The sequence below is a fragment of the Juglans regia genome, chromosome 1 (genome assembly GCF_001411555.2).
Source record: "Juglans regia cultivar Chandler chromosome 1, Walnut 2.0, whole genome shotgun sequence".
NCBI classification, from domain to species: domain Eukaryota; kingdom Viridiplantae; phylum Streptophyta; class Magnoliopsida; order Fagales; family Juglandaceae; genus Juglans; species Juglans regia.
In genome coordinates, this window is record NC_049901.1 from 42,551,742 (window position 1) to 42,623,830 (window position 72,089).

Below are 72,089 nucleotides of genomic sequence, written 5' to 3' on the forward strand. Positions count from 1 at the left end.
TGTTATGGAGATAAGGGGTGAGTTATCAACAACTCAGTAAGCAGAGAACATAGCTAGTATGTAAACATGAGCATTTTCACAGAGTTCAGAATATAGAAACAAAACATTTCAATTTTAATATGCAAATCTCAAAAATACATATTATCAGAAAATCAGATTGATATTTCAAACATTTCATACTTAGAAACCAACTTTTCATATTCAAAGACTCTTTTGGCACAACATGACTAAACATTTTCATCTTATCATATCATATCAGAACAAAGGCCATGTATAACCCCCGTGGTAGGGTTGTGCATTTTGCGAAAAGTTAAGCAAAACATAAATCACCATATTATCAAAACGATTGCATTCAGAGCAGAGACCATGATTATATCTCGTGGTAGGGTCATATGTCACTATTATATCCCGTGACAGGGCCAGATGTCACTATTGTATCCCGTGACAGGGCCAGAGGTCACTTTTATATCTCGTTACAGGGCCATATATCATAGCAAAACAGAATCAGAATCATCATATCAGATTCAGAATTAGAGTTAGAACAAAATCAGAAAGTCATGCCAAAGGTTTTTCAGATGCCACATCATATCAAAACAGAGTACTGAAATTCAGATCATTTCACATTTTTCAAAACAGATTCAGAACATCTTCACGTCACATGCAAATTTAATAAATTTTCATATTCACTCATTTTGCATAGGTCATAAATATAATACCAAAAATAAGCTCATCTACACCAGTCATGCTAGAAAAATACCTTATTCTTATACAGAATTTCATGAGTTATGCAGAACAAATAACTGAGGTCGTTTCAAATTTCTTTTCATAACAAAACATGCATATTTTCTAAAACTCAACCTCAATCCATTTTATTTTTATGCAAAGTGTAGCATAAAAACTTTGTTTATCTAGACTTCTTAACTTTTCAGAAATTTTTCTCAAAATTGCCGAATAACTATAAATCATCACCTATAAAATAATCAAATAATTTTCGTAAATTTCTGATCAAACACGTATCTCAATATTTAAAACCTGAAATGCTAAAATGACCTATTTTCTTAAACTTCTCAAATTATCATAACCCTAAAATATCGTCACTTTTCAAATTCATTAGTATCCGCTTAATAATCACTTAACCTAATTCCAAATAACAACAAGTCCAGTACGTAAGCTAAGCCCACCATTAAAACAAGTCCAACTGAAACTACATGTTAACACAATATGCTTTGGATGGCTTACAATGAAAAAGGCAAAATTGTAATATCATCTCAAAATTATTCTCCGTTCTACGTAAGAGCATTGGCATTGGTTTCATCAAAGTTATCTCTAAAGTTTGATGAAAAGTACATGATTTCTATAAATCCAAAACTTTCGTAGCCATAACTCCACATTGAATTAGCTATTGAATTCATCAAAATAATAATATAATATTATTTTTTTAATAAAAATATTTTTATTTTTTTTCATATTTTATAATTACAATAATCATATGTTGATTAATAATTTAATTTGATTCTTACATTATTATTACAAGATGGTTGGAGATTAAACGTGAATAAAAAATACCTTTAGAGATTAAAAGTGAATAAAAAATAGATTTGATGAATGAATAGTATACCTTCAAATTTGAAGAAACCTATAGATTTACTGTAACTCAAAGTTTCACATTTATCTATTTGAGTAATCCAATGCAGCCCTATTTTGATGAAATTCATCAAATTTTGCATTTAGCTAGGCTTTTGATGAAGCCAATGCTAATGCTCTAAGGGCTTTACGTCTTAACAAGTGAAGTGGAAGAGAGTGACTTATGCACGGGTAGTGTATGTATGCGACGTGCGTTGTGGGTTCGACCATGAATCTCCGGCATGGTTGAGTGACGGTGGTTGTCCCAGGTGGCAGAGCATGAGAGGGGAACTGGGAGGGGTGGAGGACAGGGCATGGTGGTTGGCCCCACGTGCGGCGGCTTCTACGTGAAACCTCATGGCCTGGGTTGTGTCCGGTGTAGTGCAGCGTGGAGGAGCAAGAAAAATCGCTCCACTTCCCTTCCTATAAACAGGGCCATGGTGGCTTCTGGTGGTGATCACGGGGGAGGTTCTGGGTGGTGAAAGGGGCTTGTACCCGATGGTGTCGCTTGGTGGTAGGGGTGTAAATTTAAACCGGGAAACCGGAAAACCGGACCGGACCGGACCGAACCGGACCGGTTGGTCCGGTTTTGAACCGGTCCGGTCCGGAACCGGTTCCTATTTTATGAAAACCGGCCGGTTCTGGTCCGGTTCCTGTTCCGTAGTTTTTGGGACCGGACCGGACCGAACCGGACCGGTTGGAAAAAAAATATATAAAAATTAATTTATATATTATACAAAATATTTATATATATAATATATATAATTATATGTTAAATTTTTATATATAATATATATAATTATATATCATATATGAAAAAATTTTATATTATAATTTATAAATAATAACATAAAATGTTAATCTTAAATATGAACATTTGTAATTTATTTGATCATATATTATTAATATAATTATATATAAGATAATGTTGTTATAATTTATAAAATAAAAGTTTAATCTTAAAGATAAAAATTTAATTGATCAAATGCTTTAAGCATAATATATATATTAAATTTTTAATAATATTTTATAATAAGAATTAACACTTTATTATATGTTTTTTACATTTAAAAAAAATCGGAAAACCGGACCGGAAACCGGTAAAACCGGAAGTACCGGTTTAGGAGGGTAATCGGGGCGTAATCGGTTTTGAAAAATACAAAACCGGTACATACCGGTTCGGTCCTAGATTTTGTCCAAAACCGGACCGGACCGGACCGGTTACACCCCTACTTGGTGGTGCATGGTGGCAGAGGGAGGAGGCGTTCGGGATGCTCTGTTTTTGGTATAGAAAACAGAGTATTCCAAGGGTTTGGGGATGATACACGGCTGGGCTCCGGTGGCTTATGGTCTCATAAGGGGCTGGGCAATGGCCAGAGGCTTCTGTCGTGCAGGGGGAAACTTGCACGGGGGTGGTTTCCGTTCGACTGAGCGCACACGAGCGTGAGTTTTTGTGATGGTGAGGTTGTGCAACTAGGCTGTAGGCGAGGTCTAACGCCGTGGGTGTGGAGGTGTAGAGACAGCGACGGTGACTGCATAGAGGTTGTGGAAGGTGGCGGCTTGTGGTGGACGATGGTTTGTGGATGGAGCTGCTTTTGTGCGTGAGTGGGTCGAGACTGCCATGGGAGGTTTGTAGCAGCTATAAGCTTGGTAAACTATCACATGCAGGTACGTGTGTGTATATATATATATATGGAAAAACCCTAGATAAATGAGGGAGACGTGTGTGTGAGTGGAATTGTGCGTGGCGGCGAAAATGATCATAAAACGGATAGTTGGTTTTCATGGTTTAAAAACAGGTGTGAACTTGGGTCTTGTGTTTTTTCTTGAGTCATGGGCCTTGACTCAATTTTTTAAAAAAATCCAACTTGTTCTAGAAATATTTGGGCTCAATTCTCACCTTGGCCCTTTAGAAAAACAACCTAATTATCAAGTCGAATAAAATCATAATCCGTCGAAACAAATATTTTAGGCTGGTAATCTAATAATAATAAAAAAAGAAAATACTTTAAAAAAAGTAACTAAGCTCTTCGTACGTATAAATCTAAAAACAAAACTTTTTTAAAACGACTTGTTGCTGGACGGGACTGTGTGTTACAGGTTTAAAATGTGCGAGTCCCATATAGACTCTTTAGAAAGAAAATAGGACCATATAAATTAAAATTCAATTATTAATAATTGGTCCTACTTTTTTTCAAAAACATGTACAGATCAACTTACGCATCTAAACCTATATTTAGCATTAATCACCCTCCGTAAATATTGGACCACCGTGAAGTTAGCTAAAGTCAAAAGCTTTGTTTTAATAGCATAAGAGAAATGCTACTTATTATTCTCACACTATACATCAACACACGATTTGTCATTTTTAATATGGATGTAATATTTAAACGTCAAATGGGTAGCACCCTCGGATGTACGTCTATATGTTCTCTTAACTTTTCTTGATTGCCTCCCTATCCAAGGATGACTTGCAAAGAAATAAAGAGACCAATATTCGATATTTGATCCAACCAAAAGAAGACGAGAGGAAAATACATAAAACTACATCGTAATTGCTTGGAAATTTCAGAGTTATAATGCCGAAATTAAAATTTTATTAGAAATTACGAATTGCATAGTAAATGGGGTTTGGACTTTGGAGTTTGTCTTTTTCACTAAAAAATAAAATATTGCACAAAAGCAGCATCAATCCATCTGTTTTTCGATATTGTTTTGGCCCTTCATATTTAAAAGTGAAATAATAAGCTTCCTCTTTATACGAAAAGTTGCAAGAATCAAGACACCTCTCAAGGCTCGCGTGCAGAGAGGCTTTTTCGAGGGCAATTGCGGGCGTGTACTTTTTCTTTTGTAATACCCAGAAACACATCAGTTTTGCAGGACATATAATAACAGAGTACAGGAGGTTAGGTGTTATGATGTCAAGGTCATGGACCATGGTCGAAAGCTTGAATCAATAAAAATGTTTGAATTACAAACTATCTTAAAGAGCAAACTAATATAGGAAAGAAAAAAAGAATTAAAACATTTACATCATGTTTATATCTTCTCTTAAAATCTAATATGTTTAATGTAGCTTAACGTTATAAACGAAGACAATCATAACTTGATAATACAAGAATTATTAAGATATAAAATAAATAATAAAATCTATCTCTTCTCATCCGCTTAAATTTGTCAGTCACAGTCTCCATCACCAGGTTTGGGAATGAAAGTGCAAGGATTAGGAGCAGAGGGTGGTACCGGCCCTTTACTTTGTGGAAATGACACCTTATATTCTGCACTAATTGTTGTTGATTTCTGGTCATACAAAAGCCTTGCAGCCTCAATATGCTTGGTAGTAATTAGAATGAAGGAAACAACAATCACCACCTTGGCAGCATTGAAAATACTTTCCCTTTCATAGAACATGGTTTGAGCTGAAGATGGATGTGTATCTATCTGAATGAAGATCTGATCTTTTTTTCTCAAATAAGAGGCAGTAGGTTTTAGAGCACTACGGTTGAAGAAATATAGTGGGAGATGTACTTGGGATTTCTCGGATTATATAGCTTGACAGGGAAGAAGTGAAAATGTTGTAAAGAATCAAGGAAAAACAAGTGCAAGAACACCACAATTGCGTGCCCATATATACATATTAAGAATAAGAGTACTGTCTGATATGAAATTTTAGGCTGTACATACACACATGTCAAGGGGGTGAAAGTGTGTGCTGCATGCGCGCAACTACTTGTATGGTCAGTTTGCAACTTCTTGGCGAGTCCTAGGTTGACGCATGCAGGAGGAGGTCTTGACTTATTGATGTTAGAGCCAAAACTACGCTTTTGCATAAAAAAAAAAAAAAAAAAAAAATTCAAACAAAACAAATGATTTTCTGTATGCTTGATCTCTTCTCTACCGACCTCAAGCACTCATCCCCCAATGAGAGAATCCCTGCATTTACACGTTTCTTTAAATGGAAAAGTGGGGAGCAGGCGGATCACTGCAATGAAGAGGTGAGGGGCATTTGCAGTTCACACAAACTTAGCCATAAACATATAATCGATGCAATTAGATGGATTATCAAGTACGAACAGAAGTTGCTGATGGTGCAGAAAACATCAAATTTTGCAGTCGAAATCGGTTCTATTAGATTTGGTGGGTTTTGACTTTTTGTTAATATTAAATTTGGTGGATAAATTAGAGTTCTTAGATCATAGACAATGTTGCAGTTTGTGTCCTGAATTTAGAGAGCATGTGGTCCATATGCATGGGTTTCCCGGGCCATAAACTTCAGCATATTTTCTTATCTGTCCGTCCATTCCGCATTTCAAAATGCCTTTCACATAGCTTCGACGAAATTGTATACAATTTGCATGCCACTTATCTGAAATCTTGTTCTCATCGTACCCAAAAGGAGAGGAAAGAATCCCAAAAAAACCAAATGATATCGTACCATATCAAAACTTAAAAAATGATTTAGTTAGCATGTTCTGTTCTGTCTCTGTCTCTCTCTGTTTTTTTTTTACAAGAACATTTTACACTTTCAAAAGGTACAAAGTGTATGTTTTTTAAGAACTAGAAGATCATGCAATACGCTAGTTTTTGTTTTGGAGTGCAAAGTGGAAAAGTCATCAGTAGTTAAAGGGTTCAAAGAGTATTTATCATTCTTTTTTTCTATTTTTTATTTCATGGTTTTCACGAGTCGTCACGCATTTTATGTAATCATAATCCTTTAACACCTTAATGAAAGTTGTCATTTGAATCCTATTTTCGTGTAATTTCCTTGTCGTTAAGCTCGAAGTGCCATGAGGTGGAAGATGGTGACGAGCCATCGAGGGGGCTTAATCCGTTGAGAGCCTAGTAATTAATGCGCGCATATGAAATCCGAAAACAAAATGGTAAAAATCTACTTAAGAAAAAAATTTATAAAAAGTTTACTTCGTAGATATTGATATTCTAAAAATTATGAATTTTGATTTGAATTTAAATAAAAAAAAACTAACAAAAAAAAATATTAAAAATAAAATTATAAGCAAAGTTCAAATTAAAAACTGTGTTGAGTGAGTGGTACACACTTTAAAGGAAAATGCTACTTTGACATCTAATTTTGACAATTCTTATATTTTAATTTTTTCACTTAATAATTAAGAAAGTAACTATTATTATATTGATATATTTTTTTATTTTTTAAAAATATTTAAAAATGATAAAAAAAATATAAATTAAAAAATTAAAAAAAATAAGAAGATAAATTTATGTGAGGCAACGCGCTAGCTGTCAATGCTGGGCGGGCGAAATTGTGCTAGGTGGGTGCCGCCCAGCACTACCTCACTCTAAAATGTCAACGACAATATTAAAATAACTAAACACAGAATATTCTCCAGACTTTCCTAATTGCCCATAATCTCAAAACACGTTTTTTCTTGGACACGGTAACAACGCTGGCAGTAGGAAACTATTTTCATTTGTTTATTATATATCTATCATATCATATATATATATATATATATATATATATATATATGAGGAGAATGTCGTTTTGAATGTTGTAGAAATCGCGATGATTGGATTGAAATCGCAATGTGAAAGTGAATGCAAGAGTCATCATGCTGTTCTGTATATTAGGAGGCAGCTAACATCGTACGTACGGGGCTTTCCAGAAATTTTCTCCGATAGTGATATAGAGGCGAAACACGAAAATGACTAATCTTAACGGACATAAATTGGAAGACAAAACATAAAATAAGGAAAAGAGAATAATAGAAGAAGAGGAGATGCAATAGAAAGAGAACTCTGATTCATAACAAATTTTGCATCAAAGACCCATAAATGTAATTTCTGTGTTGAATCACTTATATCATTATCTCGTTTATTTTTAAAAAGTAAGTTATGAAAAATAATGTTAGGTATAATTATAAATTATATAAACGATGCACTCTTTTTGAAAATAAATATGATTCATTTTTTTATATAAATTTTATATTTGTTATATTTTTTAAAAAAATATGCTACCTTTACAAATTTTATAATTTTTTTTATATTAAATAAACGCAAATACTCTTGTTAAATACGTCGGAACTGAAAATGAGTATGACACGTGATACAATAAATAGGCAGTGCACGGCCATCAAAAGTAATGCAGAATCGGTGAGTAATTAATGAGTTTCCCTTTGAGATTTTCAGCATTTTGTCGACAAAGCTGGAGTTGCCTTAGCTAGCCGTCAGTACTCTCAGATGATACTCTCAGATAATTTCTTGGATCTCAAATATATATCCATTTCACACATTCACGATGCCTTCCACATAGCTTCCCCGAAAATGTCTGTAATTTTCATGCCACTGAAAGAGACGCGAAAGATTTAAACAAAATAGAATATACTTTGAACGTCCTTTTATATTTAAGCTACATGTACCACTTTTAAGTAATAAGGGCTGATTTGGATATAATTGAGATGTGATGAAATGGTTTTAGATAAAAATTAAAAATAAAATAAAATATTATTAGAATATTATTTTTTAATATTATTATTATTTTAAAATTTAAAAAATTAAATTATTTATTATATTTTATATAAGAATATAAAAATATTATAATAAAGAGATAAAATGATAATTTTACACGTTGACATCATGGCATCTCATTTTGCATTACCGTGTCTGCATTAAAAAGTCAAAATAAAATGATATCATTCTTTCTTAACAATATAAAAATTGGTAAAAGAATTGTGTATATATTTATATAAAAGCTCCCAAACTAATTTCAATTTGCAATCACCCCCTCAAGTTATTAAAAAATTGTAACCACTCTTTTATTAGAAAGATGACAAATAATCTTTGTAAGAAAGTGTTTCAATTTGAAGTTTTTAAAAATAAAAAAAAAAAATGATTTTTTTTAATAAGAACTTATCAGAGGATATAAGTTAGGCTGCCCATGCGGCAGTTGACTATTTTTTTTTTTGTCATTAGTTTCAATAATTATTTATGCTTAGCTTAATTAGTGGATTTTCCACATAGATCTCTTTAGAAATTGACGGGGCAAATGCCACATTAATTAGCAGAGAATATGTTGTCATATATATATATATATATAACGTTGTAGCAACATGGAAATAATTGGAAACATGAGGCGAAATTAGACTTCATTGTATGGGGTATGCATATTAATTGGTAACTAAAAGCATACGAAGCTTTCCAGAAAACTTCTGAGATAAAGGCCAGCAGGCGCGCGGGAGCAAGAACGTACACAATTATATATTATCAGCGTGGAAATAAGATAGCAACTTCCCTTTTTCCAGCTAGAAATAATGGAACCTAGTGAAATGTCAGTACTACATACTTTTCTGGAACTTGTTCATCCACAAGATCTATACAAGAGCACGAAACCCATTACTTTTCAGTGTGGAAATATAAGATAGCCAATGTCCGTACGTAGTTATCTTTTCCCAGAAATAATGTGACATTTTCACACAACATATTCCTTATAATCACGAACTTATCCATCAAGAAGCTGTATAATATAAATACCAGATCAAGTTGATCCTTTCAACCAAGCCTGTAAAGCCCAAGTTGCTCTCTTAAGTACAATTTTCTAGCAATCTTCCTTTCATTTCTTCATTGGACAATGTATTCTCGTAGGAGAAACCTTTCCAAAAACACTGCCAGGAAAGTGTTGGTAGTAGTACTTGTGATCTTCATTTTCATAGTCAAGCCTCTTGTGGCCGTGAGGATATTGGTTGGTACCGAAGCGAAGTATCCTTGCCCGCAATGTCCGGTGCCGCCTTCAGCGCCTAAGGTTGCACCCACCTCCCGACAGCTGAAAGCCAGTGGCGCGACAAGCTGCTGTGATCAAAATGGTTCATTAGTTGCTAACAACGAGAGTCCTATTATTCAACATTCTGTATTTTCTCTTGATGTCTAGTTTTAGCTGACAAGCTACCTGATAGTAAACTTTAAATCGGTGTAAAGCTTTTGTCATGTTACATTAATGTCATTATTTAAAATTAATTTGTGTTATCTTCATCTGGTTTCATCCTTGGATACCACTAAGCATAGCTCAAGGATATGGAATGAAGTTCAAAGCAAACATTAAATCCTAAATTTAAGCACACGTATGAACATGCTGATCTTTTATAAGAGGAGACAAATAATCTACTTTCTTAAATAAGAAGCTGAAAACTCTAATTAAAGGTATTGGCATGTCTAGATTAAAGATCTTTTAAATACTTGTTTGACCTTGAAGATGATCTCAAGCGGTAGATAGACAGATACATTTGTCCTACAATATTTATTTAACATTTAATACTATTGAACAAATTTGCAGGACCACCATAAATATTATAGAATCTACTTAGTTAGGTTTGGATGGTGAGTTAAGATGAGATGAGTAGAGAATTGAGATAAAAGTTAAAAGTTGAATAAAATATTATTTTTTTAATATTATTATTATTTTAAAATTTAAAAAAATTAAATTATTTATTATATTTTATGTAAAAATTTATAAGAATTATAATGATGAGATAAAATAAAATGAGATGAGTTGAGAATATTTCTTAATACAAACCTAATCTAATGCGTTTATCGCTCTTTTACTTGAAATTTTCAAATTGGAATACAAAATTAAAAAGAATGTTTTTCTACACTCACACGTCCTATGGAATAAAATAATAATACATTTGCGATCAAGATTTCCTATAATTTTTTGTCTAATCATTTAAATATAGTGAACTATATATATTGCGTCTATCTCTCTTCAAATTATATAAAGGGTTAAAGTAATAAAAAAAAAAAAAACTGTTGGAAATATCAATCCTTCTATATAGACTTATGTTTTGCACTTTATATATATAATACCCATTTTAATTGAAATTTGCGAAAATACAATTCTGAACATCTCAGTGTCATCTTTACTAAACCAGAAAAATAAATTAATTAGTCATTAGAAAAAACAAAATTAAATAAAGTAAAATAAAAAAGGAAAAGACATATGGGACTAGCACGAGAGAATTAACTGGGGGATGATAAGGTTTCAGATCTGAGGTCGAAACCGAACGGCTCATCTTGTGTGTTGCGGCAGTCAGATGAGACTGGAGGATCTTGAAGCTGATCTCGAAAAAAAGGGAAAGCCCAAAGCCCCACGTTAATTCTCAGGTAAAATCTATTTCTCCAAGTTTTTACCTTTACGAGTCTTGGAAAGTGGAAACTACCTACATCTTTGAAACGAACTGATCAGTTTTGGTATTTGGATCTTCTCAAATATCTGCTCCGTGTCTGGTGTCTTGAAATTTGTTGGTATTCTGTGTTGTACTTCTGCATCCAAGTGCGAATTGAGCTTAAGAGGGAACTGATTGGTTTTTCGAAGACGTAATTTGACAGATCTGCTGCGTGGGTCGAGTTAAGTTTCTGAAATATTCTTAGATTCGGTATGGGGTTTTAATTTGAGAAGATGTTTAGCTTTAGAAGAAACTGATTGTTTTGGAGTTCAAAAATCTTCCATTTGGGTTGATCTGGATTCGGATATTTGTTTGATCTAAGTGAAATGTTTGTGTAATTTATATTATAGATTTTTCTTTTGGAGGCCTTCGTGTAGTTAATCAATTGGCTGCACTTGAGTTCTCTGAAGTTTCTTTTAGCTAATTTGAGAGTTTTGGGCGGGGGTTTTCGTGGGATAACTTTTGTAGGGGAAAGATGGCTGAGAAATTTTGGTTAAATGAAGAAGACAGAGCCATGATGGAGTCAGTATTGGGTACAGAAGCATGTGAGTTCTTGGTTGCATCTGCTTCTGAAAATGTGATATCAAATTTAGTTACGCCGTCTGGTGATTTGGGTTTGCAGCAGGGCTTGTCCCAGCTTGTTAGACGGTCCGATTGGAACTATGCAGTTTTCTGGAGGGTTGTGAGCTTGAAGTCTGGTAGTTCTGCCCTGATATGGGGTGATGGACACTTCTGTGACCCAGAAGGTGGGGGAGCTGGAGACAGGAACAGAGGTGAGGATAACAATTTGGATGGAGTTGGGAGGAAAGAGGAGGTGAAGAAGCTGGTTCTTCAGAAGCTTCATGCTTCTTTTGGTAGGTCAGACGAGGAGAACTTTGCAGCAAGGCTGAATGGAGTATCTGATGTGGAGATGTTCTACCTCACCTCGATGTATTTTACATTTCGATGTGATTCCTCACGTGGACTTGGGGAGTCATATATTTCTGGTAAATCAATTTGGGCTTCAGATTTGCCTAGTTGTTTACGTCATTATCAGCAGAGGTCATTTCTAGCAGGGGCAGCTGGGTTCCAAACTGTGGTGTTTGTACCCGTGAAATCTGGAGTTGTAGAATTTGGATCAATAAAATCGATTCCAGAAGAACAGAATACTGTGGACATGGTTAAAACTATTTTTGGGGAATCTAATTCTGCACAGTCAAAGGTCCTTCCAAAGATTTTTGGACATGAACTTAGTCTGGGTGGTACAAAATCCTGCTCAGTCAATATTAATTTTTCCCCAAAGGTGGAAGATGATTCAGGTTTTACTCCAGACACTTTTGATGTGCAAACAAGAGGTACCAATACTATTTATGGAAATTCTTCTAATGGATGTCGAAGTGATGATAATGAAGCAAAATTGTTTCCACGGTTGAACCAAATGGCAGTTGGGGGTTTTAATCCACAAACAATAGTTTCTAGCATGGAGATTGCTAAGGATGACTCATCATCTCAGCCTGATGAGCGGAAACCCAGAAAGAGAGGGAGAAAGCCTGCTAATGGTAGAGAAGAACCATTGAACCATGTGGAAGCAGAGCGGCAGAGGCGCGAGAAGCTTAATCAGAGATTCTATGCATTGAGAGCTGTTGTCCCGAATATATCTAAGATGGACAAGGCCTCTCTGCTTGGTGATGCCATTACCTATATCAACGATCTCCAGATGAAGATCAGGGTTTTGGAAACCGAAAAGGAGGTGGTGGAAAAATCTAAGCATAAGCAGCTCTCAGCAACAGAGATTGATTTTCAGGCAAGACAAGAGGATTCAGTTGTGAGGATAGGCTGCCCACTGGATGCTCATCCGGTTTCTGGTGTCATCCAAGCGTTCAGGGAACATCAAATTGTAGCTCAAGATTCAAATGTTTCAACAGAGAATGGCAAGGTTATTCATACATTTTCCATTCGAACTCAAGGTGGTACTGCAGAGCTGTTGAAGGAGGAGCTGGTTGCTGCCCTTCTGAAGTGATGTGAACTCTTTAATTTAAGTTTCTGTCGGATGACTCGATGCTTTTCATAGAGAAAGTGATTCATGTTCTGATCTATGTTTTAAATTGCATGAAGGCCATGAATCATGTAGACTGGGGATTTAGGCAACAATTTCACTATGAAATATTTTCCATGCGAAATGATCATACCTCAGCTAAAGAGAACCGCTATCAGAATATTGGGTATATATATAATCAAAAGCATTTTCTTGTAGCAACTTAGCAATTTGTTGTTTGAGAAATCTTTTGTTTTCTTTTACCTCCACCTTGCCTTCCATGCATGCTTGAGGGTCTATTTAAGTGGGGGGAAAAACAAAACTACTTAAATTATGCTTACCATGAAGAATAGCATTAATAGTGAGCTAATTAGCTCGATACTTTGTAATTTATTAACATAGAAAATGAACCAAAAATATAACTATTTGCTTTGCTGTGATTTCCATTTCAGTGCATCTGATTTTACAGGGAAGATTTTTTGTGGCAGTTGTACGGCCCCATGGATTTAACCCTGATTAGGTAGTTTGTTTTTGTAGATGAGATGAGTTGTGATTAAAGTGAAAAGTTGAATAAAAATGAACATAGACTAGCTAAAATATTAGGTTTTGTTTTTTTTAAAAAGAAAATATTAGGTGTTTAACCTTGATGTCCAATTAAGATATGTAAAGGATATATATTTTTTTTTTCTTTTACTTATCGAAAAGTCAAAAAGAAAAAGAACAAGAAAAAGAAGCTGGGAAATGTTGTCTTTTAAACCATAGTTTAATTTTCCGTTACGTGGCATTCATGCTTACAAAGAATTTGGTTATCAAAAAGTCTACTTGTACTCGGCGTGGATACCCCTCGCGTACCCGTCCCTCCACGTGTAAAAATTGAACGGCACATTTTGTGTTTAAGCCAAATAACAAGTTGTCTTCTTCGTCTACCCACGAACAGAGCACCCCATCGCGTTGGATTGAACTTTGACCTTGCCTTTGAAATGAGTCCTAGCTTTGAACTGGTTTGAATTTGTACACGAATCTTTCAACTTGGGGACTAAGACCATTTGATGGGATAGTATGGAAAGGCGCTCCACACAAAAAAGAAAAGGGATGGTCTTCTTCTCATCTTCTTTGTTTACCAACGAAGACGAACACAGGTTAGGTTCTTCTCATATTCTTCTTCTCAGATTCAGTGATTTTGGGTCGTCTTCTTATTTTGGGTGATTTTGTTGTGTTATTTCTCATTTTTTTTGGAATGTGTGTAAGTTTGAATATATGAATTTTTTTCTTCTTTTTAGTGTTTTCTAAACGAGTATCCACTGGGTATAAGTTTGCAACTCGAGTGGAGAAGAAACATGAAGAAGAACAGGGAAAAAAAAAAGACGAGTGGAGAAGAAATTACATGAAGAAGAAGAAAAGAAGGAGAGAAAACGGTCTCGTCTCCAATGTTCAAAATATGGAAAGAGAGTGGAAGTGTCATCGTGGGCAACAATTTGTTTTGGTGTTGGCTCTAGGATGGGTTTGATGTGCTTTGCAGACTGATTTTGGCGTTGGCTATGAGATGATTTTTTGAAATCGCTTCTTTCTTTCATTTTTTTTTATAATAATAATATCGGCTGACGTGGTATTAACCATGTCAGCCAAATCCGCAAAAGGTACCCAATGCGGCGTACCTATAGTAGAGTTGTATATATATATATATATATATATATATATATATTATCTAATTGATGTAGTACTTTTCGATTAATATAATTTTCAATGGTTTTGACTAACTAGATTATCTAATCATGAACCCAGTAGTAAGTGCATGTTTGGGATTACTGTGGGAAATATAGCTTATATCGGCTTATAAATAATAAGTTCTACTATTATAAAATTATTTGTTGTTTGATAAACATATATTTAAAACACTTTCAAATATGTTACATTTGTTTATAAATAAATTTAAAAAGTACTTTTTGAGATAAAAATGACGATCATTTGATTTTTTTAAAAATTATGGCTATATCTATAAAAGTTTGAAAGTTGTAATTATTTGAAAATTATATAGATATTTTCTCTCATTGACAGTCTTTTTAAAATTTGAACTACATTCCGGATTATCTAGAAAAATGCGTTTGAGGATAAAATTATGTTTTTCTTCAAACGTACATTTTAGTTTATTTGAGATTAAAAAGTACATACAAAACAACTTAATTTTTTTATTTTATTATAGAGCTTAATTATAATGTTATTTAAGAACTTTTTAAAACTCCTAACGCAATTCAGAACAAACCAGGAGAATATTACATGTAGATAGTCCACGTTTCCCTGTATTTAGACGTTCAAGCTATATATATATACATATATCGTGCCCGTGCATGAGTTGATTCATTCAAGCTCGGTTCAACCTTCATACCATGGCTCATTCAAACCCTGGTAGGCACTGGTCAATCCATTTACGCCCCTATTGAAAAATCTACCAGAAGCAAACTCTATATAAGGAGCTCTCCTCCAGCTTTATGTATCCATCGACTTATAAAAAATTTCTATATATTTTTTCCCAAAATAAATTGGCTTGAGAGAGAGAGAGAGAGAGAGATAGAGAGAGAGAGAGAGAGAGGATATAAACGTCAATTCCTTCATATTTAGCTTTAGAAATAAAGATGGGTTTATCTCGAGGGAAAAGCGTCTTCATAGTTCTGTTTTTTTTCACCATTTTATTTGCATCTCCCCAACTTGGAGCAATGAGGCCATTAGAAGGAGAACAATGGCGGGCGAAGACAAGCCTTCTGGTTCTGTCCCTTCAAAAGGGCACTCCGGTTCGTCCATCTGGTCCCAATCCATGCACTCACATCCCTAGAGGGGGCACGGGTGAATGCACCTGATTAGCTAGCTAGCCGGTATGCATGCTGCACATGCACGTACAACCTGCATGCCTTTTTCTGACTCTGTTATTATTTTATTCTGGAAGTTATATATATTATATATATATATATATTTATATATGTTGCTGCTGTTTCCTTTCCATGGCCAAGATTAGAAGTCATGCTGTAATACGTTAATAACATTTCTTGGGTACCTCTAAGAGACGATTACAAAAAATGCTGTCTAAATATAAGCCAAAATTGATAGTGTTGCTGGAACCTTTTCAGAGTGTGGTTAAAATCCATAGTTTCATGCGGTTATTGAAATTTGATGAGGCGATATCAAATGAGACTGATGGTGGTAAAATCTGGGTGTTTTGGAAAAATGAATTGGATGTGCAGGTGGTTCACATGAGTTCGCAGTTTGTGTCATTATGCATTACCGAAGGAAGTAATCATTTCTTGGGTAATTTTATTTATGCAAAGTGTAATAGGCTTGAACGACAGCTGCTTTGGGAGGAGTTGAATTCGGATAGAATGGGTGGGGAGCCGTGTTTCTTTGCTGGGGATTTCAATGTAATTCGGTCGGATATTGAGAGGTGTGGTGGGCGTCAGAGGAATAGAGTTGCAATTGATGAGTTTAATAAATGGATTCATCAGGGTGGGTTGTTGGAAATGAATTCACAAGGTGGTAAGTTTACATGGTGTAATGGTCAGCAAGGTTTATCTAGAGCTTGGGCAAAGCTGGATAGAGTTTTACTTGATGCAAATTTTCTATCTCTTTTTCCGACTGCTCATTGTTTGTATCTTCCTAGGACTACATCGGACCATTGTCCTATGGTTATAGAATTTTTAAGTGATCCTTTCTCTTATGGTCCACCTCCATTTCGTTTTCAGCAAATGTGGGTTGAGCATCCGGATTTTATGACTCTTGTTCAAAAGGTTTGGTATGAATCGGTTATTGGTTCGGGGCTGTTTAAATTAGCCACTAAACTTAAAAAACTTAAGGTGGCGTTGCGTGTATGGAACAAGAGTGTATTTGGGAGAACTAATACTCAGATTGCTATTCTTGAAGATAAGATTGAGAATCTGGAAAATTTGTTGCAGAGAGGTTGGGATGATGATATTGAAAGGGAATTAGTAAGGACTTCTAATGAGTTGTCTTCTTGGAGGATTAGGGAGGATATTAGATTGGCACAAATGGCTAAAATTAAGTGGAGAATGGGTGGTGATAGGAATACAAAATTTTTTCATGTGTGGTTATCTAATAAAAAGCATAGGAAAATTCATCAGTTAAGAACCTCGAATGGGTTGGAGTTTAATTCTCCGGAAGCAATTCATCTTGGAGCTGTTGATTATTTTTCTGATTTTCTTCAAAGATCTAATCCGGTTAGGGAGGTGCCTGATTTATCTAGTTTAATTTCATCGGTTATTAATGATGAGGATTGTGTCCGGCTTTGTGGGATCCCTTCGTTGGTTGAAGTGAAAGAGGCTCTATCAACTATTCCTATTAATAGTTCTCCGGGTCCAGATGGTTTTGGCGCGGGTTTTTTTATGAGTTGCTGGGAGGTGGTTAAAGTGGATGTTTTAGAAGCCATTTCAGAATTTTTTCTATCAAAACGCCTTCCGAGATTTTATTCGGCTTCTTATATTGTGCTTATCCCGAAGGTAGATATGCCGTCGGGGTTTGATAAATTTAGGCCAATTAGCCTTTGTTCAGTTTTCTATAAAATTTGTTCAAAAATTATTGTGAATCGCATGACAGGTTTCCTTCCCAAAATGATTTCTCTTGAACAAGGTGCGTTTATACCTGGGCGAAGTATTTTTGAGAATATCAGTCTTACCAAGGAAATGGTTCACTCTCTGAAGAGGACGTCACATGGTGGTAATATTATGATTAAAGTTGATATGGCTAAAGCATATGATCGGGTGGAGTGGCAATTTTTGCTTGAGGTTTTGAGGTGTTTTGGCTTTCCTTCTTCCTTTTGTGCTCTGATTAGTGCTTGTATTTCGAATGTGTGGTATTCTGTGATGCTTAATGGTACGACGAAAGGTTTCTTTCAAGGGAGGCGGGGTTTGCGCCAAGGGGATCCTCTCTCGCCTTACCTTTTTATTATTCTTCAAGAAGTACTTTCTAGACTTTTGAAACAAAGCTTTGATGGGAACAAGATTGGAAAATTTTCCCAAGCTAGAGGTACTCCTCATATTTCTCATCTTATGTATGCTGATGATATTGTTATTTTTCTGAATGGGGGTAAGAAATCGGTTAAGGAACTTTTGGTGGTTTTTGAAAAATATGAAAAATGGACAGGTCAGCAAATTAGTAAAGAAAAGACGGCTATATTTTATTCTCCTAAAATTTCGTTAGCAAGAAAGAGAGATCTTAAAAGGCTGACAGGGTTCTCTGAAGGTTTGTTTCCTTTTAAATACCTTGGGGTTCCGATTGTTTTAGGGCGTCTTAAGCATGAGCATCTAGAGGAGATGATTAACAAAGTCTGGAATAAAATCAGTGGTTGGAAAATGAAATTATTATCTGCGGGTGGGCGCTTAATTTTACTTCGTCATGTGCTGTCTAGTATGGCTTTACATATTTTTGCAGTTTTACAGGTTCCTCATTCTATTATTAAAATTTTAAATCGACTGTTGAGCACATTTTTTTGGGGTGAGATTAATGGTAAAGGAAAAAAAAAGTGGGTGGCTTGGGAGAATATTTGTAAGCCAATAGAGGAGGGTGGTCTTGGTTTGCGGAATTTGGGAGATATTCAAAGAGCGTTGCATATGAGGTTTGCTTGGAATCTTTTGAAAGGAGAATCTTTGTGGGCTAGTTTCTTTAAAGGAAAATATGTGGGAAATTCGAGTTGGTGTCTTATTGATATGAGAAAAGGTACGAGGTTTTGGAAAATGATTGTCAAAAGTATTCCGAGTGTTTTTAATAATTCTAAATGGAGAGTTCGAGATGGTAATATTTTATTTTGGTATGATAAATGGAGAGATGAGGGTCCTCTAATTGATGAGTTACAGATAGTGGGTAATCCGATGTTGCAAGTTAAAGAGTGTAAGTTGTCCAATAGTTGGGATGTGGAGTTTTTGAGTACGTTAGTTGGTCAGGATAAGGTGGAGAGTATTATTGAGGCTTTGGCTGGGTGTAAGGGAGGATCTGATGTATTGATCTGGATGAAGAATGACAATGGGAATTTTTCGACTAAATCCGCTTGGGATTATATTCGGGTTCAAGGTTCTAGTATGGAGTGGCATCCTTGGGTATGGCATAAATTACTTCCACTTAAAGTTTCGGTTTTAATGTGGAAGGTGTGGTTCATGGCATTAAGTGTTGATGATCGTCTTCGGCGCATTGGGATCCAGATTGTTTCTCGTTGTGATTGTTGTGATGAAGGTAATTATGAAGATCAAGATCATGTGTTACTTACAGGGAAATTTGCATCAGCTATATGGCACTTCTATGGATCTATTTTTGGTATTCCTATTGGTCGTACTTGGAGGGAGACGGTTCAAATTTGGTTTCGAAGGGCATCTTTTAATTCTCAACTGGGATTAATAGTGGGGATTTTACCGTCTATTATTACTTGGCACCTTTGGACTAGACGTTGTGCTGCACGTATGGAGGGAAGGTTCTAGTCTATTTTTTCGGTTCGGCTTTCTATTACTAGATGGATGGGAGTTGTAGTTCGAGATATGAAAAATGTTAGTAATTGTTCCAGACATGATTTACAGGTTTTACAGTCATTGAATATTCCTGTTTTGGTTCCTATTAGAAAGCATGTACAACCAGTGGCTTGGCAAAAGCCAGCTCATGGGTGGTTTAAATTGAATACAGATGGGAGTAGTATGGGTAATCCTGGTTGTTCAGGGGTGGGCAGTATCATTAGGAATGATCGTGGTCTTATGGTTTATGCTTTTAATTCTTCTATTGGGATCGGTACAAGTAATAGAGCGGAGTTGTTAGCTGTTCTTCAGGGGCTCAAAGCATGTAAGGAGTTGGGGATTAATTTTGTAGAAATTGAATTAGATTTGCAAGTGGTGATTTCGTGGTGGCATAGGAGAAGGTGTGGTGTGTGGTATTTAGAAGATTTTTGGGAAGATACGTTGTCCCTCATGGATTCTATGGTGTGCGTTGTTCGTCATGTTTATAGAGAGGGAAATAAAGTTGCGGATTGGTTGGCTCGGAGTGGTGCATTGGGTCTTAATTCAGAGTGGAGATTTGTTAGGGAGGTGCCTAGGGTGCTTCGTGGTTTAATCCGTTTGGATAATTTGGGTTTGCCTTCTTTACGTTATCGTTAGTGTCTTGTTCTTGTGTAATGTTTGTCCGTTTTTAGTAGGTTTGTAATTTTGTTTTGTAATTTTGACATCTGGTAATATTGTTTGTAATACTAGGTGTCGGTCTGTAACCACGGTATTCCTCCGCCACAAGTGAGGGTTATTAATAAAATTTGGGACGGGGTCACTCATGGACAGGTGGCTTCGGCTCTTCTATAAAAAAAAAAAAAAGTTAATAACATTTGACATTTATTATTGCTTTCATCAGCCTGTAATAACATTTGCATTGGGCACAACCATCTAAAGTACGATCGGTACTTTTCATGAGCCTTGAAATTCATGTTACTTGCAAATATTAAGAAATTTATTAATTCAATTTTTATTTTTGTTCTTTGAGTAATGAGTTATTTCCAATGTTTTTTACATGCACGGCCACTTGAATATGTACATGATCCTATGTATATCACGAACTTTGGAGAGAGGTTTCGAAAATACAACGCCAAAGTGTATAAACTTTTGGAACAAACTAAGGAATAAAAATGTGTGATGATTCATAAAGACTTTTATCCAACAGGAATAGATAAAGAGTTACTTCCATGTAACATCCCGATTTCGGAGGTCCAGGGAGAACTCCTGTTACATGCTTAATAAACTTAAACAATGCTAACATATATATTCTCCAAATCCAACTATATATTTCCAAAGGCTCCAAATCAAACATAAATTCCTCTAATTTGATTAACGACACATACTCGTCTATCAGATCATCAATACAATAAATTCAGTAAAATAGATCAACTGCTCCACATATATCAAATAACATAATAAAATCAACTAGACTTTACACAAGTCTCCATAAGCCATATAGACATACTGAAATCCAACCACTAAATAAAATAAATCCCCCAATAGGAATAGTACCCTGAGGTACTCAACTCCTATCCTCAGCTAATCTTTCACACGCACTCTATTACTGATCCTCAGTTGAACCATCAAAGTCATATGAAATATTGTGAAAATAAAGTGGTGAGTTATCAACAACTAAGTAAGTAAAGAACATGTACTAGTATGTAAATATAAGCATTTACAAAATTCAGAATGCAAAACAAAACATTTACTTTCATAATGCAGAATCCAAATATATTGTCAAAATATCAGAGCGAAACTTTTAGAAATATTCTTATTCAAAAGTACTTGACATAACATAACTGAGACACCACCTTATTAGAACAAAGGCCATTATTATTACCTGTGGTAGGGTTGTATACCATTATTATACTTGTGGCAGGGGCATATACCACTATTATTACTCGTGGCGGAGCCGTGTACTACTATTATGCCCATGACAAGGTCGTATACAACTATTACACATGTGACAGGGCCTTAAAAGAACAAAACAAAAATAAAATTAGATACAGAATCAAAAAGTTATGCTAAAGGTTTTTCAGATACCATATCATATCAAAAAGTACTAAATAGATTCAGATCATTTCAAATATTAAACAAAAAAACATATTCAGAATATTTTCACATCACATGTACAAATTTTTAGATTTCATATTCGCTCTTTTTGCATAGTTCAGAAACAGAATGCCAAAATATTGCTCCTGTCTACACAGTCATGACAAAAATATTTATCTTTTATACAGATTTTATGAGTAATGTAGAACACATAAGTGATGTTGTTTATAAGTTTTCTTTTCAAAACATAACATGCATGTTTTTCATAAATTAACCTCAGTCCATATCTTTTAATGTAAAGCCTAGCGTAGGAATCTCGTTTATCTAACTCGGGTAGTGTAATCTCTACGTTTTGTGGCCGTAATCTAATCATGTCACAAAAACAGAAATTAGAAAATATTTGTTCACACATTAATAACCCATCTAGTACATAAACTTAGCTAACAAAAACTTTACTTCCCTAAGAATAGAATAGAACAAGTTCGTAACCATTTAAGTATGTAAATCAGCCCATAAACAGACAAATTCTACAACCAACCAACACCAATTTAGTCCTGTAAATCATTCCACCATTTCACCGACTACGCTATCTAATAATCATCACCAGCCCACAATTATACCCACTCTTCACATGTTACACAATCCAAACAGCAACACCACAACCCAACCAATCCACTACTCTGCCACAAACAGCAGCATGCATCATGTCTCCTCCACTTGAAAACTCCACAATTTTAAATGTTACGACATATCCAACAAAAACCAACAAATAACAACACACTTTATGGATTTTTATTAGTTAAACTGACCTCGTATAAAATTTTCCAGCAACTTCTAACCAGTCATAAAACGCACGTAACAATGCCAATAATGAGCCTAAAGGTATGAATATCTTACCTAAACTCGTGTGTGTGGCTTGTGGAATTAAAGGGCGGAACAACACGGTCTAGAGCACTGGCCACATCCTGTGATATAAAGTAATGATGTTAAATTACACTTAAGAGTTGGGTAATGTACCACAATGGTAATTATTGAATGAGGCATTACCTATGTTGGTTAGGGAATTTCTATGGCTCCAAACATAAATGATACACTACGGCAAAGGGAAACGATCTGTGCCAAATTTCTATGAGTGATAAGTTAGCGAAAGTGCATAGAGAGAAAATTAGAAAATTACTCAACAGAATTTGAAGAGACTCACTACTATTAGGTTGTATTTCGGCATAGACAACAATAACCTACGAATGGTGGCATTGGCATTCTATGTCCATCAAGATGGGTTAGGATTTGGAACAAGAGATGAAAAGAAAAAGAAAAAAAGTATACACATACACACAGAGAGAAAAATAGTGAGAATGAGAAGTAGATCTGAACTTTTAAAGGGAAAGGGAGAGGAATAAAAATAAGGGAGTTAACGGTGAGGGATGATTATTGTGTTCCAATAAAATTCTGATGAAGGGTTGGTGGCAACCGACTGAAAAACAAAACACTTGAACCAGGGGGTGTCACACGACTACTTAGTGGGAAAGAAAAGAAATAAAATTTCAAAGAGATAAAATTGAGATAAACCTATAACTATTTGTGAAGAGATGAACATAGAGAGAGAGAGAGAGAGAGAGAGAGAGAGAGAGAGAGATGGTTGATCACGTATTATGTGTGGATGGTTAACGGCAACAGTGATCCACAGAGACCCACGAACCGTAACACTCAAATTCATCAAAAATTGTAGGATAGAGAGAGAGAGTGCGAGAGAGAGAGAGAGAGAGATCTGTTAAGAGAGATTTTAATGTGAGAAAAAAGGGAGAACTGCAGAGGTGGAGGGTTTGTATCGGGGTGGGAAGAAACTGTCGAGTGAGAGAATGCTAAAAGGAAAGGATACATATCGAAACGACGTCATTTTCGGTTCCCCTCATTGGCTTCTCGTGGGTTTGGTCTAGGCTTTTGCCCTGAGCCTGGGTATTACATCCTCCCCCTAAAAAAAATTTCATCCTCAGAATTTGCTACAAGACATCAAAATTCCCATCAAATAAACTCGCATATTTGACTCGCATCTCTTCCTCAAATTCCCAAGAAGATTCGTTAGTAGCGTGATTATTCCACAAGACTTTAACCAAAGGAATGGTTTGGGTCCATAACACTTGTTCTGGGCCAACCCGATCAAGAATCTCAAAGGGCCCAACATATCTAGGGCTCAACTTACCATTTTTTTCAAATCTCATGACTCATTTCATCGATGCAATCCTTATAAATACCTTGTCTCCAACCTCAAACTTCAGTTGGCAAGGGTGATTATCTGTATAGCTCTTTTGTCAACTCTGTGTTGCCTTTATCCTAGCTCGAATGGTCTCTATCTTCTCTGTTGTTTTCTGTATGATTTATGGCCCCATAATTTGTCTTTCACCTACTTCGTCTCAATACAAGGGAGATCTACACCTCCTACCATATAGTGCTTCATAGGGTGCCATCCCAATACTAGCCTGGTAACTATTATTATAAGCAAACTCAACCAGTGGCAAGTGTGGCATCCTGGTCACCCTGAAATCCAATATGCACGCCCTTAACATGTCCTCCAAAATCTAAATAGTCCTTTCCATCTGTCCATCCATCTAAGGGTGAAAAGTAGTACTAAAATTCAAGATGGTGCCCATAGCCTCTTATAGACTCCCCTAAAACTTCGAAGTGAATCAAGGATCTCTATCTGATACAACTGATACCGGTACCCCATGTAATCTTACTATCTCTTGTACATACAACTCCGCTAATTTCTCCATCTTATATGAAACTTTGATGGGCACAAAGTAAGCAGTCTTCATCAAACGACCCACTACCACCCATATCACATCCTATTCACTCAGTGACCCATGGTAGTCCTATCACAAAATCCATAGAGATATGTTCCCACTTCCATTCTAGAATTTGAAGTGGTTGCAACAATCCTGGCAGTCTCTGATTTTCTGCCTTCACTTGTTGGCACGTTAAGCAATGTTCTACAAATTTCACAATTTCCCTTTTTATACCATTCCACCAAAAAGATTCTCTCATATCTCGATACATCTTGGTACTCCCAAGGTGAACAGTGTAAAGAGAACGATGTGCTTCCTCAAGAATCACCCTTTTTACCCCATCGTTGTTAGGCACACACAATCTACCTCTAAATCTCAATGCCCCATCATCAGAAATGCTAAACTCGGAAGTATCCCTTTTTCTTACTTCCTCAACAAGTTTTACTATCCATGAATCTTCTTTCTGGGCGGCCTTAATTCTATCTACCTACCAAAGTTGGTTGAACTGTCAAACTGGCCACGAACTCCTATCGATTACTAGTGAAAATCTCTATCCTGGCTCTTTCCATGTCCATTAGCAACTGATGTTGAGTAGTAAGAGTTGCAAGTGTTGGTCCCATAGACTTCCTAATTGGTGCATCGGCTACCATATTAGCTTTGCATGGGTGATAGTTAATGGTACAATCGTAATCCTTGATCAATTCAAGCCATCTACTCTGTCTCATATTTAACTCCTTCTGAGTAAAGAAATACTTTAAGCTCTTGTGATCCGTGTAAATTTCATATTTTTTCCCATATAAATAATGCCTCTAAATCTTGAGTGCAAAATTAACTAGGCTAACTCCAGGTCATGTGTGGGGTAATTTGTTCATGTGCCTTCAATTTCTGTGAAGTGTATGCTATAACCTTCCCGTGTTGCATCAATACACACTGCAAACCCAACCTTGATAAGTCACTGTAAACTACAAATCCTCCTCTCTCATTGGGAACTGTCAAAACTGGAGCTGTCACCAATCTCTTCTTCAACTCCTGGAAGCTTTCCTCATCTTTGTAATCCATTCAAATGTATTATTCTTCCTGGTAAGGGCGATAAGAGGAACTGCTATTTTAGAGAAACTGTTAATAAACTGACGGTAATATCCAGCCAATTCTAAGAAACTTCTAACTTCATGCATATTGGTTAGTCGTGACCAATTAACTATTGCTTCAACTTTCCCATGGTCTACTGAAATGTCATCCTTTGAGACTATATGACCCAAGAATTACATGGACTCAGGCCAAAACTCACACTTCTTCAACTTAGCGAATAGCTTCTTATTCCCAAGTGCCCTAAGTACTTGTCTCAGATGTTCTTCATATTCAGTTTTGCTCTTGGAGTATATCAATATGTCATCTATGAATACTACCATAAACCTATCCAAGAATTCGTGAAATATCCAATTCATCAAGTCCATAAATACAGCTGGGGCGTTAGTTAGGCCAAACGGCATGACCAAGAATTTATAATAACCGTATCCGATCCTAAAAGCTTTCTTAGGCATATCCTCTGCCTTGATCTTCAATTGATGATACCCCAATCTGAGATCAATCTTGAAAAAGACTTGAGTGCCCATCAATTGATCAAATAAATCCTCTATGCGGGCCAATGGATATTTATTCTTTATGGTTACTCGGTTAAGCTCTTTGTAATCAATACACATTATCATTGATCCATCCTTCTTTTTCACAGACAAGACTGGAGCTTCCCAAGGTACCACATTGGGCCTAATAAAACCCTTGTCTAATAAATTTTGCAACTTTTCTTTGAGTTTTGCCAACTCAGATGGTGCCATTTTGTAAAGGGCCTTGGTAAGAGGTGCCATACCTGAGACTAGTTCAATGGCAAACTCCACTTCTCGATCTAGTGGTAACCTAGACAAATCCTCAATGAATACCTTTAGATACTCGTTCACCATGTGGACATCATCTAACTTCAATTCTTGATTTGGTTAAACCACCATGTAGGACAAATATCCCTGAGACTCATCACGGATTGACCTGCCAACCTGAACAGCAGATATAACTTATAGTAGGGCACGCACCCTGGATTCTGTAAACTGAAACTCCTCTCCCTCTAGAGGTTTGAATACCACCTCCTTTTTAAAATAGTCAATACTGGCATAATTGGAAGCTCACCAATCCATTCTCAATATTACATCAAACCCAATCATATTAATTGGATTAGTTGGCATCTCTCTCTCTCATTTTTATTGGACACCCACGCAGAATCTTGTTACAAGTCACTGAATTTCCCGCTAGGATCAAGACTATTAAATTGTAATCCATCTTTTCAACTTCCACAAGGCAAAACTTGACATAATCCATTAAAATAAATGAGTGGGTAGCTCTAGAGTCAAACAATAGTAGCTTTATTGAGAAAAAGAAGAAGAATTCCTGTGATTATGTCGATATAATCCATAAAGATAATTACTTGAGCAGTCCAAAATTTTAACAAAAGGTAACTTAATTGGAGGAAAGGAGAGGATTTACCTTTGATTATGTCATTCTTGTCCTCAGCTTCTCCAGGACGCTAAATATTTCTTCTATCTCTTGAATCCGATCAGCCGCTGTGTTTGAATCACCTCTTCCATCAAATGTGGGAGGATGAGTACTATTAAATTGCTTGAATATGCAGCCTCCCTCATTGTTGGTTTCTTTCAAATCTGTAAGATTTCGGACTCGGCGATGGGATGTCATCCTGTAAGCTTAAACTTGGTTAAACGTTCAAAAGAAGGAACTCACATATACAAAATGTATATATATACATAAATATAGATACAAAAGTAATAATTAAAACAATTTCAAAACTTTCTTGTTTTACCCATTCCTAACCATATGTTTAATCAACTTAAGGTATGCATATTCTAAAATCTTGAGTCTCACTAAAATTCATGCCCTAACATTTTCTACGCCTAAGTCTTGGTGTATGATTAGAACTCACATGCTATAATTCTTAGAACCCAAAATTCTCCAATCATATCCTAGATCCTTTCCTACCACTTGAAATTCATACCTGACCTTAAGGCAACTTACATATTTCTTAGACTAAACCTTGAATGTCTTGATAAATCATTTGCTCAAAGTCTGCAAAGTCTAAACCTCAGATCTCGAAAACCTCAATCCATAAAGTCTGTAGAATCTCAAACTTGGCTCTGATACCAACTGTAACACCCTGATCCCGGAGGTCTAGGGAGTTAACTCTTGTTACCTGATAATCAACTTCAACAATGCTAATATATTCTGCAAATCCAAATATATATTTCCAAAGGCTCCAAATCAAACATAAATTCATTTAATTTGATTAACTACACCTACTCGTCTGTTAGATCCTCAATATAATAAACCCAATAAAATAGATCAACTCCTCCACATATCTCAAATAACATAATAAAATGAACAAGAGCTTACATAAGTCTCCATAAGCCATAGAGACATACTAAAATCCAACCACTAAATAAAAGCAATCCTCCAATAACAATAGTACCCTGAGGTACTCAACTCCTATCATCGGCTAATCTTGCTTGCGCACCCTATTTGGCCTCATTAATGTATTTAGTGGAAGGCCCCAATCCAAAAAATGGAAAGAGCTCTTCTCCTTCAGGAAGTGAAAGTGAATGTTTAATGGTGGAGGTTGGGTTCTAGCCTCGCCAAGGCCAATAAATCTCTTAAGTTGGAACTGCCGAGGGCTTGTGAACCTTTGAACAGTTAGAATCCTGAAACTTCTGACAAATGAAAAGTCCCCCAACTTGGTTTTCTTAATGGAAACCAAGTGCAATAAAAGTAGAATTAAGTTTATAAGGGTTAAACTGAAGTTTGATAACTCCTTTGTTGTAGAAAGTATTGATTGTAGTGGAAGTTTGGCTCTCTTGTGGAACAATATGGTGGATGTTCAGCTTGTTAGTTATACCAGATGGCATATTAATGCAATTATCTCAAAGGCTCCCATTGTATCAGCTCCGTAGTAGTTTACTGGATTCTATGGTCATCTAGAGACATCAAAAAGGGAAAGTAGCTGGACCCTTCTTAAGCACTTGAAACCAAATAGAGACATACCATGGCTTTGTGCTAGGGATTTCAATGAGATTAAATGTCAAGATGAGAAATGTGGACCTGCCTCTAGACCTTACAAGCAAATGGAGAATTTCAGGGAAGCTCTTGAGTTCTGTGCTCTAAGCGAAGTTCATACTATAGGCTAGCAATTTACTTGGTCCAATAAAAGGGGAGATCAAGGTTTTACCAAAGAAAGACTTGATAGAGCCATTGGTAACCCTGAATGGCATAAAAAATTCAACTACTCTTGCTGCTCAGTTTTACTTGCCATCAATTCTAATCGATCAAATAGATTGTAGATAATCGTGGCCACTCAATAACATATCACTCCATGATAGGGGCCACTTTCATTCCATCATTATTCTTAAACTTATTATATATACCATCAGTATTGCTAATTGTTATGTGGCAAATTTTGATCCAAAATACACATGGTTCAATTGCTGATACATGCAAAATTCAGGAAAAACTAGCAGTATGACATTTATAAATTATCAAACTAGCGATGAATAATGTAGGTAATGGGTATTCTATGACCCATATTGTGTCAACATGGGTGGGGAAGTTATTAAAATTAACTCCCCACCACTATCACTTAACTTCAGGGAAGTTAATTAACCTCCCATGTGAAAACTCTTTAAATAAGAGTTTTACGTACATTAAATTAAGAAGAGTGAAAAAGTTAATATACAAAAGAAAAGATCTCATCTCTTTCTACAATTTCTTAGAGCAACCATCTAAATCTCTTGATCTTGAAGCGTGGATTTTTTAGGAGACTCTAGTAGCCTCTTATAAGTGACGTAGAGGTGCAAACAACAAAGTGACGTGGGCTGTAAGAGGAGTAAAGGTCCGGCCTTGTGGGAATTCCGCTCCTTAAAATAATTCGAATTAACCTTATTTAACAAATATATTTACACAAATCTGTCATAGTAAGTCGAGGATGCAAGTCTATGCAGGAATATGGCCTACAATTTTGGCCTTGTAAGTCCTCATCATCTTTTTGTATGCAGTAAATGCAGGTACGTACATTTTTCACTTATAGTCGTGAAATGAAAGGAACCTGCAGTCCATTAATTCATATAATTTACATATATATTGATTATCTGTCATGTATAACTATATATATATATATATATTTAAGAGGATTATAAAATATGGACATTACACTTATCTTTTACACATCAAATTACAGAGAATAGTGAAAGAATTCTATGAAGATTTCTTCTTCATGCATGCCCCGACTTGTTGCGCAAACCAAAATGTAATGCAATTAGCCTTCTCTCTCAAATGGGCCGGGCATATTAATTAGCTTTCATTTTTTGCAAGTTATAATATATATAATTGTTGTAAGCCCCAACGATGGAGACAGTCATTATCTATGCTATGATTAGGATTTTCTATTGGTGGTTTGGTTAATCAGACTTTAAAACTTTGACATAAATAAGCAACAAAGAATTTAATTAGCTAATTCAAAATTACTGTTCACAAATAATATTTTTTTAAATCAAATTCTAGTCTCGCCCATTTGTGTATTTTCAATATTGTGACTTCTTTTTTTCGTTTTTCTTGTTTTAATGTGGACTGAAACAATTGAAAATCATACCCCAACATGCAGTAATAATATTAATATTACGTCATGAATTCATGAATGTAATCAAAATGGAGAATGATCATAAACTTTCTAGGAAAATCTTACAGACTTTCTGTGATTGGTAACCCATCACTAATGTAATTATTAGCATTGGTTTGACTTATTTTTTCAATTTAAATTAATTGGGTTTTGTTAAATACGGAAATAAATTATAGAAAAAAATATATACATGTAGTAAAACTTGTACGTAGTACATGAACTAGTGTACGTTACCCAATCAAAATCTATCATGCTGTGAAGCAAACACCTTGCATGGGCATAAGTGAGGCCTGAATATCTTTGTTTTGGTTCTTCATATTTTTTTGGTTGAATATATTATCTTAAAATGAAAACCCCAAGAGAAAATAACTAATATAGGGTATCGTTTGGTTATACAAATTATTTCGTCTTATTTAATTATTACAGATTTTTTAAATTTATGTATAAAATATAATAAATAATTCAATTTTTTTAAATTTTAAAATAAAAATAATATTAAGATATTATATTTTAATAATATTTTATTTAATTTTTATTTTATCTCATATGTATGAGACCTAAGTTGTTTTAGTTTTCTTGCCCACGTTCCAAGTAGATAGGAAAAAGACAGACACGGTCACACAAGGAACAAATTAAGGTAATAAACAATTTATCATTACAACTTTTTCAAATCTCAATACAAAATATAATAAACAATTCAACTTTTTCAAATCTTAAAATAATAATAATAATAATAAATAATATTCTAACAATATTTTATTATCTCAACTCAACTCAACTCAACTCAACTCACTTTAACATCCAAACTCAACCTAAGAGTGTCTGTCTGGAACCGAGTCAACAAACTTACGAAGTCAACCAATTTTACTTTTGCTCGATAAGTTCTTTGACGGTTTTTTGAAAGGAACGATTCAAAGAGAACAGTCCCTTTGTCCTTTGTTTCTTTGATAGAATCAACTAATTTGGACGAACGTGATTGGCGAGGAAATAATATCCAAAGTAATATAAATAATTTAACTTAATTTTTTTAAAATTTTAGAATAAGTAATAGTTTTACATTGTATCCAAGTCTTAAATTCAAACTTTTACTCTAAACTATATTCTATTTAATTAAATATTTTATAAATTGAGCTTATATAGTTATTGAGAGAAAGTCTGACTCATAAGTGAAGAAGATTTTAAAAAATATAGTATAAATTTGTTTTAGATTGTAATATTGTATATTCTTTTTCTAAGCTCTTAACTTTTTTTTTCTCTAACCAATAATATTATATATTCTATTAAAATGAATATTGATTCCTTAGATTGTAGATAGAAAACAAAAGGAAATTAACACATGATCAGGAATATAGATCATGGTGGTCAGAGTTCTAGCAACATATATATATATATATATATATATATATATATATATATTTATGGGTTCGTTCCGAAGTCCATCAACTTTCGGAAGTCAACCTTTTTGACTTGGGCTCTGTAAGATCTTTGACGATCGATCCTTTGGGATAAAAAAAAAAAAAAAAAAAAGATTTAAAGAGAATTGTCCACACAGTTAATTAGCACCATTGACGAGCTAAACGAACATATATATATATATATATATATACATATATATATATATGTATATATATATATATCATGATCTTCGAATTTTGGTAGCAATATATATAATACATAAATCCTTACAAAACGTACTAAAAATAAGCATAAAAGTACTGCGTACGTGCTGGTTGGCTTATAATCTTGAACCAGATCTGCATGTACATGCATTGTTCATCGTTTTATCGAGTAGTTTATAATTGTATGATAGGGTTTGCTTGCTTTAATTAAAGGACAAGCAAGCACCAGCTGAATTCCTAAATGATTAGTACTGGGGATTACATGAATTTACTAATTAGATTATTTACACTTCAAAAGACAGAAGTGACAAATGGATCAAAGCACAAAGAAAAGAAAGGATCGAGAAGATAGCTAGCCACTAAAGAATCTCATCAACTTAATTTATTCTTTTGGATATGTGTACAGAGTGTGTAGTAATGAATCAATATCATGCATGATTAATTATACAAACAAACAAAAATACAAAGATGAACCAGAAAGAAAAGCTAGCAAATTGTTTTTGTTGTTATTATTTTCACAATAAGTACAATACTGAATTATAAAATGTACCACAACATTTTGGATTAATAGGTCATCATGAATATTCACTTTCTTTTTTATTTATTTATTTATTTATTTTGTTTTTATATTTTCATTCTTGTTATTTAATGCTAGTTGTTTTGGCTGATTGTTGAAATGTGAAGTGGTATTTTCGGATTGGGTGGAGCAACATGACCCTTTCGTGGTGTTGTCCCAAGCAAATGAGCCCTGGGGTGACTTGCGAATGCCCTTTGACTGATTGTTGAAAGGCGAGGTGGAATTTTCGGATTAGGCCCAGGTGGTCTAATTGGAGTGCCCTTCTGCAGTGACTCCAACAACAAATGATTAGCCATAAAATGACTCGCAAAGGCCCTTTGGCTTATTGTTGAAAGTTGGTTTGGGATGATCGAATTGGGTGCAGATGGAGGAATACTAGCCTTTTGTAGTACTGACCCGAGTGAATGAGCCCTTGAGTGACTTGCGAAGGCCCCTTGGTTGATTGTTGAAATGTGACGTGGGACTTTTGGATTGGGCGCAAATGGAGGAACTTGACCCTTTTGTAATACTGTCCCTAGCAAATGAGCCCTTGGGTGACTTGCGAATGCCCTTTGACTGATTGTTGAAAAGCGAGGTGGAATTTTCGGATTGGGCGCAGATGGAGGAATATGACCCTTTTGTAGTACTGCCCCTAGCAAATGAGCCTTTGGGTGACTTACAAATGCCCTTTGACTGATTGTTGAAAGGCGAGATGGAATTCTCGGATTGGGCACAGATGGAGGAATTAGACCCTTTTGCAGTATTGTCCCTAGCATATGCGCCCTCGAGTGACTTGCGAATGCCCTTTGACTGGTAGTTGAAAGGTGAGATGGAATTGTCGAATTGGGTGCAGGTGGTCTAATTGGAGTGCCCTTTTGCAGTGACTCCAACAACAAATGATTAGGCATGAAATGACTCGCAAAGGCCCTTTGGTTGATTGTTGAAAGTTGGCCTGGGTTCATCGGATTGGGCGCAGATGGAGGACTATTAGTCTTTTGTAATACTGACCCGAGCAAATGTGCCCTTGAGTGACTTGCGAAGGCCCTTTGGCTGATTGTTGAAAGTTGACTTGGAGTTTTTGAATTGGGCGCAGATGGAGGAATATGACCCTTTTGCAATATTGTCCCTAACAAATGAGCTCTTGGGTGACTTGAGAATGCCCTCTCACTTATTGTTGAAAGGCGAGGTGGAATTCTCCGATTTGGCGCAGATGGTCTAATTGGAGCGCCCTTCTGCAATGACTCCAACAACAAATGAGCCATGGAATGATTCTTGAAGGACCTTTGGTTGATTGTTGAAGCTAGTAGTGGGATGTTGGTGCCTAAATGAAATGAAGATGGAAGGATTGGAGCTTTATGCAGTGACCCTAACAAAAGGCTTTTGTTCATCAATATTATTTTTTCTTCTCCATGCAAGATTCGACAAGCTTGATTTGCGCTCATGCTTATTAGAAAAAGCACTGTTGTGACTACAAGAAGCATTTTTAAAACCCACACTTGTTGATCTATAAGCCAAAATATATGGATATAACCAACTTGATGCAAGTATTGTGAAGGATATGGAGGTATATATATATATCATGTGTATCCACCATGCAACTTGTATATATGACTTGAATTTTTCAACTTTTAGCATATGGGAATCGTTTTACTCTTGACTATTAATGGTAAGAGATAAAAACATTGAATGGGTCTTAAATGACAAAATGGTAAGAGATAAAAACATTGAATGGGTCTTAAATGACAAAACGGGGTTTGATTTGAATCCTAAAGTAGTCTATTTTTCACGTGCATGAAAAAAGTCATGCAATATTGAACAGTTTTGTGAAGAAGGCAATGCATTTTCGATGGGCAAATATATTGTGCCAATCTCGATGAGGCAGGAGTAGTACCGTTTTGCAAAATTCAAAGCATTTTGTCAGTTGGACTCCTAATTTGTGTAAAGCTACAAAAAGAATTCGTATCTGGATTAACGAGAGGGCTTTGATCCTTAAGAGAACCTTAATTTTAGGGTATCCTTAAAGATCATTATATATATTATTCAAGTTTTTAATCGTTTTCATATAAATATATATATATTAATTAGTTCCCTTGTATTTCATATATATTAACCTTACATGGGTTAATTTGTTAATTCCAATAAACTCATTAGCATTTGTATCGAGATCCCCAGGCCAACTTCTAGTTAATGCATGCATTTAGATTTAGCTTAAGTACTCAAATGCAAAAATGATAAAGAGGCAGGGCACTTTGAGTTCCAGACTTTTGAAAGATATGTTTGTTTACAAGCCCTACCAAAGAACTTGATTCTTTGGTTCAACCACCATTTAACTAGGAATTTCCTGGATAACTCCGGCCAGTAATTAGCTAGGTCTGTGTCTTTCCTAGGACCGGAGAAAGCGCATTCAACTCGTGAAACTTTGCTTTCTCTTCGGGCATATATTTTGAATGGAATAGAAAACTGATCAGAGAGAAGATCAAAATGGTTCTAAAGGTAGCACAACAAAAGAATGCGGAAAAGAATCTTGACTGGAGGCCCCAGCTAGACCAGCATGCAGCGAACATTCCTCATACGCCATTGTCTTGATTTTGAGTTTACTTTGAACGGACATAACATGGTGGAAGTACGGGCATTTCGTTTTGGTACGTGGAAACACGCTTACTTAGATAGGAAAATATTTTCCCAGAAATGATATGGGTTGAACGGACTATATTTTCTTCCTCAACTAGGAAAACGTGTCTTGCACGTTACACCATTACTTGTATGTATGTATATATATTATATGTTACATTATTACTTGTATGTATGTAGGTATATATATTATATCTATCGAAATAGGTCCATCGATCTTGTTATATATATATATGCGTGTATATATATATATATATATAATTTGACCAAAATGTGTATATCCGCATCATGAAACAGTTATGGCATGACGGGTTAAAATAATTAAAGAGTAGTATTATTATGCCTCTTCAATTTGCCTATTTAGTGTGTCTTTAGTGTAAATTATACTTATTTTTATGCTTTATTTTCTTAATATTTTTTAAACTTCATTAAATATTTTTAAAAAATAAAAAATTTTAATACATTAATAGTCACTATTAAATGAAAAACTTTTCTTAAAAACGAATTAAAGGAATGAACGGTAAAATGAAAGTGCAAATAGAGGAGACCAAATATTTAAATGCTATTTTGCGAGTGACGACAAAAGACAACTTTGACGATTCACTGATTTGAGACCAAATATTTTCCTTTCTTAGACGCATTCAATTAAAGTCTCAACATATATAAAATTATAGCCAAAAGTCGATCCACTCACTTAATTTTTTTTTTTTAAATAATGAAGTTTATTATTAAAAAAATAATTTTTTTTATATAAATTTCGTATTTACTTCTTTTCTTTTAAAACAAAATGTAAAATTTATATATTTTAAAACTGTAAATTAATATAATTTTTCATTACATATATTATACACCTAATTTCAGATGAATATATATACATGGAAATACGAATTATCAATTAAGTATATATTTCAGGTTGCCCGATCGATTAATTACACCAACAACTAGAAAATGAACGAACCATTTACTGAAAATTAATCATAATTAATTAACAAATTAAAGAGCTTTGATCATATGGGGAGGATTATATATATATATATATATATATATATATATATATATATATAAATAGAAGTCCCGTCAACAAAAGTAGTCCTCGTTTCCGAGTTTGAAGTCTAGGCCATATTGGACTACAGCTTGCAACCAGGTTTTAAAATTTCAAAGCGGCGAAATACTTTGCACATACGTAATTGTCAACTTAACTATATACAGCACTATTTTATTTACATCAACGTAAAATATAATGTACTCCACCTATAGCGCATGACTAACTTCGATCCGTACGTTATGATCGAAAACATTTGATTAGATTAATATGGCAAATTATAAGCTTTTTTTCTCAACTTATAAACGATATATATATATATATATATAATTCTATATGTAGTTACTTTTACGTATTCTTTGCGTACTTCACTAATGTGATTGACTGCTTTGGACAATCACCTCAGTGGAGTGCGCAAAGAATACGCAAAAATAATTATATGTAGCAGAACTATTCGATATATATATATATATACACTAGTAATAGTTTAACGTTTTCCTAGTTGAGGAAGAAAATATTGTGAAATAATTTCAAACAAATAAATAAAATGTGATTTGAGATAGTTTAATGTGGAGAAGCATAAAAACCTGATATATACAAGTATGCATTGATATTAGTGTTCATTACTGTTAAAGATGTGTTTCAGACCACCAATTGCATGGACAACCTGCAACAAATAAGATGGCGGCACTGGGTGACTGAGCTGGGTACTTCAATGTGTAAGTTAGAGAGAAATGTTCTCAGTATATGTATATGAATGAATCTCAATGTGTTACCTGTAAGTGTTATTAATTTATAGGAGTATGAAAATGTTGATAACGACTAACTCCAGAGTTTATCTTAGATAACTCTTGAATGAATCGGTAGGATAACTTTCCTGATTCATCGGAGATGTTATCTATTCTTAATATTATTCACCATGTGGTTAAAGATCCAATCTCTGGGCTTGCAGTGCTGATTCGACTCCTGGTGTCTCAAACTTGGGCCTTCCAACGCATGCGCTTATTTGCTCCAAAGCCTTAAATATCTTTTCTCGTTACCCGACTAATTTCTTTCTTGCCTACTCGTGAAAAATTCATCAATTTGTGCCTTCACTTTACCCCACTAAGGTGTGGGCTTTAGAAAATTCATCTTTTCGTTATGTTAAAAATGTGGCTCATGTCATCCATAACTATTCACGCGCTTTAATTTAATATTTTCTTTTATTCAAATAAAAAGCGAAGGTGTTGTAACCCTTTCTTTTTTCCAAGAATTCCTCATTATTGCACCTCTTTCCCACTCTGCTTACTTCATCTTCTTGCATCATTTCCTCTTCTTGCTTTATTCTAAAGTTTTAAATACTCATTACCTTTCACCATCTTGATCTTGTCTCTATTTCTTCAACAATGGCTCAGCATGGCTCTTTTCGTGTTCCAAACCATGCCTCCGCCTAAGCTCCATTAAGGATTTCTCCTCATTATGTGTCCAAATCATCTGACGGTCAAACTTTACCTTTCTTTGAAGACTTCAAGTAGTGCTCCACACTCACCGCCCGAGACTTGGCAAAACTGAGGACTTCGTATCATATCTCCGACACCGTAGTACTCACTCTTCTAGTGGAGGGCGCTGTCGACGAGGAAGGCTTCTCAAGGAGGGTTGCTCTCCCTGTTTGTGCCCTAATGCATGGTTTGTGCCTTCCATTCATCCGCCCCATTTGCAATGTCCTTGATTTCCTTCGATTGGCCCCTGGCCAACTCCATTCACATGCTTGGCACATATTTTTGTATTCATACGTGGTGTTCCATATGATTCTGGAACCCATAAGGGATATGTACCCAAATCTGAATGCTTGCGAATTCCTGTAATTCTAATTTAATTGTGAAAGGGCTATCAGATAATATTTGTAGTTTTTATATTCGGTTGCAACGTTTGGCGGCATTCGAAAGCCGCCATTCGAATTCCAAATAGTGGCAAAAGAAATTTTTCCTAATTTATGGTGGTGGCTGGGGCTTTTGGTTCTCGATGGTTGGCCTTGTGCGTGCCTTGCGTTGGCTACTACTAGCGGCGGTGTGGCCGACAATGAGGCCTAGGTGGTGCGACTATGGTTGAGAAGATCGAAAAGGAGTGGGAGAAGTTTAGAGAGAGAGGGTCTGAGGCTGAGACTGAGGCCGAGAGGGAGGAGGGGTTGTCTCTAAAGAGACTCGACAATGAAGATAGGTGTTGTTCACTGCGGCTAGGTTGCAAGGAATTGTGCAGAGGGCTAATGGCAGGGGTGGCGCGGGGAAGGAAAAGAAAGAGAAGAGAGAGGGGAGGGGAATTAGGATTTGTGTGTGGAGTCTGAAATTATGGAATAGTATCACTCAGTCAAGGACAAAATGGTAAGAAAAATAAGGGCATAAATGTAAATGTGAATAAAATAGAAGGACAAAAATGGAAGCAAAAAGTGGTCGAAAATTTACTGTTCATGAAACTGAAGAACAAAAACGTAAAAACACTAATAAAACAAAAACAAACTAAGGGATAAAAATGGTAAACAAACAAAATAGTGTCAAAACTGTAAATATGTGAACAAAAGGTAATTGTTGTGCTAAAAATAAATCTGCAAGTGCACATAATCGTAACAAGTAATAAAGTGTTTTAAAGAAAAAGGATATAGAACCCACAGTGAATAATTATGCTATTGAGTATTGAAATTAACTAAATTAATTACTATTTGAAAAACTGAAATTTGAAGAATGAATTATCTAAATTAAACTGAAGACAAAAGCATTAAAATTAATATTTTTAAAGATAATAAGAATAGATTTAGAGCATTTGATTTCTCACCTAATAAATCCCATACAATGTATTCTTCCTTGTCATAGAATTCCAACTATCCCTAGTTGATGATAAAAATCGCTTAACTATTCAATATTTTCTCTCGAACAATACCAAAAATATCTCCAACTAATAACTCCATATCTATATGTGAATTTAACTAATTGAAAACTCATTAAGTTCTTTGAATTTTTCTTGAAAATCACACTAATTGCGATAAAGTATCTCTACTTTCGCTCAACTAATGGTGCTTAATCCTAGAGCTTTAATCACAACTCACCTCTCAGTCTGACTGTGAGTCAATAGATTAAACACTAGTTAGCTAGAAAATTACAAGCATTAAGAATAAGGAATAAACACTCAATCATGGAAATATTGAAAATAAAATAATTTAGAATATAAATTGTGTGTTCACTGTTAGGCTATATCAAAACTCTAAAAAATAAAATTAATTCATAATGAAATTAAAAAGAAGAACAATAAAATTTGTGTTCTTTGTTGGAGTCTGCTGATGAAGCATGCAACTCTCACCTCTGCTCTCCAAATCTGCCTTCTTGAAAGAAACATAAAATAATAAACTCTGGAATATTTTTACTTTAAAACTCAGACTCTAAAAACTCAAAGACTCCCTATTCATCCCACAAGACAAAATTAAATAGATGTCAAAACTCAAATTTGGAAACAAGATAAATGCGGCTACAATCTAGCTTGAAAATTTGAAAAATAGTTTCTAAAAGTAAATGTTAACATAAAAGGAAAAATCCCAAGAATAACGGGATTATCTAAAATGAAATATTTAGTGATATGTGGCTTGAATTGCGGAGTTCGAGAGGATTTGGTCTCCAACAAATTGATTGTGGAACTCGGATTTGGTGGTCAGGAAAAGATTGATCCCGGTCGGGAGGAATTATCCCACCGAGTAGATGCTGTGTGTACTGAATATAACTGGTCTTCTCGCTTACCTAGTGGAAAGACTCCTGATCAGAATGATAGATCCCCCTTGCCAACCTACCGAGCAGTAAAGCTGCTCGCCTTTTGTCTCGTGATGGACTTCAAGATGTGATTTAGGTTGGTCGTTTAAGTTGGTTGTTTAGACTAGTCGCCCAATCTAACCGCCTAGAGCCTTGTCGTCAAGTCTTCGCGCTTTCTGGTCGCGAGTCTCCTCGCCTACCAAGAGGTAAGTCTTCTCGCCTTTGAGTGAGAGAAATCTCTTTGCTGCCCACAAGACAAGGCTCCTCGCCCAAACCTCATCAACTCTCTTCAGATCTCGCTGCCTCTCATCGGTCTGGATCCGTAATCTCTTCTTTTGTACCAAAATGTTCTCATTTGCACTAAATCTTTTCATTCCTTCAAATCTAAGAAACATATAGAAATAAAATAAAATCAATAGTATTGAAGGAAAAATGACATTTTTTTATAAATAAAAGAGTGATAAAAATCACATAAAAATAACACTTATAAATAACAAAATCAAGGGACAAAAAGGGGAAAGAACTAAAATAGAAGGGTAAAATTGTAACAAAAATGTGGTAAAAAATTCACTGTAAATTGTTGGATAGCCTCTTTGTGTAGCTCACCATGCTAGAATGCTGTTTTAACATCAAGTTGTTGTAGCTCTAAGTCATACAATGCCACCATAGCAAGTAACACTCTGATTCAACTGTATTTCATAACTGGAAAAAAAATTTCATTAAAGTTCACACCTTCTCTCTAACTGTAGCCCTTTGTAACTAAGCGTGCCTTGTACCTTACATTTATAACACCCTGGATTCCTTCTTTTCTATTGTAAACCTATTTGCATCCAACAATCTTAATCTTCTTCGGCAACTTAACAAAATCCTAGGTTTAGTACTTGTGAAGAGACTCAATCTTTTCAGTCATCATTGTGCACAATTAAGCAGACTCCTTACTCTTGATAGCTTCTGAATAATTGGAAAGCTCTTGGCCATCAATGTTTTGTGCCGTAAAATATGCATACATCACCATGTATGCATGAACATATCTCTAAGGTGGCCTGATCTACCTACTTTGTTTACATATAGTTATACTGTAGTCTTGCTCACCCTGTGCGCCATTATCAGAATTAGAATCATGTTTACCAACAATAGCATGATCTTGGGTGCCGCCTGGCACCACTTGTGAAGCCTCAACCTGTAACTCCACTTTCTTGCCATTACCATACTATTTACCTATAGACACAGTAAAATACTTTCTTGGAGTAAGCATGGATTGTTCATCAAATACAACATCCCTACTAATTACAAACTTGGGTGATTTAGGATCAGTACACTATAACCTGAATCCTTCCAATGAATATGCCGACCTTCTTTGTCCTTGGTTCAAGTTTCCCATCATTAACATGAAAATATGCAGGATAACAAAAAATTTTCAAATTTGAATAATTAGCAGGAGTACAAGACATACCTCATTTTGAGTTTTTAAACCAATAGCTATGGCTTGAGAGCGGTTAATCAAATACCAAATGACAAGCTATGTTGACTGCTTCAACCCATAAATCTTTAGCTGTGAAGTGTGTCTAACTATGCAATGTCTGACAATACTTTCATCTTTTCAAAAGTTTTCAAACTCACATCTGTAAAATTTCATACCATTGTCAGTTCGTAGTCGCTTTACCTTCTTGCCTGTTTGATTTTCAATCAAATTCTTCTATTGTTTAAGTTAGCAAATATATCGCTATTTTATTTCAGAAAATAAACCCAAACATTGTTTGAGTAATTATCAATAAAAGTGAGCAAATACTGAGTTCCACCTTTCAATGGAACAAAAGATGGACCTTAAAGATCAGAATGAATATAGTCCACAGTACTTTTAGTTTTGTAAACCCATGTAGTAAACTGAACCCTGCACTGTTTATCAAACACATAATATTTACAAAATTCAAGTTTCCCTATCTTCTAATCACACAACAAACCCCGCTTACTCAGATAGTCATCCCATTCTCACTCATATGACCCAAACACATGTGCCACAAACGGGTAATGTTAGAGTCTGGATCATCTGAAATAGACACTAACATAAAGAAAATAAAGATCATCTGTATACTTATCACTATACTGCCCTGAAGAAAATAAAGTTCATCTGTCCTATCTCCTTTCATTTCAATCATGCAGCCCTTACTAACATTAATAGTTTCACCTTCACTGGTGTACCAGAAACCGCAAAAAAATAAGATTTTTCTTCAAATCTGGGACTTGTCGGACGTTAGACAATGTCTTGACAATCCTATAAAAAATCTTAGTCCTAACTAAATCAATGCCAACAATTTTACAAGCCATGTCATTCCCCATCAAAACAGAACCATTGTTGACTCGCTCATAGGTAGTGAATCAGTCCCTCTTGGGACACATGAAAAGTACAAGTTGAGTCCATAACCTACTTGTCACCAAAGCGACTATTAGAGCCGCTAATTGCTAAGACAAAATCTGAACCATTAGACTTTTCATCAACAATGCTAATGACATTAGAGGAACTCATGCCTTCCTTTTTGTTTTTCAGTTTTGGACACTCATTCTAGTAATGACCAAACTTATGATAGTAATGATATTTAATATTTTTCTTGTTAAATTTTGACTGTGAATTGCCCCTGGATTTACTACTGTTCTTCTCTAAACTCCTTTCATTAGATCTACCTCTGCTAGAGGAACCCTTAACAAACAAACTACTGGCTTGATTATCTACCCCCTTCAAATTCAATTCAGTTTTCAATTCCTTAGAATTCAAAGTAGATTTCACATTTGTCAAGAAAATAATATCTCTACCAAACAACATTGAATTCACAAAGTTATCAAACGACTTAGGAAACGAATACAAAATAATTCAGGCTTGATCTTCTTCAAGCTTAATGTCCATATTCCTTAAATCCGTAATAATTTTATTAAATTCATCTAAGTGTTTAGAGATAGGAGTACATTCCTTTATTTTGAGCGTGTATAACTGTTGCTTCAGATACAAACGGTTTGTGAGCGATCTCTTTATATACAGGTCCTCAAGTTTAGTCCAAAGACCAGCAACGGTCTCCTAATCAGCAACCTCCCTAAAAAATCCATCTGATAATGACAACAGAATAGCACTGTGTGCTTTCTCTTCTTCTTCTCATGACGATGCAGAAGAATTATCATACACATTCTCATCCAATACCTTTGACAAACCTTGTTGTCGCAGCAAAGCCTTCGTCTTGATGTGCCATAAACTGGAACTATTCTAACTGTTGAATTTTTCCACTTCAAACTTTGCCGTAGCCATCCTTCAAGATCTCACACAGAGCCTTGGCTCTGATACCAGTTTGTTGAGATTAACAGGCTAACAACTGCTAATTTGAAATATAATAGTGGAAGCAAACAAAAGAAAAATCAACAATCACAACAGAACATCAAGACTTAAGTGGTTCGGCTCAATGTGAGTCTACGTCCACTAATGGGGTTGGTCTCAATGAATTCACTATCAACAAAAGTGGAGTACTAGAGATCAATCACAAAATTCTTAATCCCAAGACCCCAATACACCGAATAGAATCTTCGAATAGTAACAAAAGGACCCCTCTCTCTCTCTCTCTCTCTCTCTCTCTCTCTCTCTCTCTCTCTCTCTCTATGCATTCAGCTGCTCAGGAGGTAAAAAATCGTAATATACAATGTGAACAACATGTATTTACACTAAAACGTCTCGGAGCACTAGAATATGAACATTCGCTTGAGCAAACATTAGGGCTAGTGCTAGCTTGTGCTGAGTGTTGAGCGAACTCTCGTATTGGAATCCTGCTCAAGTTGAGTGCTGAGTGGGTGTCGAGTGAATTCTCTGGTTGGCATCCCGCTTGAGCAGACTGTTGAGCGGGCATCATGCAAACTCACAGGTTGTGTCCAGCTCGAGCTAACTGTCGAGCAAGTGATGAGCGAACTCATGACTATCTGATGCTTCACTAGAGCGGCAAAGACACCACTCGAGCAAACAATCTGTAGCTGTACTTTTTCAAAAGAAATCAAACCACCTCTCAACAAAGTCTATGGACTATGGCCAACAATTTTGGCCTTGTAAGTGCTCATCATCTTTTTCTATGCAGTAAATGGTACGTACATTTTTCACTTAGTCGTGAAAATGAAAGGAACCTGCCGTCCATTAATTCATATAATTTACATATATATTGATCATCTGTCATGTATAACTATATATATTTGAGAGGATTATAAAATATGGACATTACACTTATATTTTACACATCAATTAATTACAGAGAATAGTGAAAGAATTCTATGAAGATTTCTTCTTCATGCATGGGCCATCTAAAACTTTGTTTAGAAGCTAGCCCCAATTAACTTGTTGCACAAACCAAAATTTTAGATGAACTCCATGACTATGAAGATTAAATGGGGCATATTAATTACCTTTCATTTTGTGCAAGTTACAATATAATTTATGTAAGCCCCAACGATCGAGACAGTCATTATCTATGCTATGATTATGATTTTCTATTGGTGGTTTGTTTGAGACTTTAAAACTTTGACATAAATAAGATGCAACGAATTTAATTAGCTAATTCAAAATTACTGTTTACTAATAATATTTTTTAAAATCAAATTCTAGTCTCGCCCGTTTGTGTATTTTCAATATTGTGACTTCTTTTTTTCGTTTTTCTTGTTTTAATGTGGACTGAAACAATTGAAAAGCATACCCCAACATGCAGTAATAATATTATTACGTCAAGAATTCAAGAATGTCATCAAAATGGAAAATGCTAAACTTTCTAGGAAAATCTTATAGACTTTATGTGATTGGTAACCCATCATGACTAATGTAATTATTAAAATTGGTTTGACTTAGTTTTTCAATTTAAATTAATATGGGTATGTTAAATACGGAAATACATTTAAGTCTATATACGGAAATAAATTATATAAAAAAAAATATAGGTAGTAAAACTTGTACGTAGTACATGAACTAGTGTTACCCAATCAAAATCTATTATATTGTGAAGCAAACACCTTGCAAGGGCATAAGTGAGGCCTGAATTATATCTTTGTTTTGGTTTTTCATAGTTTTTTGGTTGAATATATTATCATAAAATGAAAACCATAACTAAGGCGTCGTTTGATTACACAAATCATCTCATCTCATTTAATCATTACAACTTTTTCAAACTAATCCCACATAAAATATAATAAATAATTCAACTTTTTTAAATATCAAAATAAAAATAATATTAAAAATTTATATTTTAATAATATTTTATTCATGTCATCTCATCTGAGTAACCAAACGAGGCCTAAGTCGTTTTAGTTTTCTTACCCTCCTTTCAAGTAGATGAGAAAAAGACAGACACAAATAGGGCTCAACAAAAATTCGAAAATTCGATTCCGCCTCTGACTTCGCACTGACTCTGCTTCGACTCTGACTTATCAGAGTTGGATTCGGAGTTTTTTTAATCAAAAAATTCAGAGTCGGAGGTGACGATGTACTGACTCAAACTCAACCTCCGATATTGTACATATTTTATAAAATATATGTAGCTTTTACATATGAATCTTATATATTTTATATAACTTTAACTTATATAGTTAATTAAATTCAATAATATACTAGTATGAGCAAATCTTTATAAATATATGCTTATACTATAATATAAATAGATTAAATTCGCTAATAAGAGTTTAGTATATGTAAATACCATATTATTAACTATTACTACCATATAACACTAACGTATAATAACAACTAATACTAATGCATTTATAATACAAGAAAGTTGGTCTAAACCGGCGAGTTTTTAGTCGCTACAATAAAATTCGCTGGGAAAAGTATTCTTTAGCGGCGAGATCAAAATCGCCGGTTGTTTTTAAATGAAATACCACCAATCGTACACTGGGTCCATTGATCATGTTTATTGCAACGAGTTTATGGTCTTTGGAGCGATTAAAAACAGTATAGCGATGATATGTAGATCGCTGCTATATCGCTTGTATTAATACCGATGATATATAAATCTCTGGTAAGTCATAATTGACAGCGATCTAAACTTGCCCATTTTTTTAATTTTCCCATCGAAGTTTTTGTCGCTGTGAATATTATAATCCCGGCGAGTTAACAATCGCTGGTAATTAATTTTAAAGATGAAAGTGCAATTCATAGCGATTTTGTAATCGCCGCAATTATAATATTCACAGCGATTTTATGATCGTTGCTAATGAGTATTCGTCAATTGTAACGATAAAAGTTTGCTGGGAATCATATTTCGTAGCGAAATTTTATTGCCGTAACAGTTATTTCAGAACCATTAATTGTATTACGGGGATTTTTAAAAACCACTGCTAAAATCAAGTGCCAGCGATTTTTAATGTTTCCGCGACAGAACAGCAATTAACACACCAGTCGTATCTTGAAATTCCAGCGATTACAGGCGCTTTTAGCGGTGCGTTAATTTCGCCGGTATAAAAAAAAATTTTGCCTGCTATTTTTGACTTTCGTTGGAGTAGATCTAAAGTGGGGCTTTAATACCAACGAACGTCTAGCGATTTATAAATCGCTGCTAAAGATTGTAGGCGGCGATTTTGTGGCATTTCCCACTGAATCATTTTCGCTGGGAATGGTCTTTGCCCTTGTAGTGTGAGTATAAACACAAATATATAAATTTATAATAACATGTAATACTAATGTATAAGCTTTATTAACATATAATAATATATAATATTAATTTATAATAACAATAATTTGTACAATGATTTGTTTTTTTAATTTTGGTTATGTTTTAATAAAATTGAAATTGAAAAAATATTTTTTTTTGAAAAAACTGAAATTTAAAAGTCTAAATCTGATTAGTGAGAGCTCAATATTAACAAATTAAAATTAAAATAAGTTAAGAAAAAAATTCCAATAAAAAAAAATCAAATTCGACTCTGCTTCGATATTATCTGTGCCGAGCTCTAGACACAAAAATAAATTGAGGTAAGAGTGTCTGTTCTGGAGTCGGGTCAACAAACTTTCGAAGTCAAAGAGTGTCTGACGGTTTTTTTGAAAGGAACGATTCAAACTAGAGAACTGCACCAAAAACTTGTGATCTTCTATTTTTCGGTCCTTTTGTCGTTTGTTTCTTTAATTGAATCAATTAATTTGTCCGCACGTGATTCATGACCAAATAATATGGACCAGCATAGGGCTGCAAATGGTCCGATCCGGTTCGGTCTAGTCAGGCGGTCTATTATTTTTTTGAATTAGACTAGACCGAATATCTAAAGGGACCAGACTGGACCGATAGCTATCCAATCGGTCCGGTCTAATTTTTTTTTATTTTTTTAAATAATTAATAAAAAAATATTTATTTAAAATATTAAATTAATTTAAGTGACTTATTAATGTGGATTATATAACAAACTCAATAAAAAAAATATTTTATATGGTCAATGATAATAAATTAGATGAAAATTAGATTATTAATTTATATAACTACTATATAATTAACTAATTGATATTATATATTAGTTAATTTATAGAATATTAACAAGTGTTCATAACATATTTAAAATTTTATATTGTTAATAGTGATAGGTTAGATGAAGATATATATCAAATATTGTTAATTTATAGAATATTAACAAGTATTAATAATATATTTAAAAATTTATATTGTTAATTGTACAATTATTATATATAAAATATATAAAAAAAAATATATATTTTTTTTATATTTCATTCGGTCCGGTCCGGTCCTGTCCGGAAAAACCCTGGACCGTGGACCGGACCGAAACTTTTTGGTTCTCTAAAATATGGACTGGACCGGTTTAAGTCTCGGTTCGGACCGAAACGGTCAGTTCGTTCGGTTCGATTGAACCGTTTATCATCCCAAAATATGGTTAAGAAAATAATATAAATAATTAAATTGATTTTTATTAAATTTTTTAAAATAAGTGGTAATTTCATATGGTATCAGAGTCCTAAATTTAAACATTTACTCTAAATTCTATCTCATTTAATTAAATATTTCACATGTTAGACTTAGTCATTAAGAAAACAGTTGACCCACACGTGAAAGAGATTCTTAAGAATATAGTATGAATAATTAAATCTATCAACTTAAGTTTTGGGACAATTAGTAATTTCATAAGTATTAAAATTATACCCTTCATGAGAAATTCCTAAAATTATGCATGTAGTAATTAATGTAGATCGACGGTATCCGGTCCAAAAATAGGATTTGGGAAAGTCTTTTCCGTGTAATGCAAATTTTTTTTTTTTTTTTTTTCTATGCAATAATATTGTATATTCTATTAAAAAGTATATTGATTCTTTTAGATTGTAGGTGGCAAACAAAAACGATTGGTTTTGGGTTTTGGGTCTGTTTGACGATTGATCCTTCCTAAAACGATATAGTTAAGTACCATGCATTGACGAGCTGAATAAACATAAATATATATGTCAAGATCTTCGAAAAAAACTTGGGCCTATTTTCCCTGATCATGCGTTTCTTTAGGACACTCCATTGTGGTAGCAATATATATAATATATAAACCCTTGCAAAACGTTCCAAAAATAGGCAAAAACGTACTGCGCGCTGGCTGACTTATAATTTTGAACCAGATCAAGTATATGTGCATGGTTAATCGTGTAAAGAAATGTAGAGAGAGTGTTTCAGTGGAAATTTTCCCAATTCTATTGATGTGTCGAGTTTATAATTTATACAGAGTACATGCCTAAATTAAATAATTACAGCAATCTAAATATAGAAGAATATGCATTAGTTTTTGCTAGAATCCTGCTGCACTACCTATTTATATTAATTAATTATATAAATCAATAGCACTATTCCTGATGAGAATATCCGCATGATTTTGGACTAGGAATCTTATTGATTGTCGTTTGATTGATTTGCCTTGATACACCCCCTCAAAAGTGGGCTTCTATTAGCAAGTCCAATTTTACTTCTAAGTAGTTCTGTCCGCTGCCTTGAGAGAGGTTTTGTCAATAAATCAACAAGTTGGTCTTGAGTGTGGACATGTCTGACTTGAAGTGCGCTTCTTTGAACCAAATCTCGAACAAAGTGGAGGTCTATTTGGATATGTTTCAACCTTGAATGTTGAACAGGATTGAAACTAAGATGTGTAGCTCTAAGATTGTCACACAGCAGTGATGGAGTTTATTGAAGCCTGAAACCAAGTTCTTGAAGAAGAGAATGTATCCAAACAGTTTCAGAGGCTGCATTAGCAAGGGCCCTGTACTAAGCTTCTGTTGATGATCTTGCCACTGCACGTTGTTTCTTTGAGCTCCATGAGATGGGATTGGAACCTAGGAAGCTGATATAGGCTGAAGTGGAGGTGTGATCATCAAAATTTCCAGCCCAATCAGTATCTGAAAAAGTTGTGAGAGTTGGATGTGCCTTGTGGGTCAGCCTAACATCATGGAAAATAGTTTGCTACAAGTAGCGTAGTAGCCTTTTAGTTGTTGTCCAGTGGGTTGTAGTGGGCTTGTGCATGAATTAGGACAACTTATTCACAGCGAATGAGATGTCGGGTCGAGTGAGGGAGAGGTATTGTAAGCTACCAATGACTCTTCTGTATTTAGTGCTATCAAAAGAAGTTGTACCATCATTGAGTTTGAGAGGTGTGCTTGTTGAGAGAGGATTGCAAACATCTTTGGCACCAAGCATGTTTGTATTAGACAATAAATCACAAACATACTTATGTTGGGAAAGAAAGATTCCATCCTGAGTAGGAAAAACTTCCACTCCTAAAAAATAATGTAAGGAGCCCATATCCTTCAATGAAAATTTATGGCCAAATTGTTCAACAATGGAACTCACAAATTTGGAGGTATTTCCAGTAATCACTAAGTATACCAAAAAATAACAGATAATAGAGTCATGTTTATATATAAACAATGAAGAGTCTGCCTTTGAATTTTGAAAACCAAGCTAAAGTAGGGCATTTTTCAGGGCCAGGGACCTCGCCCGAGGGACCTATTTTAAACCATAGATGGCCTTGTGGAGTTGACAGACATGATCAGGTTTGGTAAAATCTTTAAAGCCTGGGGGTTACAACTTGTAAACTGTTTCACTAAGTTCCCCATGTAAGAATGCATTATTAATGTCCATTTGCCTCAAACCCTAACCATTCATCACAACAATGGATAAAACAGTTCTAATCATGGATGGCTTAACCATTGGACTAAAAGTCTCCTTATAGTCAACACCTGGACATTGGTTGTACCCTTTAGTCACAAGATGGGCTTTAAACCTCTCCACTGACCCATCAGGTTTGCGCTTCACTCTAAAGACCCATTTACAGCCTACTGGATTGCAGTGAAGTGGATGAGGTACTAATTCCCATGTCGCATGCCGCATGAGGGCAGTGAGTTCGTGGGACATAGCCTCATGCCCGTGAGGTTCAAAGACTGCTTGACTCACACATGTGGGTTCAATGGTCTCGAGTAAGGGATGTTTGGTGACGGTGAAATTTTTTTGGTTTGTAGATTTGGTTCATAGACCGAGTGGTCATGTGGTGGGTTCGAGAGGTGGATGGGTGTTGAGTCCGTGAGGGATTTTGTGGTTTAGGTTCAGAAATGTGGTTAAAACTATTGCCTAGGTCAGGATGTATGGTGGGAGTGGAGGTTTGATTTGGGTTAGACAACAGATTGAGGGAATTAGGGTTTGTAGGTGCCAAGTGTGCAGCTTGAGAATCCAAATTCAATTGAGAGAATAAATCAGAGGAAGTAGAGATACGAGGATTACCTGAAGTTGCAGTGACCATGGTTGGAGCAACAACTGAAGGGACTGGTGGTAAAGAAAGCATGACAGGCTGCATAGCAACAAGAAAAGGATTTGGAACTAGTGAGAGACTCGAGTTGGGGGTAGTTCTTGAAGATGAATGGGTTTCGGTCTGTGGGCTTTGGGCCTCATCAAGGAAGACGTGCCTTGAGATATAAACACGCCGTGTATTTGGATCGATGATCGGTAGGCATTTTGAGTGAGGGAATAGCCCAAGAAGATGCAGGGTGTGGATTTAGGCTCCATTTTGTGTTTGTTGTATGGTTTGGTGAGAGGGTAACACAAACAGCCAAATTTTCTCAATTTGAGATAATTTTGAGAAAATTTGGTCGTTGTCCAAAGAGAGCCTGGTACGGGGATTTATTTTGGAGTAACGGGGTGGGTTGACGATTTATAAGTACATGGTCATTTGAAAAGCATGTGGCCAATATGAGAGAGGTAAATTTGCATCATGGAGCAATGTGATCCCAGTTTCCACAAGATGACGGTGACGTCGTTTAGAGACACCATTTTGTTGTGGTGTGTGTGGAGCGGCAGTTAAATGACATATGCCGTGAAGAGAGAAAAATGATTTCAATCTCACATATTCACCCCCGTTGTCCGAGTATAAGGTTTTAATTTTGCATTGGATCTGGTTTTCAACAAGAGTTTTGAATTATGGAAAAATTGTTGCCACCCCGGATTTTGTTTCCATCAGATAAAATCACATGTATTTAGTATGATGGTCAATAAAAAGAAGGTAATAGAGCCATCTAAACCCACAATGAGCGGAACCCCAAACATCGGTATAAATTAGTTCAAGGGGTGCCTTACTCGAGAGACTAGTAGAACTAAATGGTTGTTGATGAACTTTATTGATTGAACATGAGGTACATAAAAGAGACTCTTTAGTTGTTGTGATTGGAAGCGAAAAATTATGAACAACATTGTGAACAATTTTGGAGGACGGATAACCAAGACGTTTGTGCCAGCCATCAACAGAGGTTCTTTCATGCACATTAGCAACCATTTTGAAGGAAGATGCCACCAACGATTTCGGAAAAATGTAGACACCATTTTTACATGCACCTCTTACCAGGGCCACATTCGGGATCTTGTCCTTCACAAGAAAATAAGAAGGTTAAAATTCAATCAACACATTATTTTGAGATTTAAAGTGGTGCACAGATATAATATTTTTGCAAAGGCTTGGGACACAAAGTGCATCTTTGAGAATGAAAATTTTTTTTGGGTGATTTTAAAGTTAGGGATCCAATGTGTGAGACAGCCAAACCTTAACTATCACCAAGCACAAGTTCATCAGTGCCATCATATTCTGAGTGAATGGATAAATTGTTGAGATCTCCAGTGATATTATGAGAAGCAGTAGAGTCCATGAGCCATTTATTGTCCGTGACATTGGAAGTAGAGGTACAATTAGCAGTGACTGCATGAGGATTCAGTTGGAGACATGACTTGGCCGTGTGACCAATCTAGTCACAAAATTGACATTTTGGCTGATATCTTTTCTGATTGTTATTGGGTCGGCCCGAGGACTTGTTTTGAGGCCGTGAGTATTTATTTTGGCTCTGGTTGCGTGAGAACAGAGGGCATGCCTTGATTCTTCTGGTAGGAACTTCCAGAATTGGTCTTGTGATCCTCATAGTTCGCCGACACCATAAGCTATTGAGTGGCGGTCTCTAGAAGCCAGCGATAGCTGTTGTGGCCTACCAAAAGATCATGGAGCTCTTCGAAGGTCAAAATTTCTCCCTCGCACGGATTGGTACAACTATTTCCCTGAAATCAGAACCCAAACCATTAAGGATGTAAAGGGTTAGATCATCGTTAGATATGGGATGGTCAATTAGAGCTATCTCATCAGCCAATGCCTTTACGACATGGAGATACTCCGGAATCGAGCGATTTTCTTTTTGAATCAAGGTAATTTCTTCCTTGAGTTGCATAGCTTGCATTCGAGATCTACTAGCATACATATGATTCAATTTTTTCCACGTCTCATGGGATGTTTTAGCGGTAGCTATGAGAGGAGTGATGGTGGTGGAGGTTGAAGCAAGGATGGCACTGAGAATCAACTTGTCTTGCTGAACCCAATGGGTTTTTTGTAGGGCATATTCAGGAGTGTCATCAGATGATGGACACACAGAAACTCCAGTGACATAGTCCAATAGGTCGTACCCAATGAGAAGAGCTTCGAATTGGGCACGCCATTGTGGAAAGGTGGAGGGGATTAATTTCTCATTGATTTGGGTTGTGATGTTAAGAGCAACCAGTGGTGTTTCGGTTGGGGAGAGAGGTTGATTGTTTGGATTTTGGGAAGAAGACATGTTGGAATAAGGGATCGTAGTCACGTTTGAGTGGTGGTCTCTTGATACCATGTAAAGAAATGTAGAGAGAGTGTTTCAATGGAAATCTTCTCAATTCAATTTATGTGTTGAGTATATAATTTATACAGTGTACATGCCTATATTAAGGAATTACAGCAATCTAACTATAGAAGAATATACATTAGTTTTTGCTAGAATCCTGCTGCATTATCTATTTACATTAATTATAGAAATTAGTAGCACTATTCTTGGTGAGAATATCTGCATGATTTTGGGTTAGGAATCTTGTTGATTGTCGTTTGATTGATCTGCCTTGAGAGATCGTTATATCTAGTAGTTTATAATTGTATGATAGGGTTTGCTAACTTTAATAAAAGGACAAGCAAACAGCTGCTCAATTCCTAAATGAAAAGATTGATAAAGCACAACGAAAAGAAATGATCGAGAAGCTAGCTAGCTACTAAAGAATCTCGTCAACTTCATATATTCTTTTGGATATGTGTATAGAGTGTGTATATAGTAATTAATCAGCATGAATGATTAATTATACAAACAAACAAAAATACAAAGAAAAACCAAAAAAGAATAGCTAGCAAACTTTTTTGTTGTTATTATTCTCACAATAAGTACATTACTGAATTAAAAAATGTACCACAACGTTTTGGATTAATAGGTCATCATGATTCTCTTTCTATTTTATTTATTTCTTTATTTATTTTGCTTTTATATCTTTATTCTTGTTATTAATGATAGTTATTGTTTTGGCTGATTGTTGAAATGTGATGTCGGACTTTCGGATTGCCCCTTTTGTAGTATTGTCCCTAGCAAATGAGCCATTGGGTGACTTGTGAATGCCCTTTGACTGATTGTTGAAAGACGAGGTGGAATTGTCGGATTGAGCACAGATGGTCTAATTGGAGTGACCTTCTGCAGTGACTCCAATAACAAATGACTAGCCATAGAATGACTTGCAAAGGCCCTTTGTCTTATTGTTGAAAGTTGGCCTGAGATGATCGGATTGAGCGTAGATGGAGGAATATTAGCCTTTTTTAGTACTGACCTGAGAAAATGAGCCCTTGAGTGACTTGCGAAGGTCCTTTGGCTGATTGTTGAAAGGCGACTTGAAGTTTTTGGATTGGGCACAGATGGAGGAATATGACCCTTTTGTAGTATTGTCCCTAGCAAATGAACCCTTGGGTGACTTGTGAATGCCCTTTGACTAATTGTTGAAAGGCGAGATGAAATTCTCAAATTGGGCGCAGATGGAGGAACATGACCCATTTGTAGTATTGCCCCTAGCAAATGAGGCTTTGGGTAACTAGCGAATGCCCTCTGATTGATTTTTGAAGGGTGAGGTGGAATTCTCGAATTGGGCGCAGGTGTACAAATTTGACCCTTTTGTAGTATTGTCCCTAGCATAAGAGTCGTTGAGTGACTTACGAAGGCCCCTTGGCTAATTATTGAAATGTGACATGGGATTTTTGGATTGGGTGTAAATGGAGGAATATTATCCTTTTGTAGTATTGTTCCTAGCAAATGAGCCTTTGCGTGACTTGCGAATGCCCTCTGATTGATTTTTGTAAGGGTAGGTGGTATCGTCGGATTGGGCCCAAATGGACTAATTGGAGCACCCTTTTGGAGTGACTCCAACAACAAATGAGCCATGGAATAATTCGTAAAGGCCCTTTGGCTGATTGTTGAAGCTAGTAATGGGATGTCGGTGCTTGAATTAAATGAAGATGGAGGGATTCGAGCTTTATGCTGCAACCCTAACAAAAGGATTTTGTTCATCAATAGTATTTTTTCTTCTCCATGCAAGACTCGACAAGCTTGATTTGCATTCATGCACATTAGAAAAAGCAATGATATCACTACAGGAAGCATTTTTAAACCCTCACTAGTTCTATAAGCCAAAATATATGAATATATCCAACTTGATGCAAGTATCTGTGAAGGATATAGAGGTGTATATATGTATATATATATATATATATATATATATATATCATGTGTATCCACCAACTTGTATATAAGACTTGGAATTTTCAACTTTTAGTATGTGGGAATCGTTTTACTCTTTATTATTAAGAGTAAGAGATTAAAACATTGAATGGGTCTTAAATGACAAAACTGGGTTTGATTTGAATCCTAAAGTAGTCCCGCTTTCACATGCATGAAAAAGTGATGCAATGAACAATTTTGTGAAGAAGAAAATGCATTTTTGATGGGCAAAACATGCTTGTCTCGATGAGGCAAGAGTAGTACTGTTTTGTAAAATTCAAGACTTTTCGTCAGTAGGACCACTAATTTGTGTAAAGCTACAAAAAAGAATTTGTATGTGGATTAACAAGGGGGCTTCAATCCTCAAGAGAACCTTAATTTTAGGGTATCGTTAAAGATCACATATATTATTCAAGTTTTGAATTTTTTTTCATATATATGTTAACAGAAGCGCTTCGGAACAGCCCAACTATTTATAAGAGATAAATAGCCCGCTAATAACCATCTGACACGTAAGAAAGTATGGATATTGTACAATACACAAACACGAAGTTGATTAAAACCGAAAAGAGAAAAAGACGTCCCCACCATCTACCCTCGAACCTGTACCCCTTTGGGCCTTCCCCACTGAAACCCCTTTCCCCTTCCCCACTTCATAGCTCCGTGAATGACGGCATAGAAAGGTTTGGTTGCTAAGCAAAATGAGAAATACGAATTGCGTTCTTCTAAATATTCGATATGCACAGTGGTCATTGACTTTTGGAAGCTTTTAGTCTTGGCTTGATTTTAGGTGCTGAGAAAAACGAGTAACAGAGTAGTGTTTGTAAAGTGCTTTGTTTGCTCATCTCATAAACAATGAAAATCCTCCAAGATTGTAATTTGGACCGTCTCCCATTTCTTTTCGTATTTCTCAGCTTCCAAATAGAAAATAAATATTTAAATATTTTCATTTACAGTGGTTATTAATCACTGTTGAAAGAGAAAATTTGATTCTTATATTCCTTTCCAGCTATTTCAATGTAGCTCTGGGCTTTCCTTTGAGAAAAAGGCTTGCTTTTTAAAGCATAGTGTTTTGAGGCATGCATAGATCTTGTTGAGACTGAGGTGATATTTTAATCCATTGTTCACATTTGGGCAAAGAACAGTAGGTGCCTATGGAATCAGAAGGAGAAACTAGGGTGAGCGTCCTAAGAACTTAAGATTTAGCTTGCAATTTGCCTATTGTTTAGCTAATCAGAAAAATGGGAGGTCGAGATCCCACTTTGGTTTGGATGAGGAAGAGGACATGAGAGGGCTGTGAGTTTTTCTTTCAAGGTCGAGCTCCGGGGGTTGAGTTGTCGCTGGGGACGAGTGTGGGGTCAAGATCTCAGTTACAGGTTGGGATGGAGTGGAAGAAGAATACTATGATAGAGGCACGGGAGGGTTGGGTTGTGATGAGTTGATCATGTGTAGGCAACTCTACAATATGAAAAATAGTAGGCTAACGTGGAGGGCTGTTTATTGAGTAACAACAGCCGAACCGGCATTCAGGTTTTCTCATATGTTAATTAGTTCCCTTGTATTTCATATATATAAACCTTACATGGGTTAATTTGTTAATTCCAATAAACTCATTAGCATTTGTATTGAAATCCCCAGGCCAACTTATAGTTAATGTATATTTAGCTAAAGTACTCAAATTCAAAAATGATAAAGAGGTAGGGTACTTTAACTTCTAAACTTTTGAAAGATATGTTGTTCATAAGCCCTACAAAAGAACTTGATTCTTCGGTTCAACCATCATTTAACTAGGAATTACCTGGATAACTTCAGCAGTAATTAGCTAGATCTGTGTCTTTCCCAGGACCGGAGGAAGGGCATTCAACTCCTGAAACTTGGCTTTCTCTTCGGGCATATATTTTGAATGGAAAAGAAAACTGATCAGAGAGAAGATCGAAATGGTTCTAAAGGTAGCCCAAGCACAACAAAGAATGTGGAAAAGAATCTTGACTGGAGGCCCCAGCTAGACCAGCATGCAGCGGACATTCCTCGTAAAATATCTTGAATGTGTCTAATGTCTATACGGCTTTAGGTTATGGGATAATCCTTTTACACAACATAAAATACTTTGGAAAAGACTTCCAAAAGTATCAAATATGAAGTCTCTCAAGGCATGATGCACTGAATTTGGGAATGTTCTCTAAGACATTTGGGTAGGTGTTCCTTCCAACTGTTTCATTCTAAAATTCCTGAAACAGGGACAAAGCCAATATCTTTTTTCTCGGAAACAGAGACAAAGACAAGAGGATTCAATTATGAGGATACTCAAGATAGGCTGCCCACTGGATGCTCATCCAATTTCTAGTGTCATCAAAGCGTTCAAGGAACATCAAATTGTAGCTCAAGTTTCAAATGTTTTAACGAAGAATGGCAAGATTATTCATACATTTTCCTTCTGAAGTGATGCGACTCTTTAACTTAAGTTCCTGTCGGATGACTCGATGCTTTTCATAGAGAAAGTGATTCATGTTTTGATTTATGTTTTAAATTGCATGAAGGCCATGAATCATGTAGACTGGGGATTTAGGCAACAATTTCACTATGAAATATTTTCTATGTGAAATGATCATACCTCAGTTAAAGAGAACCGCTATCAGAATATTCTGTCTATATATAATCGAAAGCATTTTCTTGTACCAACTTAGCAATTTGTTTGAGAAATCTTTGATTTTCTTTTACCTCCACCTTGCCTTCCATGCATGGTTGAGGGTCTATTTAAATGGGAAGACGGTAAAAACCCTAGCCTCTTTCTCCCCCTGGGATTTCTCTTTGAGCATAACACGAAGAGAGGCACAACTAGAGCGCCAGAGACACTCATTCGTTGTCACCATGGGTCGCGTGCATAGTCAAGGTAAGGGTATTTCGGCTTCTGCTCTCCCTTTCAAGAGGACACGACCAAGCTGGCTGAAGATCTCTTATCAGGATGTTGAGGAGAACATCTGCAAATTTGCCAAGAAGGGTCTGACACCATTTCAAATTGGTGTTATTCTTCGGGATTCTCATGGGATTGCTCTGGTGAAGACTGTTACTAGAAGCAAGATTTTGCATATATGGAAGGTCCATGGACTTGCTCCTGAAAATTCAGAGGATCTGTACCACCTCATAAAGAAAGCAGTCCCGATCCATAAGCATTTGGAGAGGAATATGAAAGACAAAGATTCCAAGTTTAGGTTGATTTTGGTTGAGAGCAGGATCCATCGCCTAGCTCGCTACTACAAGAAGACGAAGAAGCTGCCACGTGTATGGAAATATGAATCTACCACAGCCAGCACTCTTGTGGCTTAGAAAAAATGTTGGTTGGAAAAGGTTTGGATGCTCCCATGGATGTGTTCTTGGACGAGGAACTTTCAGTTTGCAATGGTTTCTTTTGTCACATTTCGATTCAATGAACTTTGTCAGGATAAATGTTATGGTAGATCAATTTGGCAGTTGAGTGCATTTGATTAAAAAAAATACTTAAATTATGCTTGCCATGAAAAATAGCATTTCAATAGTGAGCTAATTAGCTCGTTACTTTTAATTTATTAATATAGAAAATGAACCAAAAATAGTACCATTTGCTTTGCTGTGAAATAATGCCATTAGTTTAAATGCCGGCAGATGGCTTTTTTTTGTAGTGAAATTGATGAATATTTTTTTTTTTCTTTTACTTATCGACAGGTAAAAAAAAATAATAAAAAGAGAAAGAAAAAAAAAAGAGAATGTTTTGTAGTTTAATTCTCGGTTACGTGGCATGCATGCTTACAAAGAATTTGGCTATTGCTTGTCCAACGCTAGTACTAGTACTACTTGCTGTCTTAATTGATGTGACACGCACAAATCTTGGACCCTATACATTAATTAATGTTCTTAATTTTCTCGTGGCTTGCATTGCTACGAGCTTAATTCGTCATAATCTAATACACTTATATGGAATAGTACAATTAATGCTTAAAATTGCATAAAAGACGAGAAAGGATGAAAGAATAATTCTTGACCTACATTTCTGATTCGGGTTTTGATAAGGTGCTATTCGCGTTCATCCATAAACATAATTAATAAATAAATAAATAAAAATAAATAAATAGGAACATAGAGATTTACGAGGTTCTGCACAATGTTTATATTCGCAGGTTGTTTGGGCGGCGAAATCCACTATAATGAGTAATTTTATAATATCTTAAGACCTTACATATCACTCAATACAATAGAAGAATTGAGGGAGGATCATTTGGAGTCGTTATGTGAGGTGAAGTTTGTACGTAGAGAGCTTTTGTGGAGAGCCTCTGGAGATTTCGTCAGATTTGTGGGGGATCTCCTCTTTATATAGAGGTCTATTTGTTTTACGTAATTAAATCCAACTTGTCTTGTGAAATCTTTTCTTTTTAAGAATCGCTTATCTTATCTTTAACTTGATTTTTGGCATTATCTCAAGGCTTATAAATGATAGGGTGCTGATTTGACACATACAAGTACTTTATTATATATATGTATGTATGTATGTATGTATTTATGGATATATGTATATATATAATTGATGTAGTACTATTCGATTAAGATAATCTACAATATTTTTGACTGTCTAGATTATCTTATCACCGCAGTAGTAAGAATATTATATGTAGCTAGACCACGTTTCCCGGTATTAGGAGTTCAAACTATATATATACATCGCGCGCGAGCGCGAGTTGATTCATTCAAGCTCGGTTCAACCTTCAAACCATAGCTCATTCAAACCCTGGTAGGCACTAGTCAATGCATTTGCCCCCCCATTGAAAAATCTACCAGAGCCAATCCCTATATAAGGAGCTCTCCTCCACCTTTACCAATCAATCTAATCATCAAAAATTTCTATATATTTTTTCCCAAAATAAATTGGCTTGAGAGAGAAAGAGAGGGGATATAAACGGCAATTCCTTCAAAATTAGCTTTAGAAATAAAGATGGGTTTATCTCGAGGGAAAAGCGTTTTCATAGTTCTGTTTTTTTTAACCATTTTATTTGCTTCTCCCCAACTTGGAGCAATGAGGCCAATGGAAGGAGAACAATGGCGGGAGAAGGCTAGCCTTCTGGTTCTGTCCCTTCAAAAGGGTACTCCTGTCCGTCCATCTGGTCCCAATCCATGCACTCACATCCCTAGAGGGGGCAAAGGTGTATGCACCTGATTAGCAGCTAGCAGCCCGTTGCCATGCACGTACGTGCAGCCTGCATGCCTTTTCCTGACTCTGTTATTATTTTATTCTGGAAGTTATATATATGTTGCTACGGTACTTTCCTTTTCATGCATGGCCAAGATTAGAAGTCATGACTTTAATAACATTTGATATTTATTATTTCTTTCAACAGCCTGTAATAACATTTGCATTGGGCACAACCATCTAAAGTACGATCGGTTGTCATGAACCTTGAAATTCATGTTACGTGCAAATATTAAGAAATTTATTGCTTCAATTTTTATTTTTGTTCTTTGAGTAATGAGTTATTTCCAAAGTTTTTTATATGCACGGCCACTTGAATATGTATCACGATCCTATATATATCACGAACTTTGGAGAGAGGTTTCGAACATGCAACGTGCCAATAAGTGTATATATTAACTTTTGGAACATGAAATAAGGAATGAAAATGTGTGATCAATCATAAAGATTTTTATCCAAATTAAAAGGAATGGATAAGGAGTTACTTAATTCCATGTCTTTTTTTTTTTTTTTGATCGTATATACATAAAAATAAATCAGGAACATAAGGGATTATTAATGGAACTTCCATCATCTTTGTTTTTTTAAGTAACCTCAAAAAACTTAACTCATGATCATGAGGTTAGCGATTGCATGTTGGATGAACATCATGTTCAGAAATGCATGCGGTGATACCCGAAATTATCATGACTTGGACGGCACATTAGCCTCATACATTGGAGTACTGTTGGCATGCAGCTAGCACTAATATTTGATGGGTATCGGATTTTGGTGGCCGATTAGTACAATGGTTTTAAGCGTGTGTTAGTACGTCTTTGATAGCCAAAGAACAATAAATCGGTTCTAGATCATCATCTGGCCGGAAAGGTCGATCTGGCTCCAGATTCGCTTCTTGCATGGTCTGATATTACAAGTACGTATGGTCATATTAACCATTAATTCATGAACTTAGTTACATACATACTTACATACATACATGCATATTATATATATATATATATATATATATATATATATATCACTACAACACAATTGCTTTTTAGTGACGGTTGGGAAATTGTGACAGTCCCTAGACCGTCACTAAAAGGCATTTTCTGTGACAGTTTTTGGAAACTGTCACTAAAGATAGAATGAGATTTTTTTACATTCGAACGTATGGGAAATATGCGTTCGAACGTCACATATACGTTCGAACGTTATGTCTGTTTACGTTGGAACGTAAAATGTTTTGGCGCAACCGTTCGAATGTTATTAATTTTACGTTCGAACGTAAAATGTTTTCCGCCAACATGCGAACGTTAATTACTAACGTTCGAACGTTCATTGTAAATTTAAATTAAATGACTTTAATTTAAAAATTATGTATTTTTATTGTGCATAATTTGTGAACAAGTCTAAAAAATTGAATTGTATATATTTATATATACACACTTTGTAATATATAAATATATATTATTGATTTATATATATTTGAAATGCAGTGATTTAGTATTAAAGTTGAAAACTATAACATCAAAGAAGATTAAAAATTGAAATGAAAAAACGATAAAAATATTCCATAATATTTTTCGTTACAAATATTAAAAATAAAATACAAAAATTGATAGAACGTAGTAAACAACAGTCAGATGATAACGTTATCCGCAAAAGTCGAACTCCGTACTTCCTCAGTCAAGGTATCAACCTTGTCGTTGAGGATAGTTACACGATGGGTGAGTTCGGCAACAGACGCCGATATAGCCTCGAGCGATCGATCGATCTTATGATCAATATGCGCAGTCAGCTGTGAGATGACCGCATCAACCCAAGCAGGCCGCACATCTCCTGCAGATGTACTCGGCGTATGCTGACTACTACTCCCGACATGACCTGGCTCAGGCTGCGTCGGAGGAACTAGATCCTCTACAGGGGGTGGCTGACGTCCCCTCGCCTGTCCAATGCTACGCCGATGCGTGGTCATGTCGAGGGGGCTCATCTGATCTTTGACCCGCTCCTCTGGCTGGGTCGGCACTCCCCGTGCAAGTAATAGTCGGCTGATGAGGACACCATATGGGAGATTATCCGTGGAGACGATGCTCGCCTCGTAACGGATCCTCTCAAAAATGTGCAGTGGCAAATCTATAGGATCTCCACGTGCCACTCGTATCAAAAATTGTGCCCGAAGCCGACTAAATGTGGTTTTATGAGCCACAGGATCAACATTTGTTGCAACAATAAGGTGCAACATGCGGAAGAAATGCAGCAGATGGTTCTGGTTGAAGGCGTTCTTCCGCTCGATCTGCATGCGATCCCTCCCGGTGAGGATGTAGAAATCTTCGTCTCGGTCATCATCCCGAGCCTCGACGCCAGTATCCTCATCCTCTGACTGGCCTGCATCATCGGCTGATGCTGGCTCACATCCCCGGCCAGTAGATGATGCAGAAGTGCCTACATCCTCACGGGGTGTTGAGTGTGTAAATGTCTGAGCACCTCGATGAATCCCGATGTGCTCGCCGATGACATCTGCCGATACCTCAATGGAAACACCGCGTACAGTCACGGTGTGAGAGGATGCATCCGGAGGCATGTCACACATCCCCATATAGAATTCTTGAACCATTGAGGGGTATACCTTCCCCCTCAATGTGCAGATATTTCCCCAGCCTCTACTGAGGAAAACATCTCTTAGGTTCGTCTGCTGCCAACAGAGTTCGTCGAACTCATTAATTAAGACCTCTCTCTCTACCATAACAGTACGAGCTCCGATACGGGCAGTGTCCGACGTGGCTCCTTCCCTCCCTCGTTTTCGTGTATGCAGTGGAAGAGCCATATCCTGAAAATAGAAAAGGAAAAAAAAATTATTTAGAATAATGCATTTTTTTGTATTAATTTTAAGATGCTCTGGATTAACGTTCGAACGTTCTATCTTTAACGTTCGAACGTTAAAGATAAAAACGTTCGGACGTTAACTTATACGTTCGCACGTAAAATAATGTAAATAAATTTACGTTCAAACGTAAAACAAATACGTTCGAATGTACAGATGTACGTTCGAACATAAGCAGTAAACAAATACGTTCGAATTTAAGTTCGAACGTATTTGTTTTACGTGTGAACGTAAATATGAACGTCCGAACGTCGAAGCATGAATAATGTAGAAAATCACTACGTTCGGATGTTATAATTAAACGTCCGACCGTATGTGATTTACGTGCGAAAGTAAATATTAACGTTCGAACGTATGTCGTTTAATAATATTCACGTCCGAATGTAAGACGATTAACGTTCGAACGTGGAAGCCGTAACGGCTCGGTAATTTAAACGTCGTACGTTCGAATGTCTTGGTGAAACGTTCGAACGTTTCGACGCAGAATGGCTGAGTCGACTCAGCCATTATTGAAATCTCGAAAATTTCTCTACAAGGGTCTAAATGCCGAAATGTCACCATGTAAATGAAGTATACACTTCAAGAAACATTTCTACGGTGACTATTCGGCCAATGACTGGTCGTGGTGGCCGGAAAATGAAGTTGAAAATCCGGTAATATTTATCCGGTTTTAAACCAAACTCAATCCAAATGTCAATCTAAATCTCAATAAAATACATGTTATTTGCATAAAAGATGAATGCCTACCTTTTAGTGACGGTTGTGGCGGAGTTGACGGCGGCGGTGACGGCGGCGTGGCGGCAAATAACGGAGAAGACGATGGATACGGGCAGGGAAATGCGTTTCGACGTTCGGTTTTGGCCTTATATACATAGAACGTTCGAACGTACTTATTATTACGTTCGAACGTTTGTCAATATAATATATTATATTATAAATGTTTAAGTTATATATTAGGATGTTATATAATATTATTGACAATTAGATTATTGGTTTTTTTGTGAGTGCTTCTTATATTTATAAAGTTTAGCAATATATAAAATCCGCTCCGACTCCGACTCCGACTTGTCGGAGCGGAGTCGGATTTTTTTATTATTTTTTTTTATCTTTTTTAACTTCATATTTGACCCACTTTTTTTTTTAAAAAAAATTTGTGAGCTTTTAAATTTCAATTTTCTCAACATTACCTGTGGGAATTAATTAAACTTTTGATTATAACAAGAAATACAACTAAATAAAACAAGTAACATAATAACATGCATTCAAAAATTAAAAAGAAAGTCCTATTGCAATAGAAACGACGCCGTATTGTATAGTAGTATACTAACTAATATAAATCTATTTTATATATTATATATATATGAAAATTTATAAAAAAAATGAATGATATATATTATTATATATGAATATTAAAAAAAAAGCACCGAAATATTAATAATAAACTAATATACTTGATATATATATATATATATTAAATCTCTAATCTCTTATACTTGATATATATATTATATAAATATTAGTTATACTAATAATTATATTAGTATTAGTTATTATTAATACTATATATTATAGTATTATACTAATAGTGATATTAATACTATATCACTATTATAGTGATTAGTATAACTATATTAGTATTAGTTATAGTGATTTAGTATAACTATATAATATATTAGTATAAGTTATAATACTATAAGTTATAACTGTAGTCTATATTAGTATTAGTATTAGTTATAGCGATTAGCATAACTATATATTAATATTTGCTATAGTGATTTTAATTTAGTATAACTATATAATAGTATTAGTATAAATATTATTATATTACACTAGCTATATCACTGATAGTATTAGTATACTAATGTCTAATACTAATATATCACTATAGTTAATAGTATCACATAGTAATATAGTATTAGTAATTAATACTATAGTGCTTTATATAGTAATTTATATATAGGCTTAAAGTGGTTTACTAATAGTATTAGTATTAGGCCATAAATCTAATTATTATACTAATGTATATTAGAATTACTAATATATTTATCAAAATGAATATGTTGAGAATTTATTAGGTCAAAAAATATAATTAATACAAGATATTGTTATATAAAATTGATATGAATAATACTTTAGTTATTATACATTAGTATTATATGTTATTATAAATTTATAGATTAGTGTTTATCCATTAGTATATGTATTACAATATTACATGTTGATGTTATTATGCATCTTAGTGTTTATAGTATATTATATATACATTAGTATTACATGCTATTATATTTATACATTAGTAATTTAGAACAACATGGTAGTAATATTGTAAATTTTTAGTAGTATGATATTTACATATAGTCATATACTAAACTATTATTAGTAAATTTAGTCTTAATATTATAGTATAAATATATTATTTAACTAGTATAAATATAAGTAATTTAGAAAAACACATATTTTGTGCATAATATATAAATTATATTATGCACAAAATACTATACAATGTAGTATATATATTATATTATAAGTTAAGTATAATAGGAATATTACGTTCGAACGTTTGAAGTTAACGTTCGAACGTTAAAGTAAGAGGCGGGAATTTTCCCGCTCGATGTTTAATATCTGTGTGATTATTTAGACGTAAGGACGTTTATACTATACGTTCGAACATCAAATCCGTCAACGTTCGAACGTTAGTCAAATTAGTGCGGGAGATTTCCCGCTCAAATATGGTAACACTTTCATGAAATGTACGTTCGGACGTTTAAGTAGTATGTTCGAACGTTTATCTATAAATCTACAAACGTTCGAACGAGAAATTGTGATACATTCGAACATATATGAGGAAAGTGCGGGAACTTTCCCGCTAGATTTCATGTTATATCATAAGAAGGGTACGTTCGAACGTGTATTTTAAACGTCCGAACGTTCTGGGCGGGAATAATTTTAGAATTAACGTTCGGACGTTTAAAGTTAACGTTCGAACGTTTAAACTAATAATTTTAGAACTTAATCAGTACGCGCACGGGAGGATGCCCATTATTTCTTTTCTCCCGTGCGCGCAACAGAAAGAGAAAGAGAGAGAGAGAGAGAGAGATTTCGACGAGAGAGAGAGAGAGAGAGTTAGAGAGAGAGAGAGAGTTAGAGTGAGAGAGAGTTGAGTTAGAGAGTGAGAGAGAGGTGAGTTTTGGTAAGATAATATTTTTATTTCTTGTCTTTATTTAAATTTTATGATATTTATAGAATGTGTTTTTGTTATAGAATATTTCTAATAAGTTTGTGTTGTATTTTTTTGAAGGATTGCTTGTAAGAGGATATTGTGCGTGCTAGGTATATTTCTAAACTTTATCAATATGTTGTTGTGATTTGATACTTACTTTTTATCATATTGTGATTATTGTTTGTATAGTTTGTAAATAGTTTGTGAGTTATTCTAAATATGTTGTGATATAAATTTGAAATATTGTGTTTATTATTAAAAATATATTGTCATTAGGCTTTGTTAATACATGTTTATTGCTTATTCAAGTTTAGAAATATGTTAATACATGTGGCATGTTATTTTGTGAATATATTGTGAGTTATCACTTTTATATGTTGTGATATGGATTTGATATATTGTGATAATAGTATTTAAGTATGATAATTAAATATTTATAATAATAATTAATATATAAGTAATAACAAGCATAAAAGTAACTCTTTAAGAATTATAATAATTAAAATTATTGTATAACCATTGAAATTTAAGTATGATAATTAAATATTTATAATAATAATTAATATATAAGTAATAACAAGCATAAAAGTAACTCTTTAAGAATTATAATAATTAAAATTATTGTATAACCTTTGAAATTTAAGTATGATAATTAAATATTTATAATAATAATTAATATATAAGTAATAACAAGCATAAAAGTAACTCTTTAAGAATTATAATAATTAAAATTATTGTATAACCTTTGAAATTTAAGTACGATAATTAAATATTTATAATAATAATTAATATATAAGTAATAACAAGCATAAAAGTAACTCTTTAAGAATTATAATAATTAAAATTATAGTATAACCTTTGAAATTAAGTATAACAATTAAAATTATACTTTAAGAATAATGATCTTGTACACAACGAGGGAATATAATCTTGAAGAAATGTTGAAATTTCAATTTAATTACTTGACTGTCATAGTCTCTTCGGCTTCACATAAAATCATTGTGTGGGATGTCGACGAAAGCAATAAACATGGTATTGGACTTATTTAACGAGGTGCTTCCCGAAGGGTCTGCATTGCCTAAGAACTTTTATGAAGCGAAACAGTTGAGAAAGGGATTAGGATTTGAGTACAAGTCCATACATGCATGCAAGAATGATTGTGTATTGTTTTGGAAGGAGAACGAGGAGATACAAGCATGTCCTGTATGTGGAGAGTCAAGGTGGAAAGGTAAGAAAAACGTGCCGGTTAAGGTGTTGCGGTATTTTCCCTTGAAACCTAGGTTGCAAAGACTATATATGTGTAACAAAACAGCTCATGATATGAGGTGGCACGAGGAGAAAAGAGTTAAGAATGACGGGTATATGAGGCATCCGGCTGATTCACTTGCGTGGCAGTCTTTCGATAATCAGTATCCAGAGTTCGGGTTAGAAGCTCGGAACGTGCGCCTGGGACTCACAACCGATGGATTCAACCCTTTTGGGAATATGAGTACAAGTTATAGCACTTGGCCCGTTGTATTGATTCCGTACAATCTTCCACCATGGAGGTGCATGAAGGCGCCAAACTTTTTGTTAACTTTACTCATCCCTGGCCCTAGATCACCTGGGAATGATATTGACGTATTCATGCAGCCGTTGATTGAAGAGCTGAAAGAGTTATGGGAAACAGGGGTTAGAACTTATGATGCATCTAAGTCGACATCTTTTCAGATGCATGCTGCGGTAATGTGGACCATAAATGATTTTCCGGCGTATGGGAATCTTTCCGGCTGGAGTACGAAAGGGAAGTTAGCATGTCCGACGTGTAATAAAGAAACTGCTAGTGAGTGGCTAAAATTTTCTCAGAAGTTGTGTTTCATGTGTCATCGACGTTATTTACCAGCAAATCATGCATGGAGAAGAGAATGTGCCAAGTTTGATGGGAGAGTAGAGGATAGGATTGCACCAAAAGAGTTGTCTGGAGAAGAGATAGTGGAACAACTGCAACATGTTAGAGCGAACAATTTTGGCAAAGGTCGGGGAAAGAACAAGAGAAAACGAGCCGTATCAGAATTGAATTGGACAAAACGTAGTATTTTTTTTGATTTGCCGTATTGGTCGTCATGCAAGTTGCGACATAGTTTGGATGTAATGCACATAGAGAAGAATATTTGTGATAATATACTGGGTACATTGATGAGTATTAACAAAAAGACGAAAGACACGATCAAGACGAGGAAAGATCTTGAGAGAATGAGAATTAAACATAATCTGCATTTGCGGGTGGAAGGCAACAGGGTGGTCATGCCGCATGCATGTTTTACGATGACGAGGGAGGAGAGGATTGATTTCTGTAAATGGTTGCAAGGTGTGAAGTTGCCAGATGGTTATGCTTCAAATATTGGTAGATGCGTGAGTCCTGATGATTGGAAAATCAATGGATTGAAAAGTCATGATTGTCACGTATTTTTGCAGAAGTTATTACCTGTGGGAATTCGTGGGAAGCTGACATCTAATGTACGTGTCGCCATATCTGAACTATGTATGTTTTTCAAGGATTTGTGCGCTCGGGTAGTAAATCGAGATGCGTTGTCGAAATTGGAAGAAGACATTGCTACTATACTATGTAAATTCGAGCAGATCTTTCCACCATCATTTTTTGATGTCATGGTCCATTTAGCAATACATTTACCGCGAGAGGTACTTCTGGGTGGACCGGTGCAGTTCCGTTGGATGTATCCAGTTGAAAGATATTTGGGTCGATTAAAGCGCACTGTTGGGAATAAAGCCAAAGCTGAGGGTTCAATAGCAGAGGCTTATATACACGATGAATGGTTAACATTTTGCTCTCTATATCTTCGTGGTGTTGAGACACGATTTAGTCGTCAAGAGCGAAATGCTGATCTTGCTACTCCGCCTCCTCGTGAGCTATCAGTGTTTTCCCAGAATGTACGACCCTTGGGTGCACAAACAGGTTACGATTTAATTGATGGAGAGTTGGGTAAGGTTCGGTGGTATGTGCTAAATAACTGCCGAGAGATTGATGATTATCTTAGGTATGTCATTTAATTTATTTGAATAATTATAGTTTTCTTTAAATTAATTAGAATTGTTGTGCTCAAAATATACTTCTTTTGCAATATGTTATAACAGTGACCACATGGACAAACTTAGAACGGAAGGCGTAGAAAATATAGAGGCAAGACACGAGGAAGAATTTCCCGGATGGTTTGAAGAACGTGTATGAACTAAAATTATATATATGTTATATTGTGAAATTTTTAACTCTGGATAATAAAATAATAAATATATACTATTTCAATTTTTAGATTTTGGAACAACGTGCTCGTGATCCCGGATCAATTTCTTCTGAATTGTATGCATTGGCCCGTGGTCCCTCAAATAGAGCACTTCGATATACTGCATGCACGGTTCGAGGTTATAGATTCCATACTTTGGACCGTGAACGTAATAGAAAGACTCAAAACTGTGGTGTGTTGGTCGAGGGGAGTCATGGAACAGATGATATTGACTATTATGGTGTCATACGTGATATTATCGGATTGAAATATCTGGGTGGGTCTGTAACATATGTCTTCAAATGTGATTGGTGGGATCTAGGCGGTGGTCGGGTTTCGATACATAGGGATAATCACTTTACGAGTGTCAATACTGCATCTAAATGGTACGAAGATGATCCATTCGTATTGGCTTGTCAAGCTACCCAAGTCTATTACTTGATTGATCCAATGAAAAGTGCTGATGAAGATAGTGGGGAGATAACTTGGCGAGTTGTACAAAAATTTGTTCCTCTAAATATATATGAAGCAGGAACGAGTGCAGATTACGAGAATAGTGGAGATGAAGATGACAATCCGATTGTTGAGGCATACCAGGAAGATGGAGAGGGTATTAACTTGTTTGTTGACCTCGGTGCACTCGAGTTGCTCCCCTTGTGTAGAGATGATGTCCCACCCGTACATCTCGACCCGTCTGTATTAAATGATCATTCAATTCAAGTCAGTTTGGAGGAAGATGAAGAAGACGAGTCAGAAGATGAATACGAATCAGAATCCGGGCATGAGGTGGATAATAATGATGAAGATGTTATTGATGGAGATTCTGAAACAACTATGGAAAATTCATCTGAAGAGTAAAAGTACTAAATATTTTATTTATATAGGTGACTATAAAATATCTTAAATTTTCATAATTTCTTCTAATTAATTTTCTTTGATATAATTAATTATTTTAAAGAATGCCGCCAAAACGACAACGAAGAAATGTGCCTCCGCCAAGTCCAAGTCCTGAATCCATTGAGGACTCCCCACTCGAGGAATCCGTTCCTGAAGATCAAGCTAACACAGAAGAGAACAACAGCCAGTCGACACCTACCAGTAAGGAATAATTATATATATAGTTAATAATTTTTTCTCAATAACTATATAATTATAATTATAGTATATCTATTATTATCATGTAGTTGATGCATCTGCACGTCGCGGTCGTGGCTATACACGTGGAATCTCTCTTGAAAAAAATAGAAGGCACGGTAAACTGAAGGTCACAATTCCTGATAATTCCACTGGAGGAGTGGATGATAGTGCAGCAGCGCTTTCCTCCTATATTGGCACAGTAGTTCGAGCTTATGCTCCATTTTATGTGCGCTCATGGCGAGATGTTCCGAATGAGATTAAGGAGCACATTCGAAGTCGTGTGCTGGTGAGTTTACTTTTCAGTACATTTTTTTCACTTAGATTAATCTATTATATTTTTTACCTGATTCCCTTGTTAGGATGAATTCGACCTCGACTTTAGCCGTAGCGAGGATTTGAGAACCGTGAATGAGTTGATGGCTACACTATTCCGACGTCACAAAGGACGATGTCATGACCACTTCAAGAAGTTTGAGACGTTGGAAGAGGCTGCGCAGTCTCCTTTTCAGCAGATGAAGTTAGATGATTGGAGAAAGTGTTGTGATCTTTTCGCATCTCCAGATTATCAGGTATTTTACATTTATATCTTTAAATTATTTACATTCATATTCGTTTTATACATTATATGTATACATATTACAATTAACATTTTTAATATATTTTGTAGCACTTGAGTTCTACAAATGCACAGAATAGATCCGTTCTGACTGTCCACCATCGTGCCGGTTCAAGGTCATTCCACCGTCTTGCTGAAAAAATGGTAATTAAAAAATTATAGAATTCATTTATTTTCCTGATATTCTTTCTGATAAGTACTAACATTATCTTTTTAAAATTGCTAATATTGTCGCTTTGTTAGAAACGTGATGATCCTGAAAACTTTTCCCTCGTTCATGTCTATGCTGCTGCTCACACTAATGAGCATAGTGAGTGGATGGATCCTGTCGCTGCAGATAATTATGTAAGCAGTGTTAATTTTGTTAAATAAATTTTTTATAGAACATTTTAATAGTTTATTTCTTATTTATATTTCTTTTAATACGTTACTAATTATTTACGATCATTACCTTTTAAATTGCAGAACAAAATGTTGGAGATGCAGTCGACTTCTGCGGAATCCTCTCCTAGTGACATAGACATATTCACCCAAGTGCTCGGGCCGCAGTCTAGTATGGCAAGAGGTTTGGGACGATCTATCAAGCATAAATGTTCATCTCCTCAACCTCATCGGCTTCACAAATTAATAATCTTACAGCAGATTTAGAAGCTGCACGGCGTGAGAATGAGTATATGAGGTCGAGACAGCAAGAGTTAGAGTCTCTCTTAGAACGACAGTCTCATTTAGAGACGCGTTTGCAGGACCAACAGAGAGACCAGGAGGAAAGAATACGCAGTGAAGTGCAAGAGCAAGTGCAACGAGAGATGATGGTGCAAATGGAGCGTGTTATGTCGTTGCAACAGAATCCCCGTGGGCGAGGGAAAAAGAAGAAATAAATTTTATCAATATTTCTGACTAGTTTTAATATCTAATTTTGTACTTTTATAAGACATTGTTACTTCTTAATTGGGTATGTAATATGATACTATTGGTATTTTGTTTTTAAATTTTATGAAATTAGTATTTCTGATCTGTACGTTCGAATGTAAATAAAAATCGTTCGAACGTTGGTTCACACTGTACCAAACGTTCGAACGTAAATACAATTGAATCGTTCGAACGTTAAACCGACTAACGTTCGAACAAAG

At 35.3% G+C, this 72,089-nt stretch overlaps 4 protein-coding genes across 4 annotated transcripts; 3 read left to right on the top strand and 1 right to left on the bottom strand.

Annotated features, from left to right (window-relative positions):
* Positions 1-10,594: 10,594 nt before the first annotated feature.
* On the top strand, positions 10,595-13,046 carry LOC108996012 (transcription factor bHLH3). Its single transcript, XM_018971727.2, has 2 exons — positions 10,595-10,752; positions 11,283-13,046. The coding sequence occupies exon 2, from the start codon at positions 11,290-11,292 to the stop codon at positions 12,811-12,813; it is 1,524 nt and encodes a 507-aa protein (XP_018827272.1). The 5' UTR covers positions 10,595-10,752; positions 11,283-11,289; the 3' UTR covers positions 12,814-13,046.
* A 2,925-nt stretch (positions 13,047-15,971) lies between these two features.
* LOC118348877 lies at positions 15,972-17,350 on the top strand. The gene is made up of 2 exons (XM_035691416.1): positions 15,972-17,184; positions 17,328-17,350. Exons 1-2 carry the CDS (start codon positions 15,972-15,974, stop codon positions 17,348-17,350), a joined length of 1,236 nt encoding a protein of 411 aa, XP_035547309.1.
* A 34,688-nt stretch (positions 17,351-52,038) lies between these two features.
* LOC108995932 lies at positions 52,039-52,626 on the bottom strand. The gene has a single exon (XM_018971607.1). The coding sequence runs from the start codon at positions 52,624-52,626 to the stop codon at positions 52,039-52,041; it is 588 nt and encodes a 195-aa protein (XP_018827152.1).
* Positions 52,627-57,471: 4,845 nt separating this feature from the next.
* On the top strand, positions 57,472-58,015 carry LOC108996058 (40S ribosomal protein S13-like). Its single transcript, XM_035682809.1, has one exon. The coding sequence runs from the start codon at positions 57,496-57,498 to the stop codon at positions 57,949-57,951; it is 456 nt and encodes a 151-aa protein (XP_035538702.1). The 5' UTR covers positions 57,472-57,495; the 3' UTR covers positions 57,952-58,015.
* The last annotated feature ends 14,074 nt before the right edge of the window (positions 58,016-72,089 follow it).

Bases quoted from the DNA above. Each gene is read 5' to 3' on its own strand.
- LOC108996012 (XM_018971727.2), top strand. From the start codon at position 11,290: ATGGCTGAGAAATTTTGGTTAAATGAAGAAGACAGAGCCATGATGGAG.
- LOC118348877 (XM_035691416.1), top strand. From the start codon at position 15,972: ATGCGGTTATTGAAATTTGATGAGGCGATATCAAATGAGACTGATGGT. The intron at 17,185-17,327 runs GTCCAGATGGTT...CTTATCCCGAAG, and splicing joins TCCTATTAATAGTTCTCCGG to GTAGATATGCCGTCGGGGTT.
- LOC108995932 (XM_018971607.1), bottom strand. From the start codon at position 52,626: ATGTCTTCTTCCCAAAATCCAAACAATCAACCTCTCTCCCCAACCGAA.
- LOC108996058 (XM_035682809.1), top strand. From the start codon at position 57,496: ATGGGTCGCGTGCATAGTCAAGGTAAGGGTATTTCGGCTTCTGCTCTC.